The sequence below is a fragment of the Python bivittatus genome, unplaced genomic scaffold, assembly GCF_059951505.1.
Source record: "Python bivittatus isolate LINGU-HERP-01145 unplaced genomic scaffold, Pbiv_v1 ctg000700_np1212, whole genome shotgun sequence".
Taxonomy (NCBI): Eukaryota; Metazoa; Chordata; class Lepidosauria; order Squamata; family Pythonidae; genus Python; species Python bivittatus.
In genome coordinates this window covers 71,676,018-71,748,106 of record NW_028277098.1, presented here as the reverse complement: position 1 = coordinate 71,748,106, position 72,089 = coordinate 71,676,018, and the positions used below count along the sequence as shown (strand labels likewise).

The window sequence follows — 72,089 nt, the reverse complement described above, 5'->3', positions numbered from 1 at the left end:
ACAAATAGCCTGAAGCAATATGACTTTATAAGGAATACAGAGAATATTGCCTATCCAGTAAGATTTTTTAAGATAGTTCCTGATGTCTTATATATAAAATAAATAGATAATGTCAACTCTTCACTTTGCTCTTCCAGGGATTATTAAAGGCTATATCTAAGTTACAGTCAATAGTCATATTAATAAGCCTTGAATGAAGGATGATTTTGACCTGATAAAAATTCTCAGCAATTCTAACTTTAATGATGCTTCCTGGTCTTTACTAGTGCCATTTTAGTTTGGTTCAATAAGTTTTAAACGTCTTCATCATGGTTTTCAGTCCTCATTATTTAACACACAGATGTTCTATTTTACTGTACAAGATTTGTTGCAATTTCCTGAACAGGCACTTGCATTTGAATTGTTTTGCAAAGTGCATGTAATTCTCAGTCTGCTTTGTAGGGTGCTCTGCTGTAGTCTACATAGACTGTAAATGATCTAAGATTCCCACTGTTTGCAAAACAAATTTATTGTTCTTCCCAGTGCCTACACATTTAAATAGATTTTCTTTGCATTACAGAGGTGGAATGATACAAACCAGTGAACAATACCAGTTTATCCATCATACACTTGCCATGTATGCCTCACAGCTTCCTGAGTTCACAGACAACTAATCCATCATCATTATCCAGTAGCAAGAGGAACTGTTTATAACTTGATACTTTGCTTGGAAGAGCCTTTTTCTGATAGCAAGATAGTGAAATATTTATATTTCAACCATTTGAAGTATATAGCTCATACAAGAACTATTTGGTTGTTGGTTTCATATAAAGGGAATTTAGCTGGATGGAGACTTTTAATTTCATTTCTTTAATGTTTTGAACTTCCTGTGTAACTTTTGTAAAAATAATTTTCATTTCAAGTCTATTAAAATACTGTTCTGTTAACCATCTAGAATATATATGATATTTAAAATTACTGATCCCAAAGCAACTAAAATTTAGACCCAATGGATTAATCTTATTGCAAAAAAGTAAAGAGGTTGCATTTTGAAGCGACAGAAAGCTGGCTTCAGCTGTCAAGATTATTCTGTCTCAATATTTCTAATCTGAAAAAGCCTTTGCTGGACCTAACTGTACTATACAATTTTTGTTCAGTCTAAAACTTCAGCTTTGTGAGAAGGTGGTTGGGCTATGGCTACAGAAGCCCTGGAAGAAACTGATTATCTAGACCTCCCTCAGTCAGGTTTCAGTGTGGGACATAGTGCTAAAAGAATATTGGTCATGTTTGTTGATGATGTCTGGGGGAGCCAGGATGGGGATACTGCAGCCAACCTGGTTCTTGGTGGGTTTTGATGCTGTCACCCATAGTTTCCTTCAGGCTTACTTGCAGGGATGAAGAGTAGGGGCATTGTGTTACAATAATTCTCCTTCTTTTTCTGTGGTCAGGTCCAGTTGGTGTTGATGGAAGGGGGGAGGGATCAAGTCTGTGGCCCCAAATGTGTGGGGGCTCAAGACTATCACCTCTTTGTTTAACATCTAAATAAGGCTGTTGGGCGAGGTCAAGCATCAGTTTGGAGTCAGGTATCAGCAGTATGCTGATACCCAGCTATACATCTCAACCTCAGGTCGACCAGGTGATGCCGTCAAGGTCTTTTCCTAGTGTCTGGAGGCTGTGGATGTTCTGGATGGGGAGCAAAAGGTTCAAGCTTGATCCTGACAAGAATGAGCGGTTATGGGTTTTGGATCCCCTGGACCAGGGACATTCCATCTTTAGTCCTGAATAAGGTTGCACTTCAGAACTGGTGCATAATATGGGGGTTTTCTTGGAGTCACAGCTCCTGCTTGAGGAGCAAGTAGCAGCTATGGCTAAGAAGGCCTTTGCACAAATCTGTCTTGTGTGCCAATTGCACCTCTACCTGGACCAGATAGTCCTTCAATCACTTTATCATCTCACATATGGACTCTTGTAATGCAGTCTACATAGGGCTGCCCTTGAGAAATACTCAGCACCTGGTCCAGAATGCATCACTATGGGCAATTATGGGTATGTCACATCATGCCCATAACCTTTGCTTTGTGAGCTACATTAGTTACCATAGGCCTCCAGATACAATACATGGTGCTGGTTATCCTGTATGTTCCAGGTCCATTAAGTGGTATCATATAGTGAAATTAAGAAATATGCCTTTCTGTCACAGCACCTGCCCTCTGGAACAGCATTTCCCCTGAGACTTGTCTGCCTTCACCCTGTCTGTGTTGAAAGAAGCCTTTAAAATCTGGCTCTTCCCCCAGGTCTTGGGTTAGACTGGGTTGCAGGTCCTGTGGGTTGTATTATTTTCAAATGAATAGTCTTCCTTTCTCCAGATGCCTGCGATTTTATTTTTATTTTTTATAATTATTTCATTATTATATGCTGCCCAGAGTTGCTATAGAGTTAGGTGGCCTTATACATTTAATTAATTAATTAGTTTGTATTCAGTCATAACATACCGACTGATTTAAGTAAGGTGCTTTACATGAGAAAGTGAATCCTCCATGGAAATGCATGCAATGACGTTTAAATGTAGTTAACTTGTAAAATATTCAGTCTGTAAGCATTAACACACAATAGGTTTGTTGAATGTACTACTGGCCTGCTAATGTTATATTCAAATGGATGAGTCCACAAAGTAAGCATATTATATATGCCTAGGTAAAGATGGAAAACCTATAAGATATTTCTCTCCATTCCCTGTTTTATATAAATTAGATGCTCTGTAACTAATCAGCTAAGCCTAAGATACATAGGAAGTTGCCTTAAAATAAGGGAAAATGCTAATCCCATTTGCTCAGCATTGGTAATATTATCTGAAATGTAGACTCCAACTTTCCCAGCCATATTTTCATAAGCATCCAGTAAAAACCACAGTCACATTTTACAAGTCATGTCATCATGCAAATGTTGCAGATTATGTACAGTAGTTTATATCGTTTGCACAGTGATATTATGGTGTGAATGACATCACTTGCATTCATTGCACATGCCTAGCCATATCTGGAGGGCTTATGCATGCAGAATAAATGTTCTACCTCTGAATTGTGTTTTTTATTATGTTTTCTGTCATAGTGGAAAAAGTAAACCATGTTTGCTAAAAGGACTAAAGTTGTGCTGTATCCTTTCTAATCTTTCCCACCAAGGCCAGTGACCTAAGTATAATAAATATTTTGCATGCATGAATCTTAAACATTCCAGTTTAAAGCATAAAAATGTAGTCACTCACTTCTCTTTATCTGAAGAATGTACTAAGGAAATTATCCTCCAACCTCATCAAACTGAAGAGTCATTCAGAAAAGACAACTTAGTTAATTGTGACTGAAATATTTTCTTACCACTTTTGCATGTGTTTCTTTTCCTGAAATTTATCCTAAAATGAAGCTATGTGTTGTCAGCTTCAAGCATTCATATGGCTTTGGAAATGTATTTGTAATGCTTATTTTTCTTTGAATTTAGGAGCAGTTACCAGTAACAGTGGTTATCTTATGCTGGTCATGGATAAAAGCAGCACATTTCAATATACATACTGCTTAGAGAAGATATTATTTATTTACCATAAACTTGTGAGGGTTTATACATAAATGCTTTGTGAAAGTGCTCAGAGAAGCTGGAACAAGGAGAAAAGAAAGGAGGAGGAAGAGCGGAAGCAGGAGCAGGAGGAAGAAGACACTGGGACAAGCATTTCACAAAAAACCAAAATTTCCTCATTCAGAATAAATTCTGCCACAGCAATGGATTCAGTTTATTGGTGTGAACATGTACAAATTTGGAACACGTGCATTCTTCTGTGTAGAGAGGAGAAATTACATTAGCAATCTCAGAGCCATCATAGGTGCACCATATTTTCCAACATGATTTATCATTTATATAATCCATCTATTTTATTACAGATTACAAGGAGATAGGTCCCAAGAGTTTGCCATTTAAAAATGGATTGAGGGGAGGCAACAAGTGAAACAATGATGAAAGGAATAAGTGTAAACAAGAAAAAAAAATCATAGGTTTCTTGCAAATATATATCCCTAGGTCTAGTTACAGGACAGGGTTCATTGTGCTAAACCATAACTGGCTAGATCTGTACAATCCTTAAGATAAGCTCTAAGCCTTGATTTATGAACCACAATGAATGGTTACACACATTGCACTAAACCAAAATCACTGGTTTAGCACAATGTAAGTTACAGTTATCCCAGCTTTAAATTAGTATAATGTTTGTACAGTAGCAGCTGCAGCTGAGATTAGAACTGATAGAAACTTTAAAAAGTGCATAAAATGGTTTTACAAATATTAAGTATAATATTCCTTGCTTGATTTTAGCATTGTATGAACCTAGGCATTGTGGTATAAACCATGGCTTATAACTCAGCATTGTGTGTGTGAACCCATCCATGGTGACCTCTTCACACACTATAATTAAAACAACCATAACTTAGAGCAGTGTTGTCCGAACTTGGCCACTCTAAGATGAGTGGACTTCAACTCCCAGAATTCCCCAGCCAGCATGGCTGGCTGGGGAATTCTGGGAGTTGAAGTCCACTCATCTTAAAGTGGCCAAGTTCAGTCAACACTGACTTAGAGGGAAGTGTGAATGCAATCTATGCCTGGCCCACCCTTGCTGTTGTTGCAGGCTGCTCACTATCCAAGAATAGTCCACTTTGTCATGGAAAAAAGAGGCCCACTGAGATATGAACCAAAGCAATGGAGATCTGAAACCAAGTTTCTTTATTAAAATACTCTATAACAGTAAACACTGCACTCCCAGCCAAACTGACCAGGAGCCCTGACAAAAGATTACAGTGGTACCTCGGTTCATGAACTTAATTCGTTCCACGATTCTGGTCGCGAACCGAATTGGTCGCGAACCGAATCAAATTTCCCCATAAGGTTCAATGTAAATAAGGTTAATCCGTTCTGACCCCTACGAATGTGGTCGCCAACCGATTTTGGTCGCCAACCGAATCAAATTTTCCCATAAGGCTCAATGTAAATACGGTTAATCCATTCTGAACCATATGTATTTTTTTTTTTAAACCACAAAAATATGAAACAAAATACAGTACAGTACAGTATGAAGAGAGGGAACACTAACCTTGCTTGAGGTGACTTCTGGCATGGAGGACAGGAAGGCGGGTGGGGAGGCGGTTATTGTTTGGAGGGAGAGTCCCCCTCCAAAAGACATCGGGGAGATCTCCTTCAGGGGTGTCCTCTCTTCTTTGTCTCTTAGCTGCAGGCTCAGTTTTGGCGAAAAATCTGTCTAATGTCACTTGTTTTTTCCTGCGCTGCATAACCCTCCGGAAATTAGAGACCACGTTATCGTTCATCAGATTCAACACTCTGTTCATCACAGTTATGTTGGGGTGGTGCTTCTCAAAGAAATCCTGGCACTCATTCCATTTTTCCATAATGGATTTTATCACATCACTGCTAACCTCCTCCCTGTCTTCCTCTTCCTCAGTGGAATGCTCCTCAACAAGCGCTTTCTGCTGCTCACTCTGGAGTTCAGCAAGTTCTTCCGTGGTCAGCTCCTCCTTATGGTCCTCAACAAGCTCCTCTATGTCTGCACCATCGACATCCAGACCCATACTCTTGCACATGGACACAATTTCCTCCACTACCTCTGCATCAGACCCTTCAAAGTCACGTTTAGTGACACATTCTGGCCACAGTTTCCTCCAGGCTGAGTTTAAGGTCCGGTACGTGACATATTCCCAGGCTTTATCAATGAGGTTGATGCAGTGGAGGACATTGAAATGTTTCTTCCAGAATTGTTTCAGAGTCAAGGACGTCTCTTCAGTGACATTAAAATACCTGGTGAAGAGTGCCTTTGTGTACAGCTTCTTGAAGTTGCAGATCACTTGCTGGTCCATGGGCTGCAGAAGAGGTGTCGTGTTGGAGGGGGAGGAACTTGACCTTTATGAAGTCATACTCAGCGTCCATATCATCCACCAAGGCTGGAGGGTGTGCCGGGGCATTGTCCATCAGAAGGCACCTTTCAGGAAGTTGGTTGTCAAAAAGATATTTTTTAACAGTGGGTGTGAACACCTTGTGCAGCCATTCCATGAACAATTGCCTTGTGACCCAAGCTTTCGCATTGGCCCTCCACATGACAGGCAGTCTGGCCTTGTTCACATTGTGTTCCTTGAATGCATGAGGGGTCTGGGAGTGGTATACCAGTAGTGGCTTAATCTTCAGCTTGCCGCTTGCATTCGCACACAGCAAAAGGATCAATCTGTCCTTCATGGGCTTGTGGCCTGGCAGTGCCTTTTCCTCCTGCATGATATAGGTTCTGTTTGGCATCTTCTTCCAGAAGAGCCCTGTTTCATCGCAGTTGAATAGTTGTTGAGCGACGTATCCTTCCGCCTTCATGAATTCCGCGAATTCTTTTTTGTAGGCTTCTGCAGCGGCCTTGTCAGAACTGGAAGCCTCACCATGTCTTGTCACACTGTGGATGCCACTTCTCTTGTGGAATTTATCAAACCAGCCTCTACTGGCTTTAAATTCTTCACTTGTTGTGCTTGTAGAGGGGTTTTTTTTGCAGTAAATCACTGTGCAATTTCCTGGCTTTTTCACAGATCATAGCTTCACTAACGCTATCACCTGCCAGCTGTTTCTCATTCAACCACACTAACAAAATTTTTTCCACCTCTTCCAGCACTTGTGTCCTCTGCTTGGTTAACATCGTTACTCCTTTTGCCACATCAGCTCCTTTGATGGCATCTTTATTCTTCAAAATAGTTGAGATTGTTGACTTCACCATCTTGTACTCCGAGGTCAGATCAGTCACACGAATACCACGCTCATGCTTTTCTACAATTTCCTTCTTCAATTCAATGGTTATTTTCTTCAAAACCTTATTCTTATCATTCTTGCTCTGCACTTTCTTTTTACCACCATGCTTGCTCTGGACTTTCTTTTTACCACCATGCTTGCTCTGCACTTTCTTTGGAGCCATGCTAAAAAACACACCAAAAAGCTTCACAGCCAGTGTCTGTCTGCGACTGCGATCTTGCCTACAGGAAGCCACGGCCACGTGTCAGAGCAGGGAAGATGGCCGCGGGTTGTGTTCGTCACCTGATGTGGAGTTTGCGAACGGAAGCAAAATTTTGCGAATGCTGCTGTTCGTGAACCGAATTGTTTGTGAACAGAAGCATTCGTGAACCGAGGTATTACTGTATATAGTAGTATTATATTATACTAGTATTATATAGGAGTTAAAAAGGTGCATCAACATCCATGAATAATTAATTACATTATATAGATGAGAAAAGCCCCCAAGTCTGTATTGGCAATAAGGCAGTCAACCAGCCTCAGTCTTGAGGCTGGCACCTTGATTTTGTCATCAGTCCTGATCTATACTCCTTTTTAATTTATGATGTCTTACTCAGGATCATTTTAAACTGAATTACAGTATCGAAGGGAATTTGAAATCCCAACAACTTCTATGCAATTTCCTACTGACCCAGGAAACATGATTTAAAAATAAAAGTCAAAGTCTTAAATAAGAAAATCTATTTTAACTTTTTTTAATTTTAATTTTCAACTCCACAACATATTATGGATACAAGCCAGGGTGCTCCTCTTTTTGGTTTTGGAGAGCAGATAAATGTTCTTGGTTTTGGGTAGTGAAACAACTGATACAAGGCTAACAAGAGAAACTTAGAAATTGAGGGAAGTTTGACATTTTAAAAGGAGAGCAGTACAATTCTTTCTGACCCTACAGATCAGTGGATTTTCCAGATCAACTAGCCTGAAGCTCCTTAGAAGTATTTCAAAGAATGGACAAGGTCTCCTGGAACCCAATCACATGCAGGGTTCTTTGTGTGTATGTGTATAAGGATACATAAAAAACCAAACGGGATCAAGGTGTTTCAAATATAATATGTAGGAATGTAGCAACTTTCTTGAGCCTGGCCTTAAGTTAAATATTTCTAGATCATGTTTAAGGTCAAAAGGCTTTCTATGGTGAGAGAGTGTGAATCAATATTGAAACAAACATTCCACAAAAGTTAAAACCTCAGTTCTAATTAGTAAAATCAACCTGTTCTAAGAGGGATTCAAGGCAGAATAACAGAACGTCATAAGAAAGCTTGGCTAAATAAATAGCTTTTTAGGACTTAAAGGGATTTAAACTCTAAATACTGAACTGAGGCTTATTTATGATTTGAGAAGTAAAATCAGCAGAGCTTCAGTGACATACAGTAGCAGAATGTTAGAGAAGTAAAAATAGCATTATAGAAATCATCATGTTTCATTCAATCTTGTTATTCATTTTTAGCTACCCTCATATATATCAGCTAAAATTCTTGCTGGTGCAGTTGATGCTGAGAATAGAAACTTAGCACAAGTTTTGCTTTTCCATTATTAATTTTTCTGCTAGAAAATAAGGAAGCTGATCAGTTCACCCACCTATCTGTGTTAGAAAGAAAAGCACAGGGTGGTACTGTGCTATTTAAATACTTGCAGAGAAATCTCTCAAAATAATAGTAAAATAACCCTTTCATGTGCTTGTTTAGGCTAATCTGATACGGTTCTTACCATGGAGTCCTATGATTTGATTATGAAAAAATGGAGCATGGCTCTAAGGAGGAACATCACACATTTTACTGAAGCAACAACCATTGGGTTCCAATGTACAGAAAGGAAGACCAAAGAGCAATAAAAGGCTAAAACCTTATGGCAAAGTCCCTTGTAGACAGAGAGGACTCACAAGTAACAGCAAACAAACACTGGACCTGCTGCAGTTTGTTCTTCCCAGACTATTAAGCATTCAGGGTCAGGGGTTGAAAGCAAAACAGACTCTTTGGAGTGTCAGCAGTCCAAACCAAAAATACAAAAGAAGATTTAAAAATGACAGGCTAGAAGAATGACATGGAAAAAGATGTTACACTGGACAAACAAAAGAAAGTGGCTGATGTCTTAATAATTAAAAGAGATATATAAATAACAAACCAAGAGTGACCTGGATAATTTTTCTATATTGGATTTACAAAAGAGGCTTGTTAAAGTTTTGAAGAATTTTGTGAGAATGGACAAAATAAAAGAAAGAAAGAAATCAAGTTCTAGGACATTATTTGAAGTGACTAAATATCAAGATTGTTAGAAGTAAAAGGAAAGAATATGAAGCTGGTTTATTTGATCAAGGTTAAGATAGATATGTTATCTCTGGTAACACTTAATGGATTAATGGATATCAGGACTGAAATGACAAGGCTTTAAGGATTTTATAGATAAGAGATGGGATAGGGGAAGAAGAGATTATTTGTTGTATTTTAAGAGAAGGTGATAAGTTATTAAAATTGTTTATACTTGTTATGATGAAGGGGAAGTCATTTCTTTATATATTTCTTTACTTTTTCTTTACTATATTCTTACTTTTACTTTCTTTTCTATTTTTTTCTTTTCTGTGCCTTCTATTTTTTCTTTTAGTTTATATTCATTTTTATTGTTTCACTGTAATTTTTAATAAAATTAATCACATGACTGCAACTGTGCTTATGATTTTACTTCACCTTTCCTTTGCTTTATGGCATCAGAAGGATACAACCCCAAACAGCCAGGTAAGCCCAAACAGGGAATGTTTCCAGAATTCAATTCATGAGGAAGCCGGGTAAAAGGGCAAATCGTACAGCTCTTTTCCCCATACCCCCACCCTTTGGAAAGCTCACCCCATGAGGGGATAATTAGCAAGAAGAGAATTGATGTTTGCATTTACATTCATTGGAGAGGAAGGGATTACAAGAGACTAGGCAGGCACACAATGGGGAATACACATCAAAAGGAATGCACTAGTGCTGGCTGTTTGAGAGCACACTCACAGCTGCAAGATGTGTGCCCCTTAGGAGGCAAAAAAAAAAAAAAAGCCTTCAATGTGAAACTGATTAGAGTCTTGTCAATTTCAGGCATCAGCTGCTAGCAGGCCAGCCTTCTAATCAACTAATTAAGGTCACAGAGCTGAACTTGTTAACTTGTGGTTAGCACTTTTTAGGGATATACTGTGCTGTAGAGAAATCAGCTCGGGAAGAGATGTTTATTTAGGCAATCTCTCCCCTCTTGCAAGGGGTGGGTGGGTGGGTGGGCGGGCGGGGCTGAGGAGAAAAAGGGGTCAGGCACTGGACAGGCATACTGACTGTATTGGCAAACAAGTGACTTAGAGATGCTGCAAAGGTCCTAAATGCAGGCGTTTGTCACAAAGTTACTTTTTCATCACCATTGTTACTGCAGTCACTATCTGAGGCAGCTGCTAAACAGAACTACCTGTATTTCTTTCTTTTGGGCAAGAAAAGGATTAGGGACTTTGTTCTGGGTAGGGAGTGGTTTCCTTAGGTATGACAGGATTATGCAAATAGAGAAGCTGGACCTGGTTTTTTTCACATCCACAGGAGATGTCCTAAAAATAAATTCTTTTTTATTTAAACCATAACACTACACTATTTGGAGGTACCATAGCTTAGCGGTCCATATACTTAATATAGTAAAAAAACAAGTTTACTCTTCAGTAGCTGTACTGAAAAAGTTACTTTGTCCCAGTAAAAATAACCAGCATTATTACTGCACAAATATTTGTGGATGGATAATAATCCCTTATTCTTAAGATTTTAAATGTCACAGAGAACTGAAAAGGACTTTTATTCATAGTTGTATGGATAGTGTCATTATATAATAAAATCACTAAAGGGCATTGGTCTTACATCTGGACACAGTCTTTTGATTTTTAAAGCCCTACATGGAATGGGACCAGGTTATTTGATGGACTGCCTCTCCTTGGTTACATCTACCTGTCCCATCAGGTCTGGCAGGAGGGGCAGGTTATGGGTCCTGTCTGTTAAAGAGTTCCATCTGACAGGATCCAGGAGACAAGCCTTTTCTGCCATGGCAGCCACCCTCTGAACATAGTTCCCCCTGAGACAAAGTTAGTTCCGACCGTATTAGCCTTCCTGAAATCTCTTAAAACTTGTTTTTTCCAGCAGCCTTGGGGATCACACAGGAACAGGGAGCCTGCAAGATGGTTATATTGTATACAGATAGTCCTCGCTTACTCACTGCTCATTCAGTGACCATTCAAAGTTACGATGGTGCTGAAAAAGATTTACAATCGGTTCTTGAAGTTGCAGCCATTGCAGCATCCCTGTGGTCATGTGCTGGTGGTCATGATCACAATTTGGGTGCTTGGCAACTGGTGTGCATTTACAAAGGTCACATCATCCTGCAGTTACACGACTGCCATTTGCAACCTTCACAGCTGGGCTTCTGATAAGCAAAAAGTCAATGGGGAAGCTGGCAGGAAGTTGCAGGTGACAGTTACATGATGTTGCACTTAGTGACTGCGGGTGACTCGCTTAATGACCATAGCCAGAACTGATGTAAGTCAGTGCAGTCACATGACATTTAGCTATGGAGTTGACAGTCCCAATTGTGGTCAGTAAGTGAGGACTACCTGTATAGGAAGTTGGTCCATTCTCCCAGTCTTATTTATTTTAATTGTTTTTAAAGGTTGTTTATATTTGTTTTTAACTGTTTTATTGTATGCTGCCCAGAGTCACATTTGTGAGATGTGTGGCTATATAAATTTGATAAATAAATAATAGAGTCAAGAACTTGCAGTTATAATTAAAGAGAGACAATGCTGTTTTTGTATAACTTCCTAAGCTAAGGGTGGGTCGAAAGTAAATTAGGGTCTTCTGATAGATCTCTGAAGGATTTGGAAGAGCTCAGACAAGGCATTGATCTCAATTATTTTTCAGTGGGAACAAAACAGCTGTTTGCTGCTCCTGTAATCAAGGCATAACATTCCTCATTTGCAGTACCTCACATAGAGATTTGTATTTTTATATGCAGATTATTCAGGATTTAGTTTATGGAGTGCAGAAGCCAACTAACTTTATCTGTTAAACCACTACTTTTTACTTTATCTGGCTAAGAGACCTTGGTTCTTAAAAACAAAAAATAAAGGAGATCCTTTAAAACTGAATTCTGCCCATGAGTGTTCTAAGATTTCCATGGCAATAGTTCAAAAGATAAATTGTACTTTGTATTTTTCCATGGTTTGGAATTCAACAGAAGTGTGTTTTGATCCTGATTGGCAAGGCTGAAGAGAACAAGAGTTATAGCTGGAAGCAGAAATTAAAGTCTTTTTGGGGAAAAAAAGGTAATTTGAAGGAAGAGATGCAATTACACTTCTGGATTGGAGAATGAAACCTGATTAAAGCAATCTTTCAGATGGCAAATGAACCACAGAATTGAAACTGATTGACTCCACTTCATTTAGTAGCTTCTGCTATTTATCTTTCTTCTCTGCCACTTCTCTGAGACAGCAGGCTAGAATCATCAAGCAAATTGTCACACCTGCACAAACAAGATCACACATATTTTTCAAAAAATGTTTGTGAAGTTCATGAGTTAATGCTAGCCGTATTTGAATTTTAGACCACTTGTTCAGATAATGTATTAATATTTGTTTGTCATATCTAAATCCTACTTTCTCCCAGTAAAATCAGGCTACTATAGTTAACCATGTAAGACAACATCAGCAATAAAATCTGACAATTATAAAAATACAGTTCTCCATAAAATGTAAAATCCATAAGCCACAACAATAACTAATAATACAACATCAAGAAACTACAAACAGACAAAATCCAAGCACCAATAATAAAACTAGAATCCTAACAGGAAATGGCTGAGGTATAAAAATAAGTACTTAGTCTTGTCTTGAAGCAGAGATGAGAAGTGGTCTGCATTTCAAGGGAGAGGAAATTCCACCAAGAAGTACCCTTATCCTTATTTATTCTAGCAGACCCTCCTTTGGGGTCAACTCCATAATAATTCCTTTGAGGAAAACTGGAGCTCCTGATTTGTAACACAGAGAAAGTAGCTTCAGATAGACAGGACTCAAGCAATTTACAGATTTATATTGTTTCAAAAAGCACCTTCAACTGAATCTGGAAATCCATAGGCAATCAGTGTAGTTGTCCCAGAACATATGGTTTCACTCGGAAATCCAGCATAAACCTGGCTGCCACATTCTTATCCCACTGTAATTTCCCAGTTACCTTCAAGGACAACCTTACATAGAGCACATTATAATACTGTGATCATTATGACAGTAGTCAGATCTTTCCAGGAAGGGATGTAGGTTGTAAATCAATCATAGTAGGTAATAGGTGCTCCTCATTAAAGTACTGAGTTGAGTACTCAAGGACAGCAAAAGATCAAAGAGCACCCAAAACCTGTGAACCTGCTCTTCAAAGAAAAAAGCCCTCGATCAAGTGCAAGTAAAGGCCCAACCATTTAAAACAGAGAATAAAGGTAAAACATGGAATATAGTTTGGAACAGATTAGTATCCCAGATTTAAAATCTTTATTTTATTGATATGACAGCTTAAACACTTGTCCAGTTATGGATGGATAACCTAAAGTTTGTCATATCTCTAAGAAAGGGACATTCTTCAGTGCTCTCTTTCAGTTCAGAGTAAATCAACTCGCCTGTACACATCAATAGAATATCAGTAGAGCTTAATAAGAATTCAACGCAAAGTGAGTATCTTGCTGAAGGCTAGGGAAGAAACCAATAACTTACCAAACAACACTGAATATTATCTCCACTGTACTTAATTCCTCAGTTAAGAAGTAGTATGATGAATGATGATGATATTCTCTTCCAATAAGGTTCCCTTCACTAGAACCTCACTCCATCCCATTTGTCACAGGCACAACAAAATAAATACACCATCAGCCTGTTACAATGTGTAAGAACCACAGAAGCCAAAAGGATCCATGGATCCCTGCACACAAGATTTTCATTATTATACTTATTCTACATCATTAGTATTCACAAACAAAATCTCTTCCCAATCATAGCAGCAAATGAGTTGGAGATTTGTCTTTCACCACCCAACCAATCTTGGTTGGACATGGAAATTAAGTAAGGTCAGGTGTAGTTCGCAGTTGAATGGGAGCTCTCTAGAGAATATCCAGGGCTGTAGGCTAGAGGGTAGTTGGAAAAAAGAGTTTGAAAGAAGGCAATGACAAACTACTTCCATATTGCTGCTAGCTACTAAATGGACAAGACCATGAAGTCACTATAGCAGTTGAGCTTGAACTATAGGTGACTTTATTATGAGGCAGTGTTTCTCAACCTTAGCAACTTTAAGATGTGTGAACTTCAACTCTCAGAACTTCCCAGCCAGTATGTACAGTTAAGAGAAAGTTTTAAAGTAGGCAAAAGGACATTTGGAATTGAACAACATAAGACAGAATTTGAAACTGAGTTATATGCAAATGATTAACATGTAATTGCTAAAATGTATAAGCTTTTACTGAAATTTGAAATGGAGGAGGAAGAACAAGTTAAAGAATGTATGATAAAATAGGCTAAGAACTTTGGTTATGTCAGGGAAAAAACCATGTTAAACACGGGAGACAGACACATCATAGAACAAGTCACCTCAAAGTTCTAAGTTCTTCTTAAGAGCTTTATTAAAAGTTAGTTCAGCAAGAAAGTAAAGTGCAATCAATAACATACAAGGTACTTACTTAGATACACATTGCAATGTGGACTGACAGGAGCAGGCCGTCACTGGGACAGCCTAACCCGTGTGGGTGCAGTCCCCCAAACTGCAATCCTTTTTATCCTTTAAAACCGCAAACCTCAATCATGACTCTTAGGATTGTCATAATGTCCCCAGAGCTAATTTCACCACACTTTCCCATTCCCTTTGTCCCTGTCATGTCTGTTCCCATCAACAAGTCTGCTTATTTAACAGTTTGCTCTGGTTTTGCAAGTATTATTTCCTGTCAGTGCCCCACAGGTCATCTCTAAGCTAGCCCTTGCTTTTATTATTAAATGTGATTAAGCAACATATATGTATATCAAAATAAGTCTTAGGCTACTCGCATTTTTCCTCTCACAGTTATAACATACCAATGGATCAATGGGAAAATATTGGAGATGGGTGGCGCATATATATATGAATGAATGAATGAATGAATGGTTGAAAGGACTGAAGTTCACATTATGTTATAATTTAAAAGATTTTTTTTTATAAAATGATGTATCGTTGGAATATGACACCAGAAAAACTTTCTAGAATATATAAAGGTACTTCAAACTTACGTTGGAAATGTGGAAAACATGAAGGGTCATTTTATCATGCCTGGTGGACTTGTAAAAAAGCTAGGAAATTTTGGGTTAAAATGTACACAGTGATACAAAGAGTTTTAAAGATTAACATCCAACTGAAACCAGAACTTTTTTTGTTGGGACTAATGGATAGACAACTAGAAAAGACCTACAGAAGATTGTTTTTGTACTTGGTAACTGCAGCAAGCGTATTATATGCACAAAGATGGAAAGACTCTGAAATACTCACAACAGAGGAATGGTTGGTGAAGATGACAGAATATGCAGAGATGGCAAAATTGACTTGCTTCCTTAAGAAAAAGACACTAACTACATTTGTTAGTGACTGGAAACCGTTTATGGACTTTTTGCTGAAAATGGGAAAAAATAAACTTATGATTTATGAGTTTAACAATTAGAAAGAGTAGAATATGGAAAGAAGGGAGGCACAATATAACTAGATATATAGAGAGAAGATAGAACATAAATGCATTTATAACTGCTATAAAGATTGGAAGCCGCTTCTTTATATCTTTTTCTTTTTTTTTCCTTTTCTTTGTTTTCTCTTTTATTTCTTATTTATTTATCATTTTTCTTTACTTTTATTTTTTTTCTTTAAATTTGTATTGTTTTTACTTCGTCTGTGTATATATATAGATGTGTGTGTGTATATATATATATATATATAGAGAGAGAGAGAGAGAGAGAGAGAGAGAGAGAGAGAGAGAGAGAGAAGGCCAGTGTAAGGGACTAAATTAGCCATCTATATGGCTTTCTTATTAGCTCTTTTGTTACCCAGTCTCTGCCTTCCCATCTACCACCATTGTCCACCACTTCTGATTTACTAGTTTATTTTTCCCTTCTGATTATTAGCAGATCAGATTGTCTATGCATCTGATGAAGTGGATTGTGATTTATGAAGGCTTACGTTATATAATAAGTTTCTAAGTCTTTAAGGTACAAGGACTCTGATGTTTATGCACACTGACATTAATCATTACATCAATAATAACCAAAAACTCATAAGCTATTACTCTTGCTCTAACTATAGTTGCCAGCATGTGGAAAAACTGCAGATTCTGAATACTCATTTAGAATGCTACCTTGATGTCTCGTGTGATAAAAGCCAGGGGGAGTGGTAAAGGAGGAGAAGGTCTCTAAGGTGCTGACTTTCAGAATTAAAAATCCTGCTTATTATCAGAGGTCTGGCAACCTAGAATTCATATGTGGCTTCCAAACTCCTTTTTTTGCAGATCCTGGAGCTCCTATAAAGATATGTTGAAGGTTTTTATTACATTTACACATAGGAGTAACTTGGATTGCCTAGTTTAGGCTAAATAGCCTTCCAGTCTGTTGGGCTTAGCTGAAACCTCATTTCAGCCAGCCTTTAAGGGTGTATGTTCACTCAGCACACCTCAGCAAGTCCGGTATGGATCATGGTAAGATGATCAAGGGAACCAAGGCCTTCCGCAATTATACTGAGAGCAGCTATCTTTCAGTCAGGGGGCTTGAACACCTTCCTTAAGGAAAAAAAAGGCTAGAACATCTGGGACTCTAGCATAGAAAAGAAGTGATGAAAGGAGACATTATCAAGGTGTATAAAATCATGCACAGCATGGAGAAAGTAGACTTGGAGAAATATTGTCCCTCTCTCAAAATATTAGGAATAGGGATCATCCAATGAAATTGTGAAATTAACTACTAAAAGAAAACATGGTGATGTCCATGATGTTGCAGTTTTAAAAAAGAATTGGATAAATTAATGGAGGAATGGTATATCAAAGACTATTGATTATAAAGTTACCTCTGGGTTGGAGAAAGTATGCCTCCAAAACCAGATGCAGGGGAACAATGGCAGATGAGGGATAAACCTCTTCTGCCATTGTTCTCTGTTGGCTCAGAGGATTGGGGGTGGGCGGCACTGTGTTGTGCTGGTTCATCTCCTTTCACCAGGGCCGATTCCAGTGAGTGGCAGTTGGGGAGGAGAGATCCCACCCTCGCCCCGTTATGTGGGGTGCCACAGGGTTCAGTGCTCTCCCCCCTCCTATTTAACATCTACATGAGGTCACTGGGTGCCCCTGGCAAATTAAGTGATGCTGTGAATGTCTTATCCTGGTGCCTGGAGGCTGTGAGGGTCTGGGTGGGGAACAACAGGCTTCAAATGAACCCTGGCAAGACTGAGTGGCTCTGGGTTTTGGGGCCTTCGTGCTAGAGCTATGCCATCTTTGGTACTGAATGGGATTGCACTGCCCCAGACAGACTCTGTGCGCAATGTGGGGGTCCTTCTGGACTCATGACTCCAGCTTGAAGAGCAGGTGGCAGTCATGGCTAGGAGGGCCTTTGCACAGCTTCGTGTTGGGTGCCAGTTGCACCCATTCCTAGATCAGAGGGACCTAATCACTGTCACTCATGCCCTGGTCACCTCCTGTTTGGATTTCTGTAATGTGTTCTACGTGGGGCTGCCCTTGAAGAGTATCTGGAAGCTTCAGCTGGTGCAAAATGCAGTGGCACGGGCAGTTATGTGTGCCCCTAGGGGTACCTCTGCTTCACGAGCTGCACTGGTTGACAGTTTGCTTCTGGGTCCAATTCAAGGTGCTGGTTTTGACCTTTAAAGCCCTTCATGGCATGGGGCCGGTTTACCTGAGGGACTGCCTCTCCCCGATTACATCTGCCCATCCCATCAGATCTGGCATGCTGCGGATCCCGTCTGCTAGAGAATTCCATTTGGCAGTTCCCAGGAGGCGGGCCTTGTCTGCGGTGGCACCCACCTTGTGCAATCTTCTCCCCCGGAAGTGAGATTAGTTCCATCCCTCTTAACATTCCATAAGTCCTTCAAGACCTGGCTATGCGATCAGGCCTGGTGCTCCCAGGGGACCGGGGAGATTTTACAATGGTTCCCTTATTAATTTTATCCCCTCCTATTTTGTGTGTTTTTACAGTTTTTTATGTGCAATTGTTTTTATGTATTTATTTTTTAATTGTTGTACGCCGCCCAGAGTCACCTTGAATGAGATAGGCAGCTATATAAATATGATAAACAAACAAACAAACAAACAAATAAATAAATCTTCATCTCCTGTTTGTGAGGATTCCAGAGCAACTAATTGCTCATGGTGAAAAACAAAATTTGTGGATTAAGATAGGTCTTGGCCTGATTCATCAAGGCTATTCCTTTTTCATCTCTGACAGTATCCCAACCATCTTTACAGTTGCTGCCACGCCCTGTTTTGGGGTTTTTGGTTTCAAAATCCAGTTGGGATTAAACCCCAGAGGGAAGCCTTAGCCTCCCCAAATCTCTGTCCTTTTTTTAACCTTCTCTCTGTATACATCAGATATAGAATGACTTGAGCAGTCCCATTTTTGTGACTGCTCTAGCCTCCATTTTCTGGGCCAAAGGTGGAAGATACTGCTAATCTTAACATGAACCTTTTTTTCAGGTCTGGACAATATAAGGGGGAAAGGACATGATAAAGTAATCAAATAACTAACTTTGGATGCCAAGTATAGTGAAGATACTCCACCTTAATTATATTGTGTCGTAAGATTCTAGGTTTATACAATACACTAGGTGCTGTTTATTGTTCCATAAAGGGAGTCAGGTAACCCACCCTGCTGAATCCCAAGAAATTACCACCAGGCATATGTGGTTGTGGCATAATGCCAATGTAGTATTAACCAGCTTTTGAGGAAACCCTCTGTTTACAGCAGCAAATATCACTGCAGCTTTGGAATCATTGTACTATCTTGCATGCATGGGGAAGTTTTGGAGGGAAGGTTTAGTTGTCCTCCAAATTTCTGCAACCTATATGTGATAGCATCAGTCATATGGTCAATCTTCCTTATGGTCTAGTGTCTTCAAAGAGATTAATATTGGTAAGCAGGGGAAAAAAAACTCTCAAATTTAGGAATTGTGATCTGACACAACAGATGCCTCACCTGTACTATACCTGTTGCCGTAATTGACAATAGATGGGAAATGTTGACTTGTATGCTTTATGTGGCAATTGGGGTGGTAGGTCTGAATTACCCAGTGAGATTTCCAGTCTTGTTCAGATAATTGAAAAATGGAGAGAGAACATGGCAGCAAAGAAGGGAAGGGACTGAGAGGGCATTGTTTTTATTCCCATTATATTTTGCCCTCTTTCAGGGTTACCAGACCTAGGCTGTAAAATCTGAAGGATATCTATATCTCTTTTCTTCTATCTAGTGGTCATCTGGATTTGATCATTTGGTTCCCTCAGTCATGCACCAAAGGAAGGAGGAGAGGATAGGGAATACTGCATAAATCCAACCAGTTTTCTTCCCTAGAAGAAGTTTCTGCTCTTTTAGCAGAATCTGTGAGTCTAGAAAAACTCCTAATTTATTTATTTTTATACTTGATTTATATCCTGCCTTTAATTCAGGAGCTCAGTGACATCATTGCATACCTTCCTCCTATTTTCCCCCACAACAATCCTTTTAGGTAGGCTAGGCTAAGAAAGAGATTTAGCCCCAAGTGTCCCAGTGGGTTTTCCACGACTGAAGATGTAGTAGAATCTGGGTCTCCCTACTTTGAGCCCAATGTTTTAACCACACTGCACTGGAGTCTCTTCTTTAAGGGGTAGTGCAAACCCATCTAGAGTCAAAAATGGTGCAACATACTTCTGAAACGAACAGCCACTGTGTCTGGCTTGGGTTGAGCTTCTCCCCATCCAGTTCCTGACAGTCACCAGATTAGGATCTCCACTTCATCACCCCTGAGGGGTTTAGGGTAGAGATATGTAACTGGGTATCCTCTGGACACTGATAATATCTCACCCTGACAAGATGACCTCACATAGTAACTTCGTGAAGATGTTAAATAAAATGATGAGCAAGAGGACCAAGCCCAGGAACTGGAGTGCCCAAAGGATCAATCTCTGCTCATAACAACTGACTGGAATTGCTCACTTAGGAAGGAACAGAACTACCACAAAACAATGCCTCCACTGTTAACCGCTGTAGGTGATTCATAAGGATATTGTGATTGAGGGTACTAAAGACTTTTGAGAGATCCAGCAGGACAGGGGTGGTCATACTTCCCATGTCTAAGTCCCGCCACAGATCATTCATAACAGCAACCAATGCAATATTTGTGCTGTATCCAGATCCAGACCTGAATCCTGACGGGGGGGGGGGGGTATTTCCAGATAATCTGCTTTTTCCAGGGTTCTTTGTAGTTACCACCCACTAGCTTCTCTACCAGCTTCCTGCAAAAGAGAAGGTTGAAGACAGGGCAACAGGAATCCCAAATTGCTGAGTCCAGTGCTTGCAGGGGAGGGGATGAGCCAGCACCTCCTCCAAGGCACCTGGGATCGCCCCTTGCTGCAATTATTGCAAGGCCCTAGTTCTTTGTCCCCCTCCTCAGCAGCCTGGACTTACCAAGTGGGGCAAGGATCATCTCCAAGTGGCAAACTGGCATGTCCAAGGGTTTTTAACTCCCATGGGTACAACAGGAGCATTTCACTGCTGAATTAGAAATGGAATTTTGTGCAACAATTCCGAGCCTTAGCGAATGCTGTAGTTCTGAGTGGCTGTGTTTTTGTACAACAGTTACCCTTGATTAATTTAGCCACGATTTACTTAATTAACCCAATTTCCGAGGGTCCCCGTACACCCAGTGAACCATAAATTAATCATACGGTTGGCTTCACACAACCCTCCGAAACGTGACTCGCTGGCGTGTGTCAGACGAACGCGGGGCTTCCTCCGCCATTGGCTCGGGCGGATCTTGAGCTTCCACAGCAAAGCAAGATAGGTCTGACGTCCGACTGCGTCCTAGGCCTCGCAGAGCGAATAGAGATCCTCGCCTCGGCGCAGAGTCCTCCGCTTCTCTAGAGGCCACTGCCGGGTTGGGCGTCAGAGACCGTCGACATTAGCGGCTCCACCCCGGCCGGGGAGCTGCTGACTGACCCCACCCATCAGCCGCTGCTGAGCGACTGGAGCGAGGCGAGCGAGACCCCGGCGGCAGTAGCGGCAAGGCCGGATCGTTCCGGGGGACAATAGAGGCGCTGGGCCTGGCTGCGCTGAACGATCGGGGCCGGGAGTCGAAGGCAGGATGCTGGCGCTCTTCACGAAGCTGCTGGACTGGTTCCGGGCGCTCTTCTGGAAGGAGGAGATGGAGCTGACCCTGGTGGGGCTGCAGTACTCGGGCAAGACCACCTTCGTCAACGTGATCGCGGTAAGATGCCGGGTCACGAGCATCACGGCGGGCCCCGGGCGGGCAGGCAGGCGCTGCGCATTCCTCCTCAGGCCGGTGCCCCACAGATGTGTGTAGGTGTAATGGGACTACAACTCCCAAGATTGCCAGTTGGGCCTTCGGGTACGTTGGCTGAGTGCTGGTGCCGTAATCTCGGGGCGTATTGGGAGGGCACCACGTTGGGGAACATCGGCCCCGATGAAGGCACCGCCACCTTCTCATTCCTGGCATCTCTCTGCCTCGGCAGGACGGAGGCCTTCCTCCGCCGAGGGGAAGAGATGCCCCCCCATCAGATCGTGTTTACGCAAGGAAAGCGACCTACCCTTTTGTCTAGGAAGGGGACATTACAGTACTGCTTTCTTTTCCTGTCCCCAGTGATGAATCCTCCTTTTCCTCTTTCTGCGAAATGGGTGGTTGCTCTCCTTTCATGCTATTCTGCCCCTCCATGATATCAATGGAAACGGCATATTCAGTGTGAGCAAAGTCTTTCAGGTCACATTATTCACCACCCCACCCGCCCTTCATACTGGTGATGATCCTGGCACCTAGGATGTGGAAGAGACAGGTTTTGTTGTATTTTGCTTTTAAAAGACCCTTGTGTTCTAAAACCTCAGTTCTGTATGTTCTCTCTGCATTTGATCTGCCTGATAGCCTTCTGCTTTTGTGGTGTGTGAAATGTGTGTTGGGTGGATTGAGTGGGTCCCGGGGGGGGGGGGAGCAGAAGGATGCTGTTTCATCTTCTGTGGTAGATGGTAATTTTATCTCCATCTTTTCAAATCAATATGTCAGTTAATAGCGTGTGTGTGCATGCATCTGTGTGTGAGTGATCTTTTATTTTAAACAAATTTAACATTACATTATAGTAGGATTTTCTGTTGAAATATCTTGGAGGGATACATTTTAAGAAGCTGCCTTGAGAAAAGATAAGTTTACAGCTGCAGAAAATATCCCAGATGCGAAGCTGTGACTTATTCTGCCTTGCATTTTCTTCTCCCACCTCCCTTCTATGCTTCTGCAGTAATGGCTTCAAAGAATGCATTTATGGAAAGGGCCAAGGAAGGCATTAGAGAGCATATGGGATGGAGAATATTGGGAATACTGATAGCAATCCAAAGCTTTCTGTCCCCAGGGCCTCACATGTAGCTGGCCCTGCATATTTACTTGTACTCTGTCAATTGTGAAACTGGACTTCTTTGATCTTATCCTCTTCCTGAGAAGAAGACTGAAGCATGGATCTGGCCAGATTCACATGGCAGCTTCTCTGAATTCTGAGCATTTTTGTTGGTAGAAGGCAGAAGATGGTAGACATGAAGATTACACTACCCTATTATCTTTCCCCATTAGTTTTGATAAATATGGAGCCATTTTGTCACTTCATTACAGCTTTAAGATGCAGTAGTAGGGACAGGCTCTCCTCAGAGTGTTTCCTTTATCAAAAGAAGCCATGTGATTGGCATTTTTGTGCTTTTGGGCAGAATATTTTTAACTTACATTGTAAATAATTTCTTGTAGGTAATGCTGGAAATTCAAATTTAACATGTTTCTAAATTAAAAGTTATATTTTCAGATATTTGATTTTGAATAAGAAATGTGCTCTAGAGTTTATGCTAATTGGGATTTTCTCTTTTGTTACTACTGTATTTGGTTATGGACCTTTTGCAGGAGAATCTGTAGCTCTTGATACATAGTCCCCCATTAATGTTCTGTCTTGTTTTCTGAATAGTGAAGACCTGAATGTGTAAACTGATAATATACTAAAAAAGAAATTCTGCCAAACATGTTACTTCCAAATGAGGTGCTCTGTCACTGCTCACTGATTCAGCACTGGCTGCCGGACAAACCATGGATAAGGCAAATAATTTGTGAAGATTCCTGCCACTCCTTGCTTTGAAGATAGAAACTTACGGTTGCATTTTCTAATGTGTTTGTCATTAATTTTCCTTCCTACATTACCCAGGGCCTTATACGTCACATTTTCTTTGAACTTACCTGTGATTCTTGATGACTTCATGAATATGTCAGTGTAGTTAGTTTTCTTGACAATCATATGGCAGCAGCTTGCCATTGCTTCCTTGAGGAAGTTTTTTCATTATCCAGTCTAGCCTGCAGCCCTGGGATTTTCTGATGGTGTGCCATCTAAGTATTTTTGACATCAAGTTGGATAAGTAATCTCACCTTGCTGACACCTAAGGATAGGTAAAATATCCATCCTCTTTTATCTCTAAGATAATGATGAGAAAGGTAGTGATTATTCTCAGTGTCACCAAGTGAGTTTCTCTATCCAGCAGCAGCTTGAATTAAATATAGTGAAGCATATCTCCAGGCCTGGTTTGAAATAAGTTTGAGCAGAGTCTTTTATTTTCAAGACAAATCCCTTCTAACCCATTCCTGCAACTTGTAAATTCTTAACATTTTCCCCAGTTATATCAAAGTTGTTGTGATGATGATGATGGTCGTCTGATCAGCTAGATGTTTAGACTGGATTTGGCATTTTTGTCTATCATTATTATTATTTTGTCCCTTTTTTTAAATATATAACTCAAGGCAGTGAACTTACTTAATACTCCTGCCTTCTATTTCCCCACAACAGCAACCCTGTGGGGTGGGGTGGGCTGAGAGAGAGTGACAGTTTTTAAGCTTACCAGACAAGATCTCTTTAATATATCTAATAGAACAACTGGTATACACCATTTTAGCATTTGTTAAATGCATGGCTAGCTGTAATATGGTTGGAATGCATATCCAGTTGCCTTTAAAAATCTGATGTGGAATGAGCATTATAAGATACAGTTGTTCTGTTGCTTGTACTGTGAAATTTCATGTCCTTGGAAGAGGGAACTTGCTAATGCCATGTGTGAAAGTGTGGATTGAGAAATCCTTGATTCAAGGCACTCATCCATTAATGTATTTGGTAGGTGGCCTTAGATACATTAGTCTGTCTATGTCTCCACCCACATCCCACCACTATTGTGATACTGATCTACCTTACAGATTTATTATAGAAAGAATGCACACAAAGTACTTAAAATATTAAATATTTGTTGTTCAGAATTTTTCTCCTTACATAGCAAGTAAGAAAAATAACAGCTTTTTGCATTGTATGTCATAGAAATAGTGGTGTTAATTTCTGTTAGAATTATTACTGTTACTCATGGCTTATCAAGCAAGCTAGGACACATTTGTGTCTTATAGAAGCATGATTTTTGTAAACATCTCTCACCAGTAGAACTGCCATCTTGCAAATCAGGCTGAGTGTCCTTGGATACATGTTCTCTTAAAGTCTTTATCACAATGGTAACCCACACCTGAGAGCTGCAGTCTCTTCAGCGATGCTGTACAGAAATTTCTTCTCAATATATACAGTTGCTCTATATGTACTTGTGTAAAGGGGTGGGGGGGAAGCTGCGTCAGATAATCCAAACAAGTACTTTTGAAAAAAAGGAAGTTGTTTCTGAGAATGTTTTATATTCCATGGAAATGTAACTGAAAGCATATTATTTGTTGAACATAATGATTTTTTTGTGGCTAGAAAGCAGTCTTTATGCTGGGTATTGTAGAATTTTTAAAAAATGTTATGAGTAGGACATGGAGAATTTTGAATAGAATTTTAAAGTGTTAATTATGATATAATTAGTAATGCATTTATAAGGGTATTTTAAGCAGACATGCTGTGTCTTTTAAAAAGAAGCAAATAAACGATTTCTACAAATAAAAAACTTTCATTCTCAGCTAGTCACGTTTTGCTCTTTGAGCATCTGATGTCATTGTGTTTGTTCTCTGTTTGTCCGAAGTCTTCCAGGAAAACAGACTAGACAAGTCTTGAATGTCTAATGAACGGAGCGCTTCTTCTGGTAGAGGGAAAAAATTACAACTTTTAGGCTAATCTTAGAAACAGTCACAGCACAGAGACATATCTGGATGCATAAATGTAAAAAAATGTTCTTTTTTCCCCCTTTTTTGAAGCAATGCATCCCTCTTGACCTAGGACAGGGCAGGAGCCTGACAAATATTCAGGTAAGGCAGCATCAAATAGGCCTTGTCATAGTTACATCCACAATAATGTACAGTGGCTGGAAGCTGCTGGTGAAAAGTGGGTGGTGAAGCATTTCATATTATAACCCCTCTCACTTTGGCTATTTCTGGGGAATAGATATAATAATGTATTTTATTTATTACATATATATCCTACCTTCCCTCCAAAAGGTAACTGGAGCACCTATACCATCCAGGATCTTGGGATAGGGTAATATGCACATTCTTATAATAAACAACTAAGTAAGTAAATAAATGTGTGTTTTTGATTTTTATTTTTATCCTCATAATCCACTGAGATAAGTTAGACTGAAGGACAGTGATTGGGCTGGTATGCTATAGTTTGGCTCTGACTTTTCAGAATTTTCACTATATTCCATGCAAGCTCCAAAACTGTGGCTTTTGGAGGAAGTCAAATCCTCTGCACTAATTTTAATGGTCTTTTGTAGTGACTAGGTCTGAGAACCAAGGAGTAATTTTAAGTTCCCAAACTTGTGAGATGCCTTTATGAGAGGCATCTGTTCTATACACTTTAAAAAAAACAACAACCTTCAAGTGCAATTTAATTTCACATGAACAGATTTCTGCTTGTGAATGATTACTTTGTCTTCTTATCAACTTCCTGTGGTTTAGCTGAAATCTGGAAGACCCTCCAACCAATTGGAGCAATTCGTTTGCTTATTTATTTCAGCTTATTTATTTCAGCTTTTATGCTCCTCCATTTCTGAAGACTGAGCTGCAGATTGCGGATATAAGGGGTTACAGGGGGCTTCTGGGAATAAGGGAAATCTTTTCTGGTCATTATTGCTATTTCACTGGCAGGTAAAAAATCATTGGATACACCCACTTTGGTTTTTTATTTTAGTTCCTCTCCTGTTTTGAAGACAAGGAGAAGGGTATTGCAGCATGGAGAGCTAGAAGTACCATCCCAGGAGAAGGAGAAGCTCACAAATTTATTTTTGTTTGAATTAGAGCTGATTTGGGGTAGGAGGGGCTGTGGAGATTTTACCTCATATGAAAGATGTGTGTGGGAATGGAAAACTGAAAAATGAGCTTTGCACAAGAGTTTGGTCTAGAGCTGGTGAAACGAATTTGAAATAGGGGAAGGATTCAGATTTGAAAAAATGGGACAAATGATTAGGAGATAGAGGGGAAAAATGGAGATAAGAGACAAAGAGGAATGAATATTGTGAGGAAGGAAGGACTGGGGAGAAACAGATTGTGGTAGGAATATAGGGATGAGGGGAATTGTGTGAAGCCTAGTTTGACTGAAAAGCACTGTTTTGAATCATGTAATTTCCTGTCTGTATGATGGTGTCAGCATTGCTGTGACTCATTTTAGATCAGATCATGATCCACTAGTGATGTTGTATCTTGTGAATTGGAATGAAATTTGAAGGAAATTGAAAGGTGGTTTAAATTGCTACACAGCCTTGAAGTCATAATTACCTTCACAGGTGATTGTTGTGAAGTTAAAGTGGGATTGTTCTATCCTTCTCTACTTTATGTTGCTATGGTTCACTGGATGAAGAGTTAAGATGCAAATGAGATGGCATAATGGTGTTGAAATCACCATTATGCCTCTGAAAAAAGATTTGCTGTAGCAGTGGTCTCGTACCCCTTCCACTTTTCAGGGCATGAAGCATTTTAGACAACTGTTAGGAACTCAGTGTATACTTGCTTCCTTGCTTTCTCTTATCCTCCCTTCGTTGTGGTGCTGGGTTATTTAATATGCCTATTTTGAATAGTATAGGCCTGGGATTGGTAGTAGGCATAGTGCAAAGCTGCATATAGAAACATAGTACAGTCCTGTAACAGACCCACAGTGGTACCTCGGGTCACGAACTTAATTCGTTCCGCGACTCTGGTCGCGACCCGAATTGGTCGCGACCCGAATCAAATTTTCCTATAAGGTTCAATGTAAATACGGTTAATCCGTTCTGACCCCCTACGAATTTGGTCGCCAACCGATTTTGGTCGCCAACTGAATAAAATTTTCCCATAAGGTTCAATGTAAATGCGGTTAATCTGTTTTGAACCATATGTATTTTTTTTTAAACCACAAAAATATGAAACAAAGTACAGTACAGTACAGTAGGAAGAGAGAGAACGCTAACCTTGCTTGAGGCGACTTCTGGCATGGAGGACAGGAAGGCGGGTGGGGAGGCGGTTATTATTTGGAGGGAGAGTCCCCCTCGCCTACAGGAAGCCACGACCACGTGTCAGAGCAGGGAAAATGGCCGTGGATCCTGTTCGTCACCCGATGCGGAGTTCGTGAATGGAAGCAAAATTTTGCAAACGGTGCTGTTCGTGAACCGAATTGTTCGTGAACAGAAGCATTCGTCACCCGAGGTACCACTGTAGCTTTTTGAAGGAACAGTCAATTACTTGGAGCATAGTTACACTTCAGGTGACTTGCATTTGGCAGAATATGGATTTGTGGGCTCTAAGATCCAATAATCAGAGTTTGGTGCAGAAAATACAGCCTCTGACAGAAAGTTTTAAGCATCAGATAGAAGGTTTCATTCCTGAAAGCATTTGAAGAAACTGGCTCTTTTATCTCTGGTTATTGCTAGAAAAATATTTTGTCAGTTGCTGAAAGCAAAAAATCAATTAAATAGTTTTAATTTATTTCTGTTTTAGAACATATGCTATAGTTGTAATATGTATCTTGGGATTGGATATAAATGGCAAAAACATGCACTCTTCACCGTGTCACACTGGGACATAATGTTGCCTTGCAGTTAATGTAAAAGTAAGAGTCTGAAAAGGGGGGCAAAATTAATATTGCTAATGTGCTCGTGGAAGAACACTTGGTCTAGATTTTAAATAAATATATTTGAGTGGAATAGGAAATTACTCTATTTTACATATAGATGACCAGTTGGCACATGAAAAGCAATAGCAAAGGGAACTCAACAGGAAATCCAGATCTGTGCAAGGGAAAAATATCAGCAACAGCAATTCTTGTCTGTAGTTTTTGAAATATTAAGGACTACATACAGTACTTGCTTTTTAAAAATGAAATTGAATTTTTAGAATTACATTCCAAGATAGTATGAAATTTTGTATGTGTAGTTTAGGCAGCAGTGCCTTAAAAAAAAGAAATGTAAAAAGAAACAAATGTATATCAGTGTTGCTTTGCTATAATAACAGTTGATTTTCTTGTTTTCTTTCAAGTTTTCATTATTTTGTAGAATTTTCTTGCCCCTGTATTATCACTGCAGCAATTCATGTAGGAGCTTGTGTCAGGATGTTCCATACTATGAAGTGGGAAATTATTTCAACATTATTATGCAAGATGTGACAGTTTATTTGCTTTAACTTGCACACAACAGATTCTTACTGCTTTCTCCAGTATCTAAATTGACTCTTTGGAATGGAAGCAAATGCAATTTTTCTTCATCCAAGCTGATCACATTTTAAAATCTAAATATACAATATAATATCAGGAAGAAATAAAAAGTTTGCATCTCGGTTGTTAAGCAAAGTGGTTGCTAAGTGAAACCGCAACTGTGCTTATGACCTTATTTCAGCTTTCCTTTGTTTTACAGACCTGAAAAGGTTGTAAATGTGAGGATAATCATAAAGTTACTTTTTTATAACTGTTGTAACTGCAAACAGTCGCTTAAATGAGGCAGTCACTAAACGAGGACTACCTGTATTGTCATCCCTGCCATTCTCTTTTTCCCCAGGTGGAGGGCAGTATTGGCAGAACAGTAGCACCTCTGGCCCTTTAAGATAAGGAGAAGTAGTATTTTTATTTTATAAGGCCCTTTTTTACATAGGGACAAGGCCACGTGGGACTATCCCAAGTCCTACTAGGATAGCTAGCTATGGATTGAGGTATTTGCAACCTAGGGAGACCTGCATGCTGAAAAGTGTGTCAGAGTGCTTTCTATGCTCACTCAATCTAAAGCTGTTGATCTTTTTGCAGAAGAGAAAACCAAGAAGCAAAGATAAAGATAGCAAATGTCAGCAGGTGGGGGAGGAGAAGTAGGGGCAGGAAAAGAGTGGTTATGCTCAGTCAACTTAGTTACTGGCAAAACTGTTGTAATGCTCGATAGGAAACTGCACATAGGGCTACACAAAGCAACAATTTGAAAGCCTGCCATGTCTTTACAGTAATTTCAATTAAAGCTCAGCACGTGTATGATCTCCTGAGTAATTTATTAGTGAACTACTATTTGTGTAGAGTTACAGGCTCCTCCCCTAAACCCTGACAGTGCTTTGGCTACCAAAGGAAAGAGGATTCTTTTCTCAGTGGGGAAATCAAAGTGGAAGAAAATTCTAGAAAAATGTCACATGATTCCACACAGTGTTTGTAAAATCCCTCCATATAAAATGCAGTGTGGAAAGATAGCAACCAAGATAGTTGCTTCTAGTAATGTCTTAGAAAATAGACAGGGCTGTTCTTTAGCCAAATTAAATAACTGCAGTCATTTGTTGGCTTTGCCCACTGAAACTAGAAAGTTGCTTGTGAAACCGTAATTTTAGCAGGCAGGACCAATTAATATGTTACTAAGGTTATGGAAAATACCATTTTAACATATAGGCAGCCCCAGCTGTTGGTGGAGGATGAGAAGGCTACATCATTTTTTTAATTAATATTTTTCTTAAAGTTTATATGTATAAAACTACTACAAAACTAAAAAACCTACAAACAAAAAGAAAGAAAAAGAAAAGAGAAAGAAAGAAAGAAAGAAAGAAATATAAAAGATGACTTACTCCTCCCTCCAAACAAGTATATGTATTAACAGTAATTAACACCTTCTCTAATATTACTAAAAAAAAGCCCTCTTCATCCCCTTTCTTATCCCTAAACAATAACCAAATTATAAAAAAATTCAACAATCGATCTAATCAGCAAAAGCATTAAGAGTGCCAGTAATAATAAACTATATATTTTAAGCTTAAACAAATAGGTCTATTTTACATTTTAGCTTCTCAGTTTTTTTCTGAGAAATAAAACCTAAAAGATCTCTCCCCTTAAGCATACAAAAAACCAATGATAATCACATGTGTGTTTTAAACTAAACCAAATAAATCACTTTTATAGATATAAATCATTGTTACACAGTCCTGGGCAGAGAAAGAAAATTCAGTATTAACAATCCAAGATCAAAACATGGACAATTTCATCTTGATTCAAAGTCCACTTTGAATTCCTTTCTCTTCTTTTTTAAAAGCTCAGCCTTCAGTCTCTTCTCCAAATAAAACCACAAATAACAACCTCTTATCATTCTCTTCCTATCTATTTTCAGAAAAGGTTTCAAAGATTTGGTATTTCCCTTCTGTATATCCAGAATACAGTAATTCTCAAAGTCACTCTTCCAGTCTATTACAGCTTCTTTCTCCATATCCTTCTCATAATCAAGCAACTTTGTCCATCTTCAGATCCATAGCATCTTTTTCCATATCTTCCATGTCTCTCTTATAATCTGACATTTCTTTAAAGTCCATTTTAGAATCCTTATTCAAGTCATCCTCCACTGCTACTTTATCCAGTAAAATCTTTTCTTCTTCTACAACCTCTGTTAGTCCCAATTTTAAAAAGAAGTTCCGAGACATGCTGATTCTAAACAGCTAAAAATTCTTTGTTGAAAGAAGGATACTCCTCCATTATGTTAAAAGAGATATATTCTTCTAGTCTCTGTTCCCTCTGACCTTGAAAGCTCAGTCTTATCTTGTGTTTATTTTCAGAAGCAAAACTTTCCCAGGGCAGATTTTCTTGCAATTAAATCCAAATTCACTTTCTGTATTTTCTTAAACATTTAAAACAATTCTTTAAAAACCTGTTTCAAATCCATTTAGCTCCTTAACTGTCCCCAATCAACATTCTTAATTCCCTTTCACTGTTTCCAAACATTAAAATATTTCTTTTTGATCTTTAAACTTACTTTAGTCTTCTTTCTCCCAGGATAGTAGGAGATTCTCCCAGCGTACAGCAACTTGTCTTTCAGGAGGTTTTTAATTAGCAAATAAATCACAGATAGGCAATTTACGATGTTATTTAAAAGAGGAAATAAAGCAAATCTAGTGTCCTTTTTTTGGCTCTGCACCATGGCTTGGGCTCGATGTTTTTCCCTCGACTCCCAGAGTGCTCCACCCGCTAGAGATTGCTAGATTGCAATCTCTTCACAGGGAATCTCTGTAAGGAATACCTGCGGGTGATCCTGTTAATCTCCTTTATCTGGAGATGATTTCAAAGAGCTGGACTGAGACGAGCTCCTCTAATTGCTGTGGGCGTCGGCTCCACAAAGAATGGAGCCATGCTCAGTTGGCCATTTCTTCCCCAGAAGCCCTGTGAAGGCTACTTCATGAGGACATGTTCTTAAAGAATGGTTAGCAAGGCACCTTCAAACCACATTTATAGGAAAGTTAATTATAGGTTACTTATGGGATTATCTCTCCCCAGTGGTGTCTACCTGTCCTGTTAGATCTGGCAGGAAAGCATGCTCCAGGTCCCATCTGCAAGGGAGTGTCATCTGTCAGGACCCAGGAGGAGAGCTTTTTCTGCTGTGGCACCTGCCATCTGGAACATCATGCCCCTAGAAATTAGACTTGCCCTGACCCTGCTGGCCTTTCACAAGGCACTGAAAACCTGATTTTGCCATTGAGCCTGGGGCCCTGATAGCATGGATGAACCCATGTCATGGCTTGTTTGAGTGGTTGTGAGTTTTCTCGGCCACTATTTTTATGTAATTTTTGCTATATTAACTTTGGTTGTTTTTATTGTTTTTATTCTGTTTTCATTGTGAATCACTCAGAGTTGTATAGATGAAATGGACAGCCTGTAAATTTACTAATTACCTAAATAAATTAATAAAGTGTGGCTGTGCCCTGTAGCTGCTTCTTACTTGCAGCTTTGATTTTCCCATATAATCTATGGCAAAGAAAAAACTGTAATATTCCATGCTCAGGACTTTGGGAAAATTTATGGAATCCACAATGACAACATAAGGAAATATTTAATATTTTAATCCTGACACTGTCCCAAATCATATTTATTACTAGGGTTTTTTTTATATGTCATGTTCCCCCCTCCCCCAACCCTTGGAACTGGATACAGGAGTTTATTCAGACATCAGCTTAGGTGGCAGAAATCTTGCTTTGTCAAGAGTTAATTCATGATTTGGATTATGGTTTACAATCACTGTAGTACAAATGACAGAATATCAATTTGAATATTGTACCAAGCAATAGTTAAGCTTTTTTCCTTTTTGTGATATAACGAATTTAGGAAGCTTTTAATATGGCAGAAATAAAATAATTGTTGACTGATTGGTTCTTGTAAACAAAGCTGATTTTCAGTCATATGATTATGTTCTCTCCACATTGTTAATTTAATCTGAGCATATATACCTCAGCACTGAAATATTTTCTGACAACGCTCCCACGTTTGTAAGTGCTCCTCCAACTACAGTGGGGCAAAAAAGTATTTAGTCAGCCACCAATTGTGCAAGTTCTTCCACTTAAAAAGATGAGAGAGGCCTGTAATTTTCATCATAGGTATACCTCAACTATGAGAGACAAAATGGGGGAAAAAATCCAGAAAATCACATTGTCTGATTTTTAAAGAATTTATTTGCAAATCATGGTGGAAAATAAGTATTTGGTCAATATCAAAAGTTCATCTCAATACTTTGTTATATATCCTTTGTTGGCAATGACAGAGGTCAAACGTTTTCTGTAAGTCTTCACAAGGTTTTCACACACTGTTGCTGGTATTTTGGCCCATTCCTCCATGCAGATCTCCTCTAGAGCAGTGATGTTTTGGGGCTGTCACTGGGCAACACGGACTTTCAACTCCCTCCAAAGATTTTCCATGGGGTTGAGATCTGGAGACTGGCTAGGCCACTCCAGGACCTTGAAATGCTTCTTACGAAGCCACTCCTTCGTTGCCCGGGCTGTGTGTTTGGGATCACTGTCATGCTGAAAGACCCAGCCACATTTCATCTTCAATGCCCTTGCTGATGGAAGGAGGTGTTCACTCAAAATCTCACGATACATGGCCCCATTCATTCTTTCCTTTACACGGATCAGTCGTCCTGGTCCCTTTGCAGAAAAACAGCCCCAAAGCATGATGTTTCCACCCCCATGCTTCACAGTAGGTATGGTGTTCTTTGGATGCAACTCAGCATTCTCTCTCCTCCAAACATGACGAGTTGAGTTTAGACCAAAACGTTCTACTTTGGTTTCATCTGACCATATGACATTCTCCCAATCCACTTCTGGATCATCCAAATGCTCTCTAGAAAACTTCAGACGGGCCCAGACATGTACTGGCTTAAGCAGGGGGACACATCTGGCACTGCAGGATTTGAGTCCCTGGCAGTGAGTGTGTTACTGATGGTAGCCTTTTTTACTTTGGTCCCAGCTCTCTACAGGTCATTCACTAGGTCCCCCCGTGTGGTTTTGGGATTTTTGCTCACCATTCTTGTGATCATTTTGACCCCCCCCCCCAGGGTGAGAATTTGCATGGAGCTCCAGATCGAGGGAGATTATCAGTGGTCTTGTATGTCTTCCATTTTCTAATTATTGCTCCCACAGTTGATTTCTTCACACCAAGCTGCTTGCCTATTGCAGATTCACTCTTCCCAGCCTGGTGCAGGTCTACAGTTTTGTTTCTGGTGTCCTTCAACAGCTCTTTGCTCTTGGCCATAGTGGAATTTGGAGTGTGACTGTTTGAGGTTGTGGACAGGTGTCTTTTATACTGATAACAAGGTCAAACAGGTGCCATTACTACAGGTAACGAGTGGAGGACAGAGGAGCCTCTTAAAGAAGTAGTTACAGGTCTGTGAGAGCCAGACATCTTGCTTGTTTGTAGGTGACCAAATACTTATTTTCCACCATGATTTGCAAATAAATTCTTTAAAAATCAGACAATGTGATTTTCTGGATTTTTCCCCCCATTTTGTCTCTCATAGTTGAGGTATACCTATGATGAAAATTACAGGCCTCTCTCATCTTTTTAAGTGGGAGAACTTGCACAATTGGTGGCTGACTAAATACTTTTTTGCCCCACTGTATTTTGATGCTTTTATAATATTTATAGTTATTCGATTAACACTATAAAGTTTTAAGACATGGTAATTGTTCTCTGTATTAACACCAGAAGTTTATACTCGTATATGTTACAGGATTAACATAAATTGATGTTGTATTCTTTTTTGTATAGATGCCAAGAAAACCTAAGGAGAGCTTTTTGGATAATGTAATGTGCTGATATTTGCTGCTACGTCCTTTAAAAATATTTTGTATGATCATAACAGCTTTGCAGATAAATAAAAAGAAATCATTAGTTTCCATATTCTAGTGTGTTCTGCGTATTAAACCGTAGGTCAGGTGGATGGCTTCATAAGTACGTGTTTTAAAATAAGTCCATCTCTTCCTTTAAAGATCAGTTGGAAGAGTGACTTGCTTCTATTTCCATAGATTTGATCAACCGCAGAATTATATCTGAACTGTTTTGCAGTTTGAGTTGATCTGAAAAACAATTCATTTCCCTGCAGTCTTTCCCCTGCCTGCAATAGCCTGAAAGAGTGACAGAGCAGCCCTTTCTGTATAAGTTCCTCTCTCTCAAGCTTGTCCTCAGCCCACTGCTGTGCAGGATCAAAACAGTAGAATTACCATAGCTGTGCTGTTAATTAAGCATTAAGTAGATATTTATTGTTCAGTGACATTTCACCACCATTCTATTTTAATTGCACAGATAAATTATACTTGTTCCCTGTAATTTAGGCTAGTAGATATCCTAAACATATATCGCTAACCTATCTTAAGCACATATGTTGCATCTTTAAGTTTACTAAAGATAAGATTACAGTACTTCTATCATCTAGTCGTGATCTAAGTAGCTAGGTTTTCCAGCTACCAGCATTTATAAGATGCTATCACTTTGGGGACATGTATAGAAAAGGCCAAATATTTACAGTCAAATATATTTTTTCATTTGAATCAGGAAGCTTTGTGACAGTACACTAGATAAAATAGTATAGGTATTGTATGTTCATATTTGCAGACAACCCTTTCACATGCATATTTATAAGATATCTTTATAACTATCTTAATATCCAGGGCTTGAAAATTTTGACTGCTAAACAGTTTGAAATAGGGATTCAGTCCTGGGCAGAGATGACATGAGAAATCTGATACTGTCAATGTCTTCTTTAAAAAATGGAAACTTCCAGGTCATCATTATTATCAAACACTATAAACATTCTACCCAGGTTTGCAAACATCCTACCAACAGTGACAAAAACTCCTAGTAACTGAGTGTTTGTGAATCCAGGAATCAATAGCTGTTGATTTACTGCAGTCCTAGAAAATCTCAATTTGAGAATTTCATTAAGGGAAAACTATGTCAGTGCATGTATGGATTGTATAAAGCAGGTTTGGGGAATCCATTGCTGACCATGTTTTGTTACATTCAATTTCTGTAAATTCAAGCTAACATTTTCAATGGTAAGGAATAATAGGAGTTGTAGTCCAGTAGTATCCAAAGAACTGTAGGCTCCTTAACTCCTGAAATAATGTCTAAACAAGCATTAAAAAGTTATTTTCAAAAATAGGCTTGCAGCCCTAGGCATGTTCTTGGATTATTCAACATTTATTATATAGCAGTGTCTGCTGTCACTGATCCTGTACTAGGATAGTCCTTGTTTACCCTCATGCTTTACAAAAAGGTTTGCATAATTACCTTCTTTTTTATTGTAAGATGGTGTGAGAATCATTAAGAGATTGCACACCTTGGGACACACTTCCACTGCTGTATAAGAAAAGGTTTTGTGCACTTATCAATGTATGAGCTTCTCCACAAGGAAGAGATTCTGAATGGGCCTTTTCCATACCAGCCAAGCAAATAAATGGCAGTGAAATCTTTCCATGGCAGGAGCATAGTTGATTTCTTCTGCTCCTTCAGAGAGAACAAACCTGCACAACCCTCTTCATGTGTTCTGTTGACATGTAGCAAAGGTTCATGTGAATTAATGGCATAAAATTGTAATTTGAGGATGCTTGTAGAAGGCAGTCACATTACAAAGCAAAATCTAGAGAATATGTGGAATAGATTGTATAGAAAATAGTCCATTGCTCTTAGATAAAGGTCTGATTCTTCATTAGACAGTACATATTTGGTGTCTATCACTATCACATTTATCTTGCTGCGCTTGCTGCAGTTTTCAGTTATACACTTGTACTCCAGAGTCTAGACTGCTTTCCCTAGGAAAATTCTGAATTTTGTTGGCCTGCCTGCCAGAAGTGAAAACTTCCTTGGAGTGATGCATATTGTGTGGCAAGGGGTACTATTGATGGTGCTTCCAGATTAGGATATTAGCAGATTTTCCAGATGTCTTCCCTCTTTATATATCACAGCTGTAAAGTGTTTTTTTTTTTTAATTACACATACTGGTTCTGATTGGATCTTGCTGCATTAGACTGTACCTCAGCTCAGTGGCATTTTATTGGTTAAATAAGTGATCCAGAATTCTACAAATAATTTTCTGTGACCAGGATTTATATCCTAAAAAAACTTTCAAACACCAGACTCATAAGCACACTGATTTATGAATTATTATCTTATTTTGATGATTAATTCACATGCATAGCATTACCAAGTCATGCCATGGACATGGTTCTTACAAGAGTGGTTTATTTTCAGAGTGTACAGCACACTGAAGGACTGGTATGTGTAAATAGAGACACATATACATCCATCTCCCCCCCCCCACATTCATTCATTCATTCATTCATTCATTCATTCATTCATTCATTCATTCATTCATTCATTCTATACTACCTTCTAATTGAAGCATATTGGACATTCTTCACTTAATAAAATCATTGCTTTCAAGTATCAATCAAGATTGCAAGGTGCTGTTCAAGACAATGGAGACTAGTTAACTAATTAACTAGTTAATTGGTTAACCTAGATATACAGATCTTCAAAGTTGTGGGTTTTTTTCTCAGCACAGTTCTGTTCCTCCCACTTCAGTTAATTGTGTACAATATGAAGATTTTTCACAGCTTTTACTCTTTTTTCCATTTTTGTTAAAAACATCACTTCCACCATTACAGGATGCCAAATTCTTAGTATTGTATTTACCTGAAAAGAAGACAGCTCTGTATTTAACATGCTTGCCCCCCACTTCCCGAAAAGCACATAGAAAAAGAATTAAAAGCATGGGCATAAATTCTGTGGAATGCCCAGCTTTCCCACTTTGTAGCCTTGGGTTGCCAACTCATGCTGAAAGTGATAAGGAGATTTCACTCTTCTCAATAAATGTATGCACTTGTCACACTTGTGTATACAGGTAGTCCCCAGTTTAAGAATGAGTTCCATTTCCAAGGTCTGTCCTTAAGTCGAATTTGTATGTAAGCCAAAACAGTATTATTGTGTAAGTAGTATTGTGTAATGAACTCAAACCATTGTGTATTTAACTTGAATTTTGCTACAATAGGCTCTGTTCTTAATTTTGGGTCGTCTGTAACTGGGTGTTCTTAACCCAGGGACTACCTGTATATCTATGTATGTTTGTATATATACCCACCAAAAACCATATCCAAAAAGGGGCAGGGCTAGAACAAAAAACCCATTGAATTAACAACTATTAATTAAAGATAATTAATTATAAACCTTAGGCAGAATTCCTGGTGACTGCAGGGATAAATGCTTACCATTTCAGCTTGTTTCCAGTAAAAACTTATAGGACTTCCAAGGACAGTTCTGAAATTTCTTTGATCCTGTCCATCTAATCTGTTGTCTTCAAGCATAGTCTTTTTTTTTTTTTTGGTATGTCATCCAGTTGCAACACATTTTCTGAAAATTGAGTTTCTGCTAGTTAATCATCTCAAGTAAATTGGCCTTTATTTAATCCAGGATTGGTTGATCAGTGTTTCTTGCAGTCCATTATACTCTTAGTAATGGTCTCCCAGTTGCTCTTTCTGAATTTCCAGCTTTCACAGCTATATGTTATTACTGGAAAGACCATTTCTTTATCTTTTTTATTTGTAATTGTCATATAAATATCCTTCATGATCTTCTCTAAGTTTATCATTGCCTTCTTCCCTAATTAATCCTCTAATTAATATTTCTCCAGCACACTATCCATCTTTATCTAGTTTGGAGTCCAAGAAAACAAAATTGTCTTATCATCTTTACTTCTTCACCATTAGATGAAGTCTACTAAGCATACCAGATGATATTGTGTTTGTCTTTTTAATATTTAACATTAACCTAGATTTTTCTTTTTTTTTCAATTTTACTTTCATAATAAACTCTACTAAGTATTCTTTGCTTTCAGCTAACAAAGTGATATCATCTGCATATTTCAAATTGTTACTATTTTAGCTTTCTATTTTGATTCCAGTTGTCATCTCTTCCAGTCCTGCCATTCTTGTAATATGGTCATTGAATACATTAAATGTATTTGGGGAAAATATGTCTCTTTGCCTCACTCCTTTCCCTGTTCTGAACCCCTGTTTTTTTAGATTCAGTTCTTATAGTAGTTTCCTGTTCATTGTAAAATTTCATCAGAGAAACGAGGTGTTTTGGCAAAATCACAGTCTTAATACATTCCACATTCTTGGAGCATGGAATGATTTAGATGCCTAATATATGTGAAATGAATGCAGAGGCCTTGCTGTAGTCAATAAAGTAAAGGTAATCTTCCTCCTTATATCTTACGTTAACTCTCTGATCAAGTGTCCCTCTGCCTTTTTCATTTGGGCTTTGTCCATATATGGTTCTATCCTTTGCATAAGAAATTAGTGTAGTAGCTGATAATTTGCATTCTTTTGCACTGCCCTTTCTTTTGATTTTCCAGGCCACACAGTCTTATTCCATATTGTTTATCCATATTGTTTATTTAATATTGTTTATACAGTCTTATTCCATATTGTTTATCTAGTTGTTAACATTTTAACCGCCTCTTCTCTTGCAGCCTTACACTGTTCAACAGGTGTATCATCTGCGTCTGTTCTCCCATTTAGCAGCTGTTCTATTGCCAGTCATACTACAATTTTTAGTAGAGTTACTTCCTGAACATATTCTCCATCTGAAAATATTTCTGTCATACCATAATCCCATTTGTAAATAATTTCAATATAGTATTTCTTTCTTCTTATAATCTCATTTCCATCATTAGATCTCTCCCACAGTTATTCTTTGTACACTTGAACTATAGATTTTTGTGTGGTATCTCCAGGCATCTTTTAAAAAATCTCTAATGACCTTTTATAATTTTCCTCTATTTGTTGACATTCTTGATTGAGGTATCATTCCTTGCCCTTTCTTCACTGATGTGGGAAGTCTGCATTCAGCAGTTATACATAATTCCTGTTACCCAACAAATATCTTCTTCCATCTCCTTTTGGCTATTATGATAGCTTGCTCTGCAAGCTACTTGAGTTTTTTTTTTTTTAATGCTTAGAATATTTTTCCCATTTTGATTCTCATTATGTCTCCTATCTTTTCCTGTAGCTGTTCAGTTCTCTTTTGTATAAGTTGATATTATTGAGTCTATTCCTTACATTGCTTATTATCTGAATTTATGTGTTTGTGTTTAAATCCTGTGAACATATCTTCTCTCTATGATTTTCTAAGTTTAGCCCATGTATTTGGCACTAATAATTCATGGTCTATTCTACATTTTGCACCTGGAAGTAACCAGACTGACTGGATTGAGTTCTCTATTTCCTATTTCCTTTTATGTGATTTATTTGATTTCAACATTCTCCACCCAGGGATTTCATGTGTAGAATCTGCTTTTATCTTGCTTGAAACAGGAATTGGCACTGAAAAACAATTCTTATCACAAAGTTCTATTAACCTATTTCCTGGATTATTGCTTTTACCCATTCCAAATCTTATTGTAATTCCAGATTTTTGTATTTCTTCGTTTTTTCACTTTGTTCTTCTGTTATGTACTACAGCTTTTTTTGATGTTGCATTTAGTACCTCTTGCGATTTGCTGAATTCTCAGTGTTTCCCCACCATTGCATTTGTAGAAGTGCATGTGTTTGGATATCCAACAATTCTAAAAGACAGAATTGTGTCATTTATTGTGTTATGATTAACACATGCTTAGCAATGTCATTGTTGAGTATCATTGCCATTTTCTTCCTTCATATAGCCATATGCCCCAAAGAACATATTATACAGTGTAATCATGTGATTTGAAGCAGGTCTTCCAGTCAACTCCAAGTTCATTCTTCCAGTTTAGTATACTTTGTTTCTTCTATCACAATTTCAAGTTTTTCTTAGTTCTTGTTTCTTACATTCCCTTTTCCAGTTGTATGTATCCAGGTAGAACAAGGAACTCCTCTTTCAAAACTTGCACAGTCAGTGATCGAACTTTTCTGCAGTTTCAGTCTGGTCACATCATCATCTCTGTATCTACCTGTGGAAGTCTGATGTTCTTCCTCAGTAACTAGAGGAGTGTCTTCCATCCAGCAGATCTCATCATCTGGCATACAGACTTGTTTATAGGTTTCAGGCATGTCCATACAACTTTCTTAGCTGCTGTTAGCTGCTATTATATAGAAGTAGCTTGATTTTGGACTTCTTTGATTTTGGTTCGCTTTCCTCATGCTTACAGAGCCCCTTCAGCCCCAATTTCATTGTGGATTATCTTTTACATTACTTCTTCCTTACTGACAAGGCAGTAATTATGAAATTAATTCATCTTCCACTTGGAGACACCAGAGAAAGCAGGGAGCCAAACCTGATGGAGATGTGGCATGTGGAAGAGGTAATTGGACAGGGGAGAGGGAAAGAGAGAGAGAACTCTGTTCAGACATTCTGAAAAGGGTTAAAATTCACTAGGCAAAGAGTCCCTCCCAAACAAGAGCTAATTTAACCTCATCTTTCAGCATTAAGTCAGTATCCTTTGTGCTACTTCATCATTTCCTTTCCAATAGCCTTTTCTGTTATCAGCAAATACAATATGACCCCCTCAATTAAAAGGTAATTAAGGTTAGCTAGATGATGAGGCATAATGAATTTGTATTATTTTGAATGACACCTGGATTCTAAACGCTTGGTTGATAATCAAGAATTATTTCTAAAATGACAGAAGTGTTGATAGGCTTTATTTATTTATTTATTTATTTATTTAATTAATTAATTAATTAATTAATTAATTTATATATACTAAATAATTCTAAATAATTTATATTACACTAAATAATTCTTCTACATACTTCGCAACTGTATTTTACAGCTTAGATTAATTTCTAAAACTTTATTTAAGGCATAGGTGAAGCTGAGAAAAACCATATAAAACCTAAACAGAAAAATCATACAAGGCCTGTCAGTGTAGCCGTCACACATTTGATCAAGTGCACTGTAGATTAGAGTGTTATGGCATAATAATGCTTTTGACATAATGAGTTTCTAAGTCTTAAGGGTGCCAGAAGTTTCCATGCATATTTCCAGAATAAAGTGTAAGGCAGTTTGCCAAAAGTGAGTGAGAGTGTGCTGTTGTAACATTTTTGTTTTGGCCTGCAAAACTGGACCAGGGTGGTGCAGTTCATACACAGGATGGCCAGTGTCACTGTGCTGTATTCAGGGATCCCCAAACTTTCAGGGCTAGTAGGCGCATCTAGAATTTCAAGAACATGTAATAAGTGCTGTCACAAAGCTGCTGCCATGGAGGCCATGGCTGGTTATAAACCAACTATTTCAAAGAAAGTAAACTATTGAGGTTGCTCTCTTTTATTCCCTCTAGTCCCCCAAGGGTGCTTATCTTTTTCTAAGAAAGTGGGCAGAGTTCCAGACAAACTACTAGACGGTGGGTTCTCACCATTTGATGAGCATGGAACACATGTGAGTCCCACTGTTATATTTGGAAAAAAGATGATGGTGGAAGCTGGTTCATTGTTTTATAATATGGCAGGCTTCCTTTTTTTTAAATGTAAAAGTATTTTTTTCAAAAGTCAGGGGAATGTGCAGGGAACACAGTGGATGCCAAGAAATGTCTGCAGGCACCTTTGTGACCATAGATAACAAGGATATCATGTTGGAAGTGTCAGTTGTAATACATGAAAACAAAAACATGTTGCCCTTCTGTAGCATGGTTGCATCCCTGTTACAGCTAGCTGCAGTTTTACTGAGCTTGCCAGTACTTCTCTGCAAGTCCAGATATATTTTAATTCCTTACAATTTGCTGAGGATGCTTCTATTTAGGTATCACCTGCATGCAAAGGATAAATCATCAAGGTATATGAATAGATTGTGATAGCTCTTTATTTATGGAAGTTGTCTTGCATGGTTAAATTTGGGATATAATATATTTTCTGTCTACCACTCAGTAACTCATGCAAGAACCGGCAGACTAGTACTCTCTAGTCCTTTTGGTTTCCAGTTCTGATCAGCCTTCACAATCTTGGTGAATGAAAAAGGATTGTGAGAGTTGTAGTCCAAAAGACAGGGCACCAGGTGCCCTGTCTCTTTCTAGTGCTGAGAGATGGTACATAATGTTTTCATTTTCTGTTGTATCCTGATTTAACTGCTGTGGCATCTTAACATTTGGTTTTATATTTCTACCTTTTACTTCCTATGTGTCTTGAATCATTGGATTGGGCTGTAAAAATTAAACAACGTATATTCATCATGCGTTTTTTAAATTTCTTTAATATGGTCTTTGACTACTATTACGAATAAGAGGGGAAAAATGAATTGCTACAGCAAACCCATTAGCAAGAAATTATCATAAAACAATGGAACAACACATCTAAGTCAAACTTTTGTGCAGTTGTATGGCTCGGTAATGGTAAGTGGCAACCAGGAATGTGAGTGAAGAGTTAACATCCTTAAAAAAATGATTAACATAAAATTTATCTGTATGACCCTCAAATTGGGAAATATATGTGGAGAGCAAAGTGCATCTTGGGATGTCACATAAGGGACACTGAAACAAGATGTGGGCAAAAGTTTCTACCTCCCTAGAGCCACAAAGGCAAAATATCTGAGGAAAAGGAGTCTCATGAAATCTACCCACCAATAGGGCGGAAGGAAGAACATTAAAATGGACTCTAGAAAAAGCCCATGTATATTTAGTCAGGATTAGATTGTGTAAATACCCCACAATAGAGGGCTTACAGTAGTCCTAACATTTGACGATAAAATTCAAGAACAGCAGTAAGATTATTCTGTAATCAGTGTCCTAATATGTTGCTTTACCATTGGTTTGGCCTACATAAGGTTAATTGTTCAGGAGAAAGGCTAAAACCATATAATTCCACCATTCAAGTTTGATACCACTGAGATTGGTAGCTGTTGGTCACCAGCCGAGGTAACAGACTTGTAGGATTAAACATGATTCTGAGCCATGAAATTAAAATCTTGGTCCAAGCCTGGACATTAATGCTTAGAACATTAGTTTTAAGCCCAAAAACTGCAGCAGGGACACATTTTGGAGAACCAGGGTCCTAAGGAAGCTCGAATGAATGGTTTTATGTTCTTAGGTTTGTAAACGGGCTAAGCTGTATAACATATAATAGTTAGGCAGCTGTTTTAGTCATAAACAGTTTAATTGCCACTCGAATGTAATTTGCCCCTTGCTGGTATAAAATTTGGTTATAGCTAATGCACTCCTTGGGGCAATAGAAGTGACAGACTTAACCTGAGCTGTTAATTTCCAAGAAGCCTGAAAGACTGTGCCCAAATATTTAAAACATTTAACTTTTTCTAGTTCATGAGATTATCCACGTGTGCCTTTGTCTTTTATTGGAGAAAACTAAAAGTTTGGATTTATCATAATTAATGATCAATTGTTCCTCTTTACAATAGGATGCCAAGGTTCTTAAATCCCTAGTCTCAAGTGTATGATAGACAAAGTTACATGAACCATGACATACCCCCACACATTGAAATAATATATGGTCTAAAATATATAAAATGCCTTGGTTCAGGACAGGCGTTCCACAACTTAGTTCTCCGGTGCTAATTGTGTGTGCGCCTGTGTCTGCATATGTGTATATAGACCTGAAGGTTGAAGAGCCTTGCAAGGCTCTTCTTTGAGACTGGCTGAAGCTTTGAACAATAGGACACTTAGGTGATGGAGATAACACATGTCTGTAAGTTCAGGTCCCAGTTATTATCTGTCTAATCACATTGTTAATCTCTCTCTCTTTTTTCTTTTGCTGTCAGGTAAAACCTCAATATTTACATGATTATTTAGTAACAGGAAAAATTGTTAGGTACTTTTTCCAATGCAGTGAAATGTTCCTGAGCTATTTCAAACAAATGTTAGAGTTGTTTGTTTTGTTCCTCTGATTTATGGAAGCCCCATGAATTCTGGCTTGAGGCCTCTTGCATTATAATCAGCCTAGGAAACAAACTATCATAAATATATGCCAATGGATGCATGGATGTCAGTGGTGACTTTGTCACTATTGCTTGCTTGGTTCAACCAGTTCTTGAACTCTGAACTGTGAAGGTACCTTATGTGTTACAGTAAATTCAGTCACTGAATTCTTAAGCTGGCCAGGTTCAGATATCACTATAATTATTTTCAACCATAATTATATAGTTCACATATAATACTAAACAATGAATCATAGCTTATAAACCACAGAGTCTGAGTTCACACTTTATGCTAAACCAAAGAAAATACACACTACTTTATAGCTTAGTGAATGTGTGAATCTGTCCATCATATTATATATAGGAACAGTGTCCTGAAAGACTGCTTTTTGGATTTATCAAAAGGTAGGAACACAATGATGATAGTGCTGCCTTAGTGCCTAATAGTAGTTAGCTACTTAGTCTAATTGTGTGCATATTGCTGATGCTGAAGAAGGTCAGGTTATGTTGAGGCAATATATGTGTTCTGATGAGAACTTGGACCTTCTTATTTTTATGATTAAGTCTTGGATTTTAAAAAACCATTCTTTGTTTACCACATCTGTCCCTATGGTTCCTTCAAGAAATTTAAGATGATAGTCCCTGCTGTAAATATGTAGTCGCTTCTCTTAAAACAGTCTTCCCAGTGTCCTGCTGCCCCCTCAACATCTTGAGATTTGCTCCTAGCTCTGCAGCCCAATGTATTAGATTGATATCTCTGCTTTCATTCTGGAGCTCAAAGCAGTATATTTCATTCTGGAGCTCAAAGCATAGTGATCCTTCCTCCAGTTTTTCCACAAAGCAATAAACCTATGAGGTGGGGTAGGTTGAGAGAGAGTGACTGGCTCAAAGTCACCCAGTGACCTTCTCTAGCTGAGGGTAGACTAGAATCTGGGTCTTCCACCCTCCTAGTCTAGCATCTTAACTATTGTAGCACACTGGATTGGGGAAGGTAGCCTTGAAGTTTCACCTTAGTGTCTTCTAAACACGTGACATATCTTTTAAAAGACTTGTTTATCTCCTCTGTTAGGAATCTCATCATGTAGAAATTCTCCAGCGTGCAGTATTGATGGTCTGTTTCAGAAAAAGGTGTTGCACAGAAAAACAGAATATTTGAGCCTATTGCTTAAGTAAAATCTTACCATTGTTGGAAAAGCAAGGACTAGAATAGCATGTTGCATTAAATCCCAGTGCAGTGTGTGCTGGTTGGCCTATTGAAGTATGTTGCTTTTGAGCAGTCTATTATTATCTCTCTGGCAAGTATCAGGATATGCCTTTTAAAATGAATAGCTGAGGGAGAAAGCACAGGGACTGAGAATCATGGAAGATTTGCTGATGCGCCAGATCTTTAAAAGCTGGAGGCTAAAAGCTCTCCATTTTTAAAATCAGAGTTAAATAAATTCATCGCTGACAGATACATTCTGGAGATTCTTAAAACTCTGCCACCAAATTTAAAATTCTAAATGTTTAAAAGCGGGTCATTTTAAAATTGTAAATTACTGAAAGAAAAAAGCAGTGGCAAATAAAACTAATTTCTAAGATCATTCTGAGACAATTGCAACATATGTGCAATATAGATCTGGGATAACTCAAGTAACAATAAGCAAAGAAAAGTACCTTTCATCTGAAATTGTTCAGTTTTATACTTTGGGTGTTCCAGTGTACATAGTACACATATATGCATTTTCTTTTCCTTTTGTCTATATAAGGTGATAATAATAAATTAACAGATAAATAATACCATAGCAGAGAATATGTGTAGCTCAGGGTTGAACTGTGGAGTCCTTGGGGTTCTCTGAGCTTGGTTGTTTTCTTGCAAATGTTTTGTGTGAAGATGTTACCTAGCTGGGTAGCGAAACATCTGCAAGAAAACAACCAAGCTCAGAGAAGCCCAAGGACTCCACAGATAAATAATAAGCAGATTTTAATAAATTCTGTTCTAATTAACAGATAAAAATTTGCTCATGAGACTTATAACCATAATACTTTATCCTGTACTACTCTACAGATTAACAAACTGGACAAGAAGATAGAATATATTCCTTTGATTTAGCTACTCACTGAGAATTCTTGGGGGTTAAGGGGTTATAAGATTTACTCCAAATACCTCGATTCCTGCAGCCATCTTGTGTCTGGAAAAGAGTACCAGTGATTAAAGGAAATGCCAGTCAGTGTAACTGATTGCAGAATGGGTGAAAACATCCTGGCTTGAAGTCTCTGCCCTGTATACATACCAAAACTTTCAGATGAGAGTTGCTTTCTTTGTGTTATTTGCTGCCCTCTGCTGTGACCCTAGCAAGGCATAACAATAATTTTCTTACCAGTTGCATTTGAGAGATAAATGACCTGGCTGGGAATTTTCAATGTTATAGTCCTAAATATATTGGGAGAGCTCCTGTGTGAAAAGGCTAGGTCATGGGAATCAAATTATTTGGCCTACAGATTCCCTTAAGGCTAAAGTGAGAAGCTTTCATTACTATTACTTGTAGTCTTTTTATAAAGCACAGTTCTTGTTAATTGACTTTTTAAACTTTTGTTATTCATTTTTTAAACAGCTAGTTCTGGGCAAACAACAACATTCATGGTCCTTTATCCTGAAATATGCCGTATGAATCCAAGAGATGAAAAAAATACAGATGCTATGTTTTGTGCTATGTTTTATCTGTAGATTTGTTCAGTTGATTCCTATCGCATAAACAGTTGAGATCCATAAAACACTTCCAGTTGTCATTTTCCATCAGACTCTGGTCTGATACTGATTGTATTTTGCACACTTTCTGATACCCAACATGGAAATGACAAAATATTTTACATCTGTAAATCTTATGAGTGTTAGTTTTAACTACAGTTGCATGTTAAAATAGACCTTATTAGCAGCAGTAGCATAACAGTTATTTGTTTAATTACAGAGACCAAATGCTGTATATCTAGATATTACAGTGAACACCTCCTGGTACAATGGGCACCAGTGGAATTCAGTGGAACTCCTTGAGAATCATCCACGGTCTATCCATAACCAGACAGGATAGCTTTTACTTTGGGGCTTTGAGACTGCTTTTCCTCCTCTTCCTCCTCCTCCCCATTACTGTCTTTCCTTCATGGGATTGTTGTTTAATATGTTATTCAAGGTGCTTGACTTTCTGAAGAGAAGTAGCAGTCATTCTTATGCCATCTAGGAATTAAGATCACCTTTCTGATTTCTATTATAGTCTTTCCCTGTTATAAGGATGGGGCTGCTGAAGCTACATGGAAGCTGCTAGGCCTTTCTAATGAATGACTAATCAGTTTTTTTTTTATTTAGTCTGGACAGTTCAATGAAGATATGATCCCAACAGTGGGCTTCAATATGAGAAAAATCACCAAGGGAAATGTAACTATAAAGGTAAGATACAAAATATCTTGACTAGATTTCAAACATAGTGTTAGGGATACTGTAGATGAGATTTCTGGACATCCAGGCAAATTAACAAATTGAATTAACAAGAATTAAAAACCTATCTGCTTCTTTCACATGCAAAGTCATACTGGCTGTTAGATGCTGAAATAAGCTGACCCTCTTGTCTTTGGATGCTCTGATAAATGTTGATGAAAACTGATTCAGAGGAGGTTGGGAGGTATGCAGTGAAGACTTAGCTATGGTTTTTAGAAGGCTATGGCAGCAGGAACCTATCTGTAGATGAAAGCAGTGTGTCTTCTTGTTAAAGTAGCACAGGACCACAGGAGGTTATAGCCAAGATCTGTCATGTCACCTAAGTGGGTATTACTGAAACGTGGGGCTCTTTTCAGTGGGGTTCAGATGGAGGAAGCAGGTTTTCAGGGCACAATGGATTTAGTAATTTTTGCAGGTTGTTAATGGGTCCATTTTGTCCTCAGAGACTGCAACATGAGTGCCTTATGCTGTTTTTGAGCTGTGGGTTTCCTTCCCTGGACTATAGGGAGGCATAACTCAGCTAAAACAAGGACAGACTGAAATTTGTTTATTAAGGCCTTTCTACAATCTCCGTTCTTACAATACAGATAGTCCTTGACTTACAACCACAGTAGGGACCAGAAAATTCATTGTTAAGTGGTGTGGCATTAAGCGAGGCATTACATGACCACAACCGATTTTACGACATTTTTTGCGGTGGTTGTTAAGCGAATCACCACAGCCATTAAGTGAATCCTGTGGTTATTAAGTGAATCACGTGGTTTCCCATTGATTTAGCTTGTTGGAAGCCATCTGGGAAGGTCGCAGATGGCGATCACGTGATCCCAGGATGTGGCAACCATTGTAAATACATGCCAGTTGCCAAGCACCCGAATTTTGATCATGTGACTGCAGGGACGTGGTGATGGTCATAAATTTGAGGATCAGCCATAAGTCACTTTTTTCAGCGCCGTTATAACTTCAAATGATCACTAAATTGAATGGTTGTAAATTGAGGACTTCCTTTAAGAGCATTACATTGATTGTTGCTAGTTACAGTATTTTGTTAATTCAGGGCGTGTTTGTGGTCTTAGAACTTTTTGGAAGCCACACTGGAGACTTTAAATTGAAAGACCAGTTATAATTAAGAAGGAAAAGGATATTCTGAGGTGTGCTACTCTAAAACAAGTTTTTCTGTAGATTATCTAGATTATTTATTATCCAGCTTTTTAGAAAAAGATAGGACTTTAGTGGGAATTTGAAAAGGAGTGGCAGCAACATATCAATAGTTGGTGTGGACATATTACATTGATGAGAAGAAAATCTATAAATATGTTAATTTAGTGCATGTATCTCCTATCATTTCAATCTTTTGGGGTAGATATTTTAATGCATATTAATAGTTTGAAGTCTGAGGTGTTTTGCAAATTTTGTGAATGTGAGAATGTTTCTCTGTAGTGCAGGACCTAGAACTGCAGCTGAGAAACCCTTTTCTGGGATCTCTTGGTAACCCTTCAGATTTCTTTTTCTTTTCTGAAAAAAGTAGAGAGGAGAGAGTAGGGCATATGTAAGTCATAGAGAAATCTATTTGTAAGTTCTCACATCCTCATCTTTACTGATCCTTTCTGCTTCTCCTCTCCCTATAGCTCTGGGACATTGGAGGTCAGCCTCGTTTTCGTAGCATGTGGGAGAGGTATTGCCGTGGTGTCAGTGCAATAGTGTAAGTAATTCTTGCCTGCATTCTGAGGATAAATTCTAATAAGTAAGATGTGCCTGATGCTTCTTCTGTAGAGGGGCAGGAATAATACACAAAGAGGGGTGGAAACCTGCACTTTATTCTAACTCTTTAGCTACAATAGCTGGGGGCAAGCTGGGCATCGTAACAAACTTCTACCTCCCCTCATGGGAGCTGTGGACAGGGGGCCTTTACCCAGATTTGTCTGGTATGCCAGTTGTGGCCTTTCCTGGGCCATGAATCTCTTCTCATGGTCACTCAAGTTCTAGTCAGTTCATATATAGGCTATTACAGTGCGCTTGACATGGGGCTGCCCTTGAAGATGGTTCGGAAGCTGCAGCTGGTCCAGAATATAGCGGTGCAGATAGTAATGGAGACATTTTTGTACATCCATGTAATACCTTTGCTGCACAAACTGCACTGATCACCAGTAAGCTTTGGGGTACAATTCAAGGTGCTAGTTGTGACCTGTAAAGCTCTTCATGGCATAGGGCCTGGATGAGAGACCACCTTTCTCCCATTGTTTCAGCCTGTCCAGGAAGATCTGACAAAATAGGCATGCTGCAAGTCCCATAGTTAAAACAATGTCATCAGATGGACTTAGGCAATGTGCCTTCTCTGTTGTGGCATCTGCCCTATGGAAAAGTATTGCCCTTCAGGTTTGAATCACCCCGACCATGCCATCACCTACTTCTGTTTGCATTGTATTAATGGTTTTATTTTGTGTGCTGTGCAGAGTTGCTATGAGTTGAATGGCCTATAAATCTGGTTAATAAATGAATAGATACATAAACCTTTCAGAAACTCTGATCAGAAGCAAGGTGTGTCAGGTTGTCATTTAACTTCTGCTGTGTTTCAGAGTTGTAGCATGAGATCAGGAACAAAACGTTCCTTGGTGCAAGGCATTTTCTAATGTTACAGATGCTTGATTAGCCAACAAAAGTTATCCAACATATGTTAATCTTTGTCTTTAATTTTTTTGAAATATTATTTATTGTGTTGCATATACAGTATTTGTGAGACCAAGTTACATTGGCTAGCCTGTTCAACATGCCAGAAACTAAAGGTTCATTCATCCAGAAATTCAGACAATTTTCTCTGAAGAAAACACAGAGTTGATAGATTCAGACTTAGACCTCGGATTATGACCATTCATTCAGCAACCGTTCAAAGTTACAGTGGTGCTGAACTAATGGTAGTTATGACTGATCCTCGAAGTTCTAGCTGTTGCAGTGCCCCTGTGGTCATGTGATCAAAATTTGGGTGCTTGGCAGCCCACCTGCATTTACGACTGCAGGGTGCTCTTCAGCTGCCCCCACCTGCCTATCTCCCCCCCATCTCTGCCCTTTTGGCTGCCCTGCAGTTTGCTGCCTGCCCCTGCCGCACCCAGCTGACCTTCGCCATCTTTTTCCTCTCGCTGCTGGCCCTGGATCCAGGTGCTGGGCGAAAGGGCAGGTCCAGGCTGCAGGTGCAAAAATAGCAAGGCAGCGGAGCCTCATCTGCCAAGGGAGCTTGTCGGGCCTGGCTGACAAGGAGGCAGTGGGATGGAACTGGCAGAGGACCCCCATCTTCTGCTGCTGGTGTGAGGAGCAATAGACTGCAGAACATGGAGAGTGCAGCAGGATGGGACAGTGAGGGGTGGTGTGCTCTGTCACTGGGCAAGACAGGAGAGGCAGCAGTGGCTCCCCAGGCGAAGGTGGCAGCTGTGCAGAAGGCGCTTTTCTGGGTGGTGGTGGAACTGGAAGCAGCAGAGGGATGAAGGCGTCCATTGTGCACTCTGCAGCTTGTGTTGGAAGCACTTCTGGACAACCAGCCTGTGGGCTTCAGCGAGGGGTGGAGGCAAACCCAGTGCTAACAAAGCCTACCCACAGGCCCTCTGCTTGCTCTTGGCCTGGTCTTCCTCCTGCAAAGCCTTGCAAAGGGCAAACAGCTTCCAACACACTGAAGCTCACAGACTGGTTCTCCAGGAATGCTTCCAGCACACGCTCTGCAACTCGCATTGGAAGCGCTCCTGGAGATCTAGTCTGCAGGCTTTAGCGAGGGGTGGAGGTGAGCCCAGCACCAACAGAGCCTACCTGCAGGCGCTCTGCTCGTTCAGCCCAGCCTTCCTCCTACAGAGCCTCACGAAGGGGCAGCAGCTTCCAGCGTGAGCTGCAAAGCACACACTGGAAACATTCCTGGAGGACTGGTCTGGGGGGCCATGCAGAGGCCTCACAATGCTTTGGGGAGGCTGTGTGACAGCCTCGCAAAGAGTCAGCAGCTGCCTCGGCCGGATGTGCCTTGTCAGCAGCAGGAGGAAGAAGATGGCAAAAGTCAGCGGGGGGCAGCAGGGGTAGGCGCAGAGTGCAGGGTGGCCAAAAGGACAGAGATGGGGGGAAGATAGGTGGGTAGGGGGGACTTGAAGCGCATGCTGTAGTCATAAATGTGGGTGAGCTGCCAAGTGCCTGAATTTTGATCACGTGACAGTGGGGGCGCTGCAACGGCCATAACTTCAAGGACCAGTATTAACTACCATTTGTCCAGTGCAGTTGTAACTTTGAACAGTAGCTGAACGAATGATGGTTAAGTGAGGACTACCTGCATTCTTCCTCTCATATCAACTATTTTTAATGTCTTTCTGCAAGCAAATTCTGTTTCTTAATCTCAAGATATTTTGAGTGTTTATTGATGATACATCTAATTGTGAAAATGTCCCACTGTCCTTTGCAGTAGGTGTACTCTTAATAATAATGGGCCTTGAAATAATGCAAGAGTCTGTTCTTAAGTCTTTCAAGTCTCTTTCTGATATAACTGCTTGCTGGATTTTTCTCATATTCATTCACAGTAACATCTATTGACATCCTAACATAGGCCTCCAGTAGAAGTATAATAAGTCATGAACATCATAATAACATTGTGTATGTTATGATGACATAAATCACATATAGTACATAATGCACATCATTTGCACAATAACATGTGACATCACTTCCCTACTCCATGGATACCATGACACACCAATAGAAAGGGGTGATTTGTATTCTTTATAGGACACTATTTTTATGGGATCCTAATGTTTGCTCTACGATTGAACCATAAGCACTCCTAATTCAGAATAATCTTATAACCATTGGATGAACTTTCTTATCTGTACCGTTCTCATATGTTATGCATAAAGAAACCACTTTTGTATCAGGATAGTTTGACACAAAGAGTTGCTTATAGACTCTATTAAGAAGCATGAAGGGTGCAGGAGAGAAGCTTCTTCAGGCTCCCATAATTCAAGCTCTAATGGTAGGCTATAGGCTATAGTTCTTACTGGCAGCTGCAGATTTTGCTATTGCTGACAAGATCTCTTGTTTTCTTCCTTTTAATGCTGCTTTTCGTAAAACCCCACTGGTTCCTATGGTATGTGGACAGAATAACTTTCATCCATTCTGCTTTTTTGGAGAAAGTAGCTAATGTTGTTCTCCTTTCTGAGACTCAGAACAGTCAAAGCTTCCATGCAGTTCTCAGATTCTCTACTTCAGACCCCTCAAACATTTCTGGAGGTCTAGCAGTCTACTTCAAAACTTTTTTCTTCAGCCCTATAGAATCATCATCAAAACCAGCACTGTATTATACAAATCAAAGACTGTAGAGTAAACCTGATAGGGGAAAATTAATAGATCTTTCCTATGACCCGTTATCTGATTCTTTTAACTAGAAACACTGTGCCATGGAGTTATGATCCTTCCCCAAATTATACTTTTGAAAGATATACCATGCTCTGGTTTCTATATCATATTTTTAGAAAAGGAGAATTGTCAGCATGGCTGTGTACACAGCTGTATCATATAAGTAGCTTAAAAAAAGTAGAACGTGTGCTTGGGAGGCAGATGCTATTAGAGATTGCGTTCTTCAGAAACTTATTCTCATGTTCAGCAACCTCCAGTCCAAAGACATATAATTTGGATGCTTAGTTCTTATTTCTTGGGATAACTCACGGGGTTTTCATTAAAGAGTTCATTAGGAAAGTAGAATTGGCAAATAAATAGGCTGCAGTTGTTTCATGCTAAGAGGGGATTAAAGGGTCCAACTCTAGGCCCCAAAATTCTGAGGATTTTTTTTTTTAATCTTACATTTTTATACCTATTCCTCTCATTTTAGAAAAAAGGAAATGCTCTCTAATTTTTTACAGAACCTGAAATTTAAGAAAAGCTGGATTTTGTTTGTTGAATCTCAATCCAGATAAAGCAGAAATATGATTATTGTACTTTATGTGTGGATATTTATAGTCAGGCTGTGCAGTCTTCCAAATTCAAAGGAAAGTATGTCTTTTCCAAGATTGCACTCCATTTGTGGAGGGCAGCCATGTAATCCCAGGAAAGATACAGCTGTTTTAAAGAGTTCCAGATAGGTGATATGTGAGCCTCTCCACACGTTCCAAAGCACTTTTTTCCCTTCAAATCCAAAATGCCCCCCCCCACACACACACACTTAAGATGGGATCAGTGTCTTCAGAATAATAATGTAGAACTGGTCAACTTGTTACTGGCCAGCTATAACTCAGATTTATGTCTCTCTTCTGAAAGCCTGCTAGCTGGGAAGGAGGGAGAGAGATGGTTGAAAATGCTATAGCCCCAAAAGCACTCCCATGGATTTCTTTTAATTATCTCTGAAGGACTCCCTTGTCAGAAAAATTCATCTCTGTTCATTCATTGTGATGTTTTATATCAACATTCCCCAATCAGGGCATCCTTCATTTGTATCAACTTCAGTTCCCAGAATTTTCAGCTATAGCTATGCTGATGGGGAATTCTAGGAATTGAAATCCACATAACTGAACAACATCCAGGTTGTGGAAGGCTGATTTAGAAAGTTTAGGACTGCTCTTTTGTGAAGCTGCACCCTTACCCATTGTCCCTCTACTTCACCCATGGCTTGTCTTTCCCCCTCAGAAGTGAGTGCAACCCCCCGTAGTGGCTGATCCTTCTATTGTTTCTGCAGATGTACCTGCAGGATTAGCTCTGCTTTGCCTGTGCCCCCCTTTCCACACAGGCAAGCCAGTAGGTAGTTCTCTGTGCCCTCGCCCACATATATTGGCTAATGTTACAAATTCACCATCCCCACCCCATCAAGTAAATGGGCTGAATCTGGTTTCTGGGCCAAATTGAGTTTTGATCCCTGATGCAACGGATATCAGTATATGTGGCATTGTATAAAATAATATAGCCAAAAAGATAGGTTCTGCATGTTAAGAATTATAAGGCTAAGCCTAAAGATCACATACCTTTTGCATCTAGTCTATTTTTTTGATATTAATAGGCTGACAATTTATATTTATCTCTGAAGATGCCTGGGTTTCTGCTTGCTCTGGACTAGATTTTGGGCTTCTTCTCAAATGGGTTTGTGATGACCAAACCCAGTTGAGTTCATCCTTGTTGAAAATTTTGTGTTGTATACTATGCTTCAGTTGGAGTTATATTTATTGAATACTCCTTGAACACTCTGGATCTTCTATAACATAAGATGTGAATCTAGGAAATCTGCACTCATTATCCTATATTTGCTGCCTGCTGGTTTTTTTAAATGGAACTAGCCTAGCACATTTTGTCTAGTGAATAATTGAACATAGATGTAAATTTGCCTGTGGTGAGTGAAATTGCTGTTGTGCAACCAACAGTTAGATTAACTGACTATTGAATTACCCAAGACCTTATCAGTTTCCTTTGGGATCGTTGTTGGTGGCTGCAGTTCTGAAAAGAGTCATGAATAAAGATTGTCCAATGAAGGTTGAGAGATGAGCAAATTCAGGAAACTCTTAATATGTAGTAAGAGTTATAGCCTAGATAATGGCAAAGGTTCTGTTTTCTTGGCAGCTTAAGAAGCTGATAATAAATGAGTCTTAGAATCCAAAATTTCAATTATATTGAATGTATCTGTAAACAGAATCAATAGCTTAAATAAAATCTTGCCTTCATTCTCTGCTGTTGTCTTTTTTTCTAGTCCTTAAAAACTTTAACATCTTTAGTAACAACTTACTGAAATGTAATTAAGAATTTCTGACAAACGTTCTGTCTATACTGTACAGCTCTTCTATGCAATTTGCACTTTTTAATGAGTAATAAACTTCAAACAAATATGAATATAGTTTGTACAAACCTATCCAACAGTAGGGTTGTGCACGCTTCAGAAAAGATTGAGAAGTAGTGCTTTTGGATCTTGCATGAGTACAACACTTCCCTGTTATTCATTCAACCAGCCTAATTTTTTTCGGGCTTCTATGATGCTGCTTTAAGAACAGGCTTCTTAAAGCAGTGATGGAAGACTATCTGCTTTGATAAATAGCAGGGAGATGTTGTGTGAGGTCTGAAGCATGTCTAATACATTCTTTTCAAAGTATGTACAGCCCTGCCTAACCACTTCTATACACAAAGTGCATACATTGAAGCACGTAGTACAAATTTGTAGCACTAGGATCCCAGTGTTGCTAGGAGAGTAGGTAGTCCCAGAACCTCCTAAGGTATGGGACAGAAAAAAGTGAATAGAGATGCTGCCCAAACCCAAGGTAATGTGTAGGGTTCTTAACCAGTCAGTTAATGAGACTGTAATAAAGTTTCCAAATAAGCCATCTTGTTTGCTGGGCAACAGTTAGCTGATGTAGTATTAAGCTGCTATGTAACAGCTTAGACTGCTACCTGCAACTGCTTCTCTCACCTTTCCAGCTCAGTAGTAATGTCTTGTTTCATTCCAGATACATGGTAGATGCTGCAGATCAGGAGAAGATTGAAGCTTCAAAGAATGAACTGCACAACCTCCTTGATAAACCACAACTCCAAGGCATTCCTGTAAGTTGATCCAATTCTGGAAAGGCCAAAATATATACAAGTTAATCCATGTGATGGGGTGAGCAAAAAAATCCATCTGAATCTAATTTATTCTCAAAAACTACAGACGAGATTCTGGAACCAACTGTTTTTCATTTTCATGATTATCCCATTGTGAAGTTGAGATGTTTCTTTCTAGGATGTGTAAGTTTTGATGGAAGAACTGTATTTAAAAGGTAATGGGCAGAATCTACTTTTGCATTGGAAGCAATGGGTGTGGTCCACTTGTTTGGAATGCAAAAAGAATAATATCACACAATTCACTCCTGGGAAGTAAGGCTGAAGTTTTATAATGTCAGTAGTGCTTAGTTTTTAGCACATCCACAGATAAATACTCTCTTGAGTCCAGCTCAGCTCCTGGTGACTATATGGATACATTCATGTAGTTTTCTTGGCAACAGTAAGGAAGTAGTTTGCCATTCTCTTCTCCCAAAATGGTTTTATTTTTTCCACTTTAGCCTACAACTCTGGAACTTTCTGATGGTCTCCTATCCAAATACTAACTGAGCCTGACACTTCTCAGTCTTTTAGAAAACAGCCAGAGTTAGGCAGATGCTGCCACTGGCTAGTGTTCAGTTAGAGCAGTGTTGTCCAAACTTGTCCACTTTAAGATGAGTGGACTGGGGAATGCTGGCTGGGGAATTCTGGGAGTTGAAGTCCACTCATCTTAAATTGGACAAGTTTGCACAACACTGAGAGGATACAAATAGCACATCGTATTATTGCACACACATTGTAAAAATACATAGAAATGTAAGTGCAGCACGGAGTGTCTCTGCACTCCCATGAATTAGAATCCTTCCCTCAAGGCTTTTATTTTTTTAGTCAGACAGTGAAATAGCCTGGCTGAGGCAAAAAAATGATGTAAATAATAAATATTTGCAGTTCAGTTAAATATATAGAGAAGGTCATTTCATTCCCTTCTTAAATCCAACTGCTACACAGAAATGCACCGTGCTACCTTTTTAAAGATCTGTAGTTTCCATTGCTTGCCAGATCCTTCAGCTTCTACACCAATAGAATTATGGTCTCTAACAAAATAAATGAGAGCTAAATGTTTGTGCTAGAGCGCTTCGTGGTCCAAATCTTAATGAGAATAGCTCCTGAAAATTAGGAAGTCAAGAATTGTGTAGGGTCCAGTTAATATTTTAAAAGAAAAACCATGGTTATCAATCAGCATGCTGCCACATGAACTGGCACATAGTGAGGATTGCCAATGGTGAAGTAATTGCAAAGAAAAGAAGCAGATACTCATTTTGGTAGCTAGGTTTTAATAGCATATCTGGACACCAGACAACTTTCTGTTTATTGGTTAGAAGAGATGTATTGGCTGCCCCCAGGGAATACATTTAAAGGTTAATCAAATGCCCTCCATGAGCATTTGATTTTTCCCATGAATGCCTAAGTGAACCACTTAAATTATTTTACATGGCTAATATTGCTGCTCATATCTGCATTCAGGCTTAAAGCAATGCAGTGTTTTGCTTTTTTTTATATATGGCTTTATGAAACCCATGTGGCGTTTTAGAAATCTGGAATTTTTAATATTTCTAGAGGCATCTGTCTTATTATCTTGGGTCAGTAAATCTCTTTCAGCCCAAGTTGTGTTTTTTCCAACTTCATGCTTGGCAGACTTTCCCTGGATTATAAGGGAAATTCTTGAATTCAGAAAGTGTATTGAAAACATTGTGCACAAGATTTATCTTTTTTAAACAATGGAGTTACTTCAGACTGTTCCAGCTGCTTGTTGCAGCTTGCATGTATCAGACTAAGAGCGCTGCCCTATTCTCTTTTGCAGGTCTTAGTTCTTGGGAACAAGCGAGATCTGGCTGGTGCCTTGGATGAGAAAGAACTCATTGAAAAGATGTAAGTGTTTATTGTTGTCTTCAGTATCTCCACTGGGCTGGAGCCCCTCCATTGCAGCAATTACTTGATTTTAGTTTCTTGGAAATCATATCTGGATATATTCAGCATGATTATGTAACAACAACAACAACAACAACAACATATTATTATTATTACTACTACTACTACTACTACTACTACTACTACTACTACTATATAAAAAGATGGGATAAAAATCTAACAGTAATAATAATAAATAATGATTATGATATTGTAAAATTATGCTGCTTATAAGCCACCCATTCTCACCGGCCTAAAAGATATAAACAATGTAAACATAAAATACTCCAGGAAACTCCATATATGTATAAGCTGCACTGATTGTCAATTGCACTGGTTGCTAATTAGCTTTCAAGTACAGTTCAAGGTTCTGGTTACCCCCTATAAAGCCCTTCGTGGCATAGGGCCAGGTTATTTGAAAGACCACCTGTCTCCGATTGTTTCTGCCCATTGGGTAAGATCCAACAGAGTGGGTGTACTTTGGGTCCCCTTGATTAAACAATGTCATTTGCTGGGGTCTTGAAAGGCTGCCTTCTGTGTTGTGGTGCCTGTGCTCTAGAATAGTAGTTGCCAGAGATCTGTATGGCTCCTACTCTGATGATGTTCTATAAGGCATTGAAAATTTGACTGTTTTTGCAGGTCTTGGGGCAGGGTGGTGAGTAAGCCCTTGTAAGTTTTTGTTTGGCATATGTTATATGCTCTTTTTGGATGTGTATCATTTGTTTCTTTTCATTGTTCTTTTTTTATTATGTATCCGGAGTCAGATGTATTTTAAATTTAAATAAATAAATAAAGTTAAATAAAATTTAAAAAGCACCCACATATACAAATGCCACATGCCAGCAACCCCACCTTCCAATTAAAAAGCACTCTCCTCTTCTGCAAGAAGTGAGTCTTTAAAGCTTTCCTGAAACCTAGGATAGATGAGACTGATCAGATTCGCACTAAGAGGGAGTTCCACAGAGTGGGGGTAGCTACTGAGAACATCTGCCTCTAAGGCCCCATTATGTGACAATCCCATAGAGATAGGATTTGGAGGAAGTTGGCCCTATTTGATCTGATTGGACAGATGAATACAGGGGAAGTTGGCCCTATTTGATCTGATTGGAAAGATGAATACAGGGGAAGGTGGTCCCTCAGATAACCATTGCGGCCTTAAAGGTGACAACCAGCACCTTGAATCACACCTGGAAGCCACCTGGCAACCAGTAAAGTTTCTGAAGCAGTGGGGTCACCCAAGTATATCAAGATAGTCCATCACTGCCTGAACTGTTGTTTTCTACGCTAATGTAGCTTCTGTATGTTTAAGGACAGCCTCATGTAGAACATGTTACACTAGTCCAAACAGGGCATGAGTGACTGTGAGCAGGACATCCAATCCAGGAAAAGTTGCAATTAGCACACAAGATGTAATTTGCAAAAGCCCTCCTAGTCATAGCTATCACTTGCTCTTTAGGCAGGAGCTAGAAATCTAGGAGAACTCCTAGAATGTGAGCTATCTCTGAACAGAGGACTACAACCATGTTCATGATCAAAGATAGAACTTCCCTGGAATCATTTAGGACACAAATCCAAAGTCAGCCCATCTTTGAGGGATTCAGTGGAAGTCTATTCCTCCCCATTCAGACCCTGACAACCTCCAGGTACTAGGTCAGTACTTCCATTGCATCACCCGTTTGACCCAGGGACATAATCCATAATCTGTAATCTAGGTATCTTCAGCACAGTGGTGATACCAAACCCCATGACAGCAATGACCTTCTTCAGCAGCTTCATGTAAGTGTTAAAAAGAAGTGGAAATCCCTGAGGCACTCCACAAAGTAGAGGTCTCTGGATAGATCTCTCCTCTTCCTCCAGTTAGAACTGACCCTTCAGGAAGGAGGAGAACCACTGCAGAACAGAGATCGTCTAGAAGAATATCATGTCAATGGTATCAGAAAGTGCTGAGAGTTCAAGGAGGATTGGACTCCCCAGATCTGGGCCTGTCCACAAGTCATCCCCAAGCACAAACAATGCAGCTTCCATGCTGCATTCTGGCCTGAACCTTGACAAACAAGAGTCCATATCCAATGCCTCTAGGATCCTTTGCAGCTGTAGGATCACCACTTTCTCCACAATCTTTCAGGAAAAAAAAGTGGAAACAGGTCTATAATTGTCCAGTGTTGGATTGAGCAAAGCTTTCTGATTAGGGGCTCACTACTGCCTCCTTCACATATGACAGAAACATCTTCTCACTCAGACAAGCATTGATCCAACCCACCACCTCATGGGAGGCTATAACTAACCATAAGGGGCAGGGATCCAACTGAGAGTAGTAAAGCTAACATCGCAAAGGGCCCAGCCCACTTCCTCGAGACACACAATCTCAAAGTGATTCCAGAAAACTTCACAAGATGAGACCACAATCAACTCCATTTGCACTATCAATGCTGTGAACATCCTTGACTGACAAATGCCGTGAAAATGCTGTGAAAATTCTTCACAGAGGCCTTTCAGATGGTCTTTGTGAACATTCTTCCCTAAAAAAGGGAACAGGTCACCTTAAAAAGGGCCATGGAATAATATTTAGTGGATGCAATAAGAGTGACTTTTTGTTTTCACTGCTTGAATGACCACTGTGTAAGCATTAGCTTGAGCTTGTACTAGTATCCTGTCAGACCCAAGATGGGTCTTCCTCCAGCTATGTTCCAGGCATCTCCTTTGTCACTCATCTCCTTGAACTCTTCAGTAAAGCAAGGGGTTGCAGTGGATATGCAAAGAGGGACAGGCTGCTCTGAAGCAACTGGGTCCATTGCCTTGGACATCCTTTTATTTCATTGGGCAACCAAAGTTTTGGCTGAGTTGTCTGCCAGATTCTCTGGAAAGTCCCCAAGAGCCCTCTGAAAACTGACAGAACAATCTAATATAGTAAGTCCTTTCCCACTGCAGTGGGGGTTGTATTGCAGAGCTCCATGGCAATCTGAGAGTGATCTGCCCATGAAAAAGGGTGAAGATCAATGCCTTCCACTTTTCAAGGCATGTCACATCTGCCCTGAGACAAAAAACAGGTCTAGTGTATGACCACTCAGGTGTCACACCCTTGCTAAGTTGGGTCAGGTCCATGGTTGTCATGGTGGCTATGAAATCCTGGGCCATTTCATATTCCATGTTGAGGGAAGTTAAGATGAAGTCCCCCAACACTACTAATTGGGGGAATTCTATTGCTATCTTAATGATCAGGTCAAGCAGCCCTGCAGGGATGCTGCTGTATAGCAAGGGGAGCAGCATACAAGTAGCAAGCTTTAGCTCAGATGCATAAACAACGTTTCACATTTGGTTATCTGCAAAGTAATGCCTCTTGATGCCACCAGAGCCTCATAAGTTACAATAGTTACTTCCTTCTCCTGCCCAAGTACTGTGGCTGATGTCAAACCTGAAACCTGAGTAGGCAGATATCTGAGAGAAGAATTCCCCTACCCAAGTTTCACTAATACAAGCTAGGTCTGCCCTCTCATTCATAATCAAATTATGGATGAGGAAGGTCATTATAGATGGATGTCATTAAATTGCAGCAGTCGGAGCCCTTGGGTACCAAGGATCTGGAACTCTAGCTCCACATATGAGAACTGAAAGCTGGAAGGGGGGAATCACACAAAAATACCAGATGTCAAACATACCTTTCCTGAATGTGGCCCACTCATTCTCCCCCCATATGTCCTTTTGCCCATCACAACCGAGATCCCATTCCCCCATGATGCCCCCTCACCCTCCCAGCCAGCACCTTCCATTGCTCAGTAAGAACCTGAACCATCTAATGCAAGGACTTTTCAACAAAGGTGTTTGGGCTTAAACAGCTCTCGGACATCTCACTCAACAAACTACTGCCCACCCAACATACTGTATACTACCCTGGTTCTCATCCATAGAACAGCCCAGGTTCCCCCCAAAGTCAAAGCCCAAGCCCAGCAGCATCTTAATTCTCTCTGGCAGAAAGCAGCTTCTAGGGGGTTGCTGCTGAGGAAGTTCAGCAATCACATTGCTCCAAGCTGCATTCTCAATCCAGGTTATGGTGAAGGGACTAAGTCAGTGGGAAGCAGACTCCTCCAAACTGACCTTTAGAGCATCCAGGTACACAATATCTGGACAACAAAGTCCAGCTGGAGAGCCCATGAACTGGAGCCAGCACTATATCTATAGGTGCAGACTCAGCCCTCCTAGCACATGCCCAACACCTTCCTTCGAGGTCCTGTCTTCTTCTGCTGCTTGTGAGTTCAGGTTTCCACAAAATAGGCTGCCAAAATGGCAATTGCCAGCCCAGAGCAACCCAAAACACTTGTGTCTGAAATCAACTGGCAATCAAGACAAAATCCCCAGGTATCACCAGGATCCATGCTTTAGCCTGCAGCATTGCATTCCTTTCTAATGATCAGCCAGCAGGGACTTCTGCAGACTGGTGCTCCACTCTGCAGACTGGTGTTCCCACTCTGCTGGCACTGCTATCTCTCAACTTACCAAGAAAATTAGATGTGCCTATGAGGTTGCCAGAAGTAAAGATCAACTTAAGAGGCTACCTTTGTTATACATTTTAATTGTATATGTATTTGTTGTTTTTAATATGTTGTGAGCCGCCCAGAGTCCCCCATTGGGGGAAGATGGTCAGGGACAAGTTTAATAAATAAATAAAATAATATACAAAAGTAGAAGAAATTAACAACATTATTTCCACAAAATACAAAGTAATAAAAAATAGGAAAAAAAAAAAAGGAACGCATATATAACAACAAACTGCATGCACACACACACACTCAGATTTTAAACAACAAATAAAACCTTGTCCTTACAGAATCATATTGATCCCTCGGTGTTTCCATTGTGTGAATAATGAGCCAGTTCAAAGGCTGAGAGTGAGCCATGTCTTCAGCCCAGATTTTAAGTCTCAACAAACCAAAATCATGTTCTTGGCTCTCTAAGCTTGATAAATCCAAAGTTCTTCATAAACCAATAAATTCCAAGTTTTCAGTATATCACAGTACCTTTAAATCTTTTTTATCTTCACCAAATCATTTTAACAATGGTGTGAGTATCAGCCCCAAAACAGGACAGCTACGCTAAGCCCAGGGTATCCTCAAGCATGTTAGATATTTACCTTTACCTTTATTGGTGGTAGTTTTGAAGAAATATATAGCATACCACAAATTGCTGCAGTCCTGTGTATTTTACTGTTGCATGTTTCTTTCATCTTTCTCACATCAGAGAATTTATTAAACAGCATTTGCTTTGAGTTCCAGATTAATCAGTGCACATGCTTTGTTTCTCCACTATTGCAGTATCTTCTTTTTTATCTAGTTTAATTCTCCCAATTTTCTTCTTACCATCTATTTTCACCTACCATCCAAGAAAGAAATTATTTTCACTGCGAGAGGGGTCCTGAGCAGTGAGTCTGGTGACTTCTGAAAGAGGGAAATCTGCTTCTTAGGATATTCAGGCCTAACATCCAGTGGCCAGGCAGGATTCCTATAGACTTGTACCTGGTTGAACATCTGACAGGAGACTGTATAATACTAAAGCTGGCCAAGGCATTCATTCCTGAACTTGTACAAGTCTAAGTAACTTGATTTATGAGCTATATTCTTTTCAGGTGTACATTTGCTGTTTTGATGGCTTGCTTTCCCAGAGGTGCTATGAATTCATGGCTTCATTGTTGATAACCTTGGTTATAAAATAAAACGTAATTCATTGCACAGTTACATCTCACTAATGAGATTCCAAAGGGAAGTCGTTTTAGTTTGCTGTAGAAAAAGCAGCATATAATTAAGTGGCATTTTAAACCCTGCTTAATGTATTTGGTATAAATAGAGATAATATTGTCAGATGCATGATTTGGGGGGTGGGGGTGGTAATGATTAAATTGTGTAATAATGTTGTTTTAGTGAAGTTATTATATGGGTTTGCAAATCACCTAAGGCCCTGGAGAATGCTATGTTCAAGAATAGTGTAGTTTATTGATAATACATTGGAGTCCCTTTAGTCAGGAAAGTAGGTAGCAATAAATAGGATTAAATCAATTTCTCTTCTGGGATACTATCCCATGAGTCCATATGAAAAAGGTGATGTTGATGAATATCAGGAAGAGCAAAAGGCTTTGGGGATAAGAGCACAGGAAGCATTGCTCTGTATCAGTCATGCATGTATTGTCCATTGCACCATCATGAAGATTCAAGTTGCCTCAGAATTGGAAAAGAACACAGTGACAAAACGTGCTGGATACCACATGGTTTGGAGGATTGAGAAAGCACATTGTTTGAACACTGATAATAGGGTTTCTGGCCATGTAGCTCCTTCCTTAGATTCTGTGCTCCATTGTTATCCACAGAAAAACCACTTATTGAGAAAATTACAGACCCTGGGTAGTCCTGGAAATCAAAACACTATGAACCCACATTGGGTCATAGAAATGCAAATTGCTGAAATAAACCAACATAGTAGGTGGCAGAATGTGTTTGCTCTTTAAGTTTTTCACTGCCTGTGCCACATGGTGGCACCATAAGCAGGCAAGTATTTTTCATTTCTCCTTTTTCCGGGATTGGCTGAACAATATTATTGGCAGAGTTCATGTACGTCAGGAATTGTTTTGGTAGTCATCTTTTCTGCTAACATAAGAACAAGACTCAGGAAAGCAAGGACTCATTCAAAGTAGGCAGCTTAAAAAAGAAGGGAATGAGAAGAGGGGAAGAAATATATTCTCACCCAATTCTGTTTGTGAAGCTAAAGAAGGATCCTGCTACCCTTATCAGGTTCCACTTTCCTTGTAGGATTATGATTTTGAGAACTATTCCTCATCATTTTTCAGCATGCTGCAATAATAAACTAATATTTTGCCATAGAGGTGGTGTAATGATTGTATCTGCAGGAGCCTATAATCTTACGCAGTCCTTGCTAGGCAAATGAAACATTGGAATCACTAAATCTTCCCTACTTTTTTTTCTTTCTTTCTTTTGGCAAGAGAGGCTGGGCAGGAAATGATGGGCACCATTTTGTGCCAGTACCATTAGTTTTTCAGGCAGCAATAGTATCCAACATTTCTCCTTGAGCTCTCCAGAAGAGGCTGAGGTGAGTGGGAGAGAGGGGGCAACATGTACTATCTTATTCCACTATTGGTGTGCTTTCCGTGAATGATGCCCGTCTGTTCATCCAGTGAGGTTGCCCATCTGGGTTTGAATGGTCTTGGTTTGGGGGGCATCTTGATCTCACAGCTGCCAGCAGATCCCAGCCTTCCTCAAGCTTTGGATATAGGCAACAATTGTTTGACTGCCAGCTTTCACCCAACTTTGCAGCTTCAGAGTTAGGAGAAGGTTGACCACTCACCAGAAGGCAGTGTCATACTTATTATGCTGTTCAAATGTATGGATGCTTATTTATTTACTCATGGAAAGAAGAATTTGTCATGTTGATTGCATGCTCGGGCATAGGCTTTTCTGGGATAGCACATAGCAAAGTTCATATTAGTCCTATCTAATTGTTAGATGGATCTTTCTATATTTTAATCAGTTATGGCTGTTTAGGGCTAGTTCAGGCAGTCTGCTCCATATGTGTACAGTAATGAGGTCATGCCTTCCAACCATACCAACAGTGTGCAAATATGACAACTTTCTCACTTGTCTGCCTCTGGAACATATTATCAGTTGAAATTCATCAGTCAACATTTAAGAGCTTTCCCATTATTATTGTTACTCATTTATTGGATTTTAGTCATGGAAAGCTATTATACCTGTTTCTATTATTTATTTTTCCTTGTATTTTATTCTGGCAGTCAAATTAAAATGGCTTTTATTTTTAAAGGTGCCAAAATCTTGTAAACACTTGTGTGAAGCCTATGTGCATAATACCTGACTCCTATAGACCTAAATCAGATTGGCTGTGGGATATCATTCCTGAAGTTTTAGTAGACCCAGAGTGGACAGACGTGGTAAGTGAGGAAGACACAATCTCATTGAATGGTGAGGTCATCATTTAAAAGGAAAAGTTCTGAACTCATCCTCCTGTCATTATTTATGAAACTGCAGGTTGCTGGGACACATTTTATTACTCTTCTCAGTCTGGCAATGATCCTTTTGCGTGAATTGTCCTTTTTGTGCAGTGTTTTTTCTAAGACTTCTGATCTTTCGTGCTGTTATTTCTCTTTCAGGAACTTGTCTGCCATCCAGGACCGAGAGATCTGTTGCTATTCAATCTCTTGCAAAGAAAAAGACAACATTGGTAAGTTGGAAAGGAAAAGGCTGGGAAAGATTAAAAGGTCAGGATATGTGACAACTTGAATGGTCCTGATGAGGGTTGAATATGCAGCAAAACCCAAAAGTTCCTTTGAGGAGACCCAGTTACTGGTTTTGCCCATAATGTAGACATGTTCAGCCAAATCAGCTGAGCTCAATAGTCAATTTTATGAGGGCTTTGTATACCTTTGGGGTTTCCATTCATTTCATAGTGGAAGAGTTCAGTCACATGACTCCCCTTTTACCCTCAGTTGATTCTGGTGGGTTGCAAGACTGAATTAGCCAGGGTTAATTAGCAAAGCTCTGTCTTTTAGCTGGGCAAGACATCTGCACATTTGATTTTACCTCCAGGTAAGCAGCAGAAAGTTTAGTATATCTTCCTTTCTTCTTGATGGTCATAAATTGTTACCTTCTCTTTGACAGACATCACCCTACAGTGGCTTATTCAGCATTCAAAGTCCCGACGAAGCTGAGAGCTCTTTGGCCAGGTTTTGGATCGGGAAGATGCGATTGTAAAAGCCAGGCGCACCTCCTCCTTTCTCTTCCCCCATCTCCTGCTCTTTCCATCCCTCTTGCCCACCTCTTTTTCCCTAGATGGGTATTTTTAGGGGACACCAGAATCCTCTTCTGCTGAGATTGAACTCCTGTTTTTATTATAAAGAAACTGTCTGCCCCCTCCTCTCTTTTGCTCCTTACTCTGATTTTGGCACTGTTCTGTTGTCGTCAGTGTGTGTACAGTATATATATATATATATATATATATATAAATATATGTATATATATTTTAATTTTTTAATTTAAGCAATTATACTGTTACTAAATGGGGCCTGTCAGCTGTCAAGGGGGCAGCAGCTAATGGATGGGGTGGGAAAGTACCAAATGCAGTATTGGGGATGTCACGAGCAGCCACAGAACAAGTGGGATCTTGCTGGGTATAAAGCATGGCTTTGGGTGATATTCTCCCTGCAAGATAACTCTCTCCCTCCATCTTTTCTCCTTTTGTGTCTGGCATGATCGTGGGGGGAGGCATCCCGGGGAGAGCCTCCTAGGGCAGTATTCACATTAATCATCTGGTCCAAGAATTTAGGGAAGAGCCAATGCAGGGTTTTTGTTTTTTTTTCCCTCTGCCGCTGAATCCTTGGAAGCAATGGCCAGTTTGGTTGTTTCCCAGCAGGCAGGAGATGCAGCCCTTCAGTCTGAGCTTTAACTCTCATTCAATTTGCACTTGAAGATACAGAGCACCATCTCTCGCTGCTGCTGTGTTTCAGAACCATACCTGGATGTGCTCCCTCTCTTTGAAAACCTGTAAGGCAGCTTTCTTTGCAAGGATCAGGAGATTTCCCTGAATGGAAGCAGGCAGTGCATGATGTACATCCCGTGACTATGCAGATGGTCTAGAATTCTGGTGTACTGCCAAAGTGACTAGGTCTGGGCCAACATTCACGGAGTCCATGTTTTTAGGCCATCCCCTCCCACAGACCTTTGTGGATTGTTGAGGAACAGAGTGACTTATGTAAAGCTTCCCTTTAAAGCCCTTTAGGCAAGACAGAGTTCATAGGATGGTTCACTCAAAACATATTTCTCATTGTGAATTCCAGAGCAGAGAAGGTATGCAGAAGAAGCTGTCTTCTACCCAGAGCTCAGGATGAAGCACTAGGAGCCGGGACACTTTCTCAGCTTTCTTTAGGCTTAAGTCCGTCCTCCTCCTTTCACTGGTGCACCCAGACCTATGGAAACTTAGGGGTGAAGTTTTTGGAAAATTGAGTAGAACAGGGAATTTCACTCTCTGGCACCCAGGGTTTTGTGTGGGGAAAAAAACCCCCTGGATTGTAGCATGCTTGGATTTCTGGCAAAAGCCATGATGAAAAGATGGGGAATTCCTGACTAAGGGAGGTCAGACTAGGCTACTGCTCTTGTGTTTCCTCTCGGCTTGCTCTGGGACTTAAAGCAACTGCAGAGAGGTCCAGGAAGTGAAGTTATGGAAAATATTTGAAGATGCAATAGGCATCTCTTTCTTATAAAGATAGTTGACTGCTGGCCATTATGGGGGGTGGCTTACATGGCCCTGTCCCATGTAAGCAATGGAGAGGTGTACAACTGCAGGGCCCATCCTGCCTTGAGCTGCTTCCCTCAAGAGGGGAGGGTGCTTTCTAACTGCATCTTTTCTTTACTCCTCATTTTCACAGAACTGCACAAGGAAATATTTTACTTTTTTTTAATTTAATCAATTGTATAGTGTCATTTATTCCTTTTTAAAAATACATTTTTGGCTCATACTTTGACCTTCTCTGGGAAACAAATCTTGTAACAGTACTTTTTTTGGCTCAAAATAACAATAAATTAACAATTTTATGTTGGTGGTGGTTGCACTGTTACCCTTTTTTTTCCCTCAGGTGGTTTGTCTATACTTTCTTTTCCATGCTGCATCTGAAGATTTGATTCTTCTGAGGGTTTTTTTTTCCTATTGTGGAAGAGCAAAAAACCCTCCCTTGCCTTGAAAACAGAGACTACAGTAATAAATGAAAGAGTTTCTTCTTGAGGGGCTGCAAATATCATTCTAAAAGGGTTAGGAATGAATGAACCTCAACTTCTCCCAGTATCATTCTTCTGGTAAAGATCTGAGGCTTTTTTTCCTAGATAGCTTCAGTGAGACTTTCCTAACAACATACTCTCCAAGTATATCATACTACAACTCCCATTATTCTCAGCCAACATTCTCAATGGCCGTTATGGAAATAGTGGGCCAATAAGGAGAATAAGTAGAATAATCTGGTGTTAAGAAACAGATATTTAGCAGAGACAGCAAAATAATATTTGAGCCAATTAATAAATGTCCTCTTGCTTGGAGATGAGACGTTTATATTGTCTTAGGTGTATTGCACTTTGCCAGAAGTTTGTTTGTGTTCCATTAGACAACAGAGTACTGTAGTATAGCTCTATTTCTGGAATGTGACTTAACTTTTCTCTTAAACCAAACAGACTTGAATAATAAAACTTAGTATTTTGACCTTAATTTAAAGATACTTTCTTATTTTCTTCCAGTTTCTGATCCATAAAATAACGTCAGCATTATTTTAGAATCTGGTTCAGGATCAAGCCAAAGAGCTGTACTCTATAACTAATTGGATGTCTCTGGAATACAAACAGGAATGGACTGAGAGAGAGTTAAAACTCTTAGCCCAGCTGGTGTGGCCAGGGCATTGGATTGCCCATATCCTAGCCCATTTCTTTTTTTTTCCTAACCTGATGCTTTCCAGTTTTGTTGGACTTCTGTAGATGCTCTAGTAACATGATTGGCATGTTTGGTCTTGGGCCGTAAATAAATTTTGATTTGATTTGAGCATGATTGGCTGCTTTGAATTTGGATTAGTCCCCAAATCTAGAAAGCTAATAGCCACTGAAAATCCCAATGCATGATCTGTTTGCATTTTTAAATTTAAACTTCCAAGGAATCTCCAAATTAGCTTGTGTTGTTGAGGAACCTCCTACAACTTGCCATGGAATTCCTGCTTGCTGCAATGGATAGTGGGATACATTTGACCATAAACTCTGTCTACATAGTAGTCAGAATTCACTGCTTCCGCACATCACTTATGAATATTCAAGCTCCTATCCTTCCCTGCAGCTCCATTCTTGCACAACTGTGTATTGCAAAATAAAATCCTGGAGTAACCTATCAAATGAATTATAGTAGTACCAATAGAAACAGTTCCCTTTCAGTCATGGTGCCTTGGTTGTGGAATCCTGTCCCCAGTCTGGTTCTTGTTACAATCTTTTCACCTCACAGTGACTGCTTATGTCTTCCATACAAGTTCATTGTTAAACTACACCGCTGCTCTCTTCTTACCTTTATGCCCAATAGGCTAGGGCAAAATGACAATACCTCAAATATTTCCCAGATCCTGTGAACTATTGGAATATGATTGCTTTTTTAGTCTGATGTCAGCAACTATGCAAATCATGAAATTGATTCTGCCATCTCACCCTTGTATACTAGGATCACTCCAAGTACTTTTTATTCCAACAGTAGCAAATCTGAGCAATTCTGTTGGAAATAGCTGCCCTGTGCACTTGCATGGTTTTTTTTTTTTTTTTGGTAGATTTGAATGAAGGTTACCCTTCCTGGCCCCACTGTCTTTGAAATGTTCGACCCTTTCCTTTCTTGCCCTCCCCAAATTCTGCAATATCCCAGGCAGGCTTGGTTGGTCTCTTTTTTTCTGCTCTCCATTCCCCACCCCCAGTGTTCTGACCAACCAGGAGCTGTCACAACAAGCCCAGCATTGTTCTTGCTTGGCTCTTGCTCAGGGGAAGCCAGCAGAGAAAGCATAGTATGAATAGCAGCTCCCATCCATTCCCCTGTTGTACTGTTAGATATTCAGGTCACACTAGTGCTTTGGCTGCACACCCTTCAACCATCCTGGTAGGGCTTGGATCAAGAGTCATGAATCAAGACAGCAGCCTCCTCTCACTCTGCATCTGTGTCATAATTGTTCAGTCTTGCTTCAATTACTTGGAATATTTTCAGCCCGTTAGCAGCTTCTATTTGGTAACAAGTATGTTAGCTTGCATGTACATAGCTGCCTGGGTTTTTTTCCTACATTGGAGGGGCTATCATTCCCATCATCCTTACTAGCCTTGTTGGGGAGATGGGAGTTACAGTCCAGCATCATCTCCACCACTGATCTGCAAAGTGATCCAAATAAAAACGATTGAGTCAAAAAAAATTTTCTGATACACTTTTATGTGAAGGGTAAGTGGAGACAAGAAAGGATGTGTCTATGGTTGTATTGCTGTAGTCGCCAAAATTTGGAGAAGTGCAGATCTATCAAACCATTGCTGTTTCACTCTTTTCTATGATTCATGTACAGCTGCTGCTGCTGCTTCATCAACTCTAGCCACACAGAATTTGTTAAAGTGGGTGGAGTATAAGTGATGTACATAAATAAGTTAAATAAACAGCAAATCTATGTGAACCATTTCTTCCTTCCCTCCCATTCCTTGTATATTGAGTATAAGCCAAAGAAGACTGTGCAATAAATGAATATATTGTGGTACAAGGATCTAGCAACTTTTTGAGAATGCAGGAGGCTCACAAGAGGAATGTTGGGAAAATCAAGCTGAGATCGGAGAGTTAGCTGAGTTGAGGGAGAACTGAGAGTTGTTTTTTTTAATATTGCTCATGTGTGGCATCTGTCGTTTTGTATACTCACAAT

At 39.5% G+C, this 72,089-nt stretch overlaps 2 protein-coding genes across 5 annotated transcripts in view; both read left to right on the top strand.

Annotated features, from left to right (window-relative positions):
• Positions 1-3,773, top strand: part of PTPN7 (protein tyrosine phosphatase non-receptor type 7) — a 19,447-nt gene extending 15,674 nt beyond the window's left edge. For 3 of the 4 annotated variants that reach the window (XM_025167835.2, XM_025167836.2, XM_007430040.4), the window contains one exon: positions 560-3,465. In XM_025167835.2, coding sequence (XP_025023603.1) covers positions 560-653 — 94 coding nt within the window. In that variant the 3' untranslated portion in view covers positions 654-3,465. The other variant, XM_015888395.3, reaches the window with a different exon arrangement.
• Positions 3,774-21,003: 17,230 nt separating this feature from the next.
• ARL8A (ARF like GTPase 8A) lies at positions 21,004-70,216 on the top strand. Its single transcript, XM_007430041.4, has 7 exons — positions 21,004-21,332; positions 48,032-48,112; positions 49,786-49,859; positions 56,590-56,683; positions 58,521-58,588; positions 66,792-66,862; positions 67,300-70,216. Exons 1-7 carry the CDS (start codon positions 21,210-21,212, stop codon positions 67,347-67,349), a joined length of 561 nt encoding a protein of 186 aa, XP_007430103.1. The 5' UTR covers positions 21,004-21,209; the 3' UTR covers positions 67,350-70,216.
• The last annotated feature ends 1,873 nt before the right edge of the window (positions 70,217-72,089 follow it).

Bases quoted from the DNA above. Each gene is read 5' to 3' on its own strand.
- ARL8A (XM_007430041.4), top strand. From the start codon at position 21,210: ATGCTGGCGCTCTTCACGAAGCTGCTGGACTGGTTCCGGGCGCTCTTC. The intron at 49,860-56,589 runs GTAAGTAATTCT...GTTTCATTCCAG, and splicing joins CGTGGTGTCAGTGCAATAGT to ATACATGGTAGATGCTGCAG. The intron at 66,863-67,299 runs GTAAGTTGGAAA...TCTCTTTGACAG, and splicing joins CAAAGAAAAAGACAACATTG to ACATCACCCTACAGTGGCTT.